This window comes from Ovis aries, chromosome 15 (assembly GCF_016772045.2).
Source record: "Ovis aries strain OAR_USU_Benz2616 breed Rambouillet chromosome 15, ARS-UI_Ramb_v3.0, whole genome shotgun sequence".
NCBI lineage: Eukaryota > Metazoa > Chordata > Mammalia > Artiodactyla > Bovidae > Ovis > Ovis aries.
This window is the reverse complement of record NC_056068.1, coordinates 40,642,583-40,714,671: the sequence shown is the minus strand read 5'-3', so window position 1 is coordinate 40,714,671 and position 72,089 is coordinate 40,642,583. Positions and strand designations below refer to the sequence as shown.

General features: G+C 42.2%; 1 pseudogene; it reads left to right on the top strand.

Moving 5' to 3' along the window:
• Positions 1-56,615: 56,615 nt before the first annotated feature.
• On the top strand, positions 56,616-57,159 carry LOC114118476 (ferritin light chain-like; annotated as a pseudogene).
• The last annotated feature ends 14,930 nt before the right edge of the window (positions 57,160-72,089 follow it).

The window sequence follows — 72,089 nt, the reverse complement described above, 5'->3', positions numbered from 1 at the left end:
TGCATTCCAGTCCCCTATAATGAAAAGGACATCTTTTGGGGGTGTTAGTTCTAAAACGTCTTGTAGGTCTTCATAGAACCATTCAACTTCAGCTTCCTCAGCATTACTGGTTGGGACATAGACTTGGATAACTGTGATATTGAATGGTTTGCCTTGGAGATGAAAAGAGATCATTCTATCATTTTTGAGATTGCATCCAAGTACTGCATTTCAGACTCTTTTGTTGACCATGATGGCTACTCCATTTCTTCTACAGGATTCCTGCCCACAGTAGTAGATATAATGGTCATCTGAGTTAAATTCACTCATTCCAGTCCATTTTAGTTCGCTGATTCCTAGAATGTCGGCGTTCACTCTTGCCATCTCTTGTTTGACCACTTCCAATTTGCCTTGATTCATGGACCTGACATTCCAGGTTCCAATGCAATATTGCTCTTTACAGCATCGGATCTTGCTTCTATTACCAGTCACATCCACAGCTGGGTATTGTTTTTACTTTGGCTCCATCCCTTCATTCTTTCTGGAGTTATTTCTCCACTGATCTCCAGTAGCATATTGGGCACCTGCTGACCTGGGGAGTTCCTCTTTCAGTATCCTATCATTTTGCCTTTTCATACTGTTCGTGGGGTAATTTTTAGGAGTTTTTTTTGTTTTTTTTTTTTTTACTTATCCACAATTTATTGATTGTATACCTTCACAATTGCTCCCTGAAGTGAGCATCATTGTTCTCACTTGAAACTTGAGAAAACTGAGGGGCACAGAGGACATGACTAGGACAAAGTCATGAGTGGCGATCACTCTGGGATGCCTTAGACATTAACAGCCATGCTCTTTTTCCACTACGTCTTCTGAATGTGCTTCTATTGATGATTTCCTTGGGGTTATCAGCAACCTCATGCATAAATGACATCTTTATAAGCATCTAGAAAAAGAAAGCCATACACCAGACATAGCAAACTCAAGTGCTTACTGGACCGAGGCTGCTGCTGCTGCTGCTAAGTCGCTTCAGTCGTGTCCAACTCTGTGTTACCCCATAGACGGCAGCCCACCAGGCTCCCCCGTCCCTTGGACTCTCCAGGCAAGAATGCTGGAGTGGATTGCCATTCCTTCTCCAATGCATGAAAGTGTGAAGTCGCTTGGTCGTGTTCGACTCTTCACGACCCCATGGACTGCAGCCTACCAGGCTCCTCCGTCCAAGGGATTTTCCAGGCAAGAGTACTGGAGTGGGGTGCCATTGCCTTCTCCAACTGGACCGAGGCAGATGCTGTTAATTAGTGAACAGGCTCAACAAAAGGGAACACTGGGAGTCACAAGGACTCTGGCAAACTGAGGAGTGTATACCCCTTCCAAGGAAGGCAGCTCCTTCCCATCCCCATACGACCGTCTCTTCTGGGAATGTGATCCATGCAGCCAGATCTTCTGCTTTATCAAGGAAGCAAGAAATCCAGATTTATGCATGAGCTCTCTCAAGTTGTCAAAGTTTGTGACACAACTCAAATATTCTTGAAAATACTGTGCATTCCAACACCAAATAAGTCTGATGAAATGGGTATACGGGCAGAATCCAAGCTACAGGCTGCCAATTTCTGACCTCTACCATACAGATTGTTGAAGCATTATATATGATCTGGAGGATAAGCAAGCTTAATGTCCAATGATGTGAGTTGCCTCAGATATCTGTGATACAGCCTCTGATTGAATTTTTAAAGCCGTTAATAGTCAGCAGTATGAAGACCATATAGCATATTAAAAATATTCTTAGGATAAACAGCAGGGTAGCATGATTCTGATATGACATTAAATTTAAAAAGCAAACTACAAAATGATACCCAGTCAAGTGTTTTATATCTCGAACTAGTGGGTGGTTACAAAAGTGAACACATGTGAAAAAATGTGAAAAATCACTAAGCTATAATTAAGGACACTTCACAGCATGAATGTCATACCTCAATAAAAGAAATTAATGATGCCTGGGCTATGCTTACCATTCTGTACATTTTTGCATGAATATGAACAGGAATTTCAAGGAAGCATGGGCAAACAAAACAATTTGATTGTGTTGGTTGTGGGATAATGCAAGTATCTTTTGCTCTTTCCTACCTGTTATTTCTGTCTCTCTTACTGTGATACACTATTTCTGCCTCAAAATATATTACCTAAGAAGAGTAAGTGTAGAACATAAGCTGATTGAAAGTAATCAGTAAGTGAACCCTCCCATTTCAATGTAAACTGAAAACCCAAAAGAGAAATTCACCGTTTACTGTTTGATATGGATTGATTTTCATCCCTTCCCAACTAGATGTATTAAGGCCCCCACCTACTGCCTCAGCTCCATCACTCAACAGGTCAGAAGGAAAAATGGGAGCCCCAGCTCTTCAAGGTAACTAAGAGGCATGGTACTTCCTGCCCACAGTCCCTTTTACTGGAAAGCCTCCAGCAAGCCAGAGGCACCTCTGTGCCCATTGAGTATCCGCTGTATCCCATATCATTAATGATGATTTCTGCTGTAAGTAATATAAAATTAACCAAATGGCCTAAATATTGAGAAAAGTTCATTATTTCATGTACTCAGAACTCCAGGTAGAATGCAACCCTGAGAACCACAACCAGCAACTTAATGATGTCAGCAAGCTCTCAAGTTCTTTCCATATCTCTGGCTTTTCCTGGCTGTCCCCTCCAGACTCATAGCTGTAGTAGTCATAGATACAAGTAGTGCAAAAGACAGCAGTTCAAGGACAAGTTCTTTGTTCACATCTTGCAAAGGAGTGATGTTTCCCTCTGTAGTTCTCTATTTAAGAGGGAATTTATTTTTTCCCTTAAACCCCCCATTGGACTTCTTTTCATGTCTCAGAATCAAACAGGGTTGAATCTCATGACCATTTAAAAACTAATTCCCAGGTCTTCCCTCGTGGTTCAGTGGTAAAGAATCTGCCTGCCAATGCAGGAGATGTGGGTTCGATCCCTGATCTGGGAAGATCCCGCTTACCATGAAACAACTAAGCCTGTGTGCTACAGAGCCTGTGCTCTAGATCCCGGGAGCCACAAAGACTGAAGGCCGCGTGCTGTAGAGCCTGTGCTCTGCAACAGAAGCCACTGCAATGAGAAGCCCACAAACCACAACGAAGAGTAGCCCCCGCTTGCCTCAAAGAAAGAAAAGGCCATGCAGCAGTGAAGACCCAGCACAGCCAAAATTAAATAGGTTAATTAATTAATTAATTAATTAAAAATAAATCCCCCAGAAAACACAATGATGAAATTACCATGAACAACTAATCATCTGGATCGGGGCTGATGTGGGATGTCAACCCCAATGTCCTTGACACCCCTAATCAATTTACCTGCTAAAAATATCTTAAACATGTCAGGCCCATGGGTTCCCAAGTTACCATCATCTCTTATCTGGACTATATCAAGAGCCTCCTAAATAATCAACCCATCCTCATGGATAGGAACTGTCACTGTACACCCAGCTCAATAAATCTGCCTAATAAAACATAGGAAGTGAAGGATCAGGGTAGAGACAGAAAATGAGCTAGCAATAAAAGAAAACTTTATTTTGGTGTTGAGTCCTGCTTCTCTGCATGTGAAACTGCATTGAGAAGAGACTGTGTTAATACCTTGGCTTATGTACGGGCTATAATATGAGTCTCAGGACTGAATGTACTTAGTACTAGTACAAGTTTCTCCTAGAAATGTCAAGTTTAAGTTCAGAAAGAACAACCTGCTAAGGCAAAATAATAAGAATTTTTTAAAAACCAAGAAGGATATTCATTAATCCAATATATTTTTTGAGGATTTATTCTACTCGAGGCATAGTACTCAACACTGGAGATACAAAGGTGAATATGACAGACACAGTATGCTCTCTTGGGCCAAACTGTCAAGCAGGAAAGGAAGGCATTAAACAACTAATTACAGACTAATTATTTAATTGCAGTTTTGGCAAATTGATATTAATAGAGAAATATAGGAGACAGATATCATATAATGGCTTGAGGCAGGAGGAGTAAAATCAGAAAACATGCTCCCCACGGAAGTGACATTTGAACTGAGAAGAATTTAGCCCAGGGAAAAGGTAAGGTATGTGTACTCAGAGGAAACTGGGTGTACAAAGCCCTTGGAGCAGAATGAGACAGAGAAGGACTAAAAGTCAGTGTGCCCAGAATACAGAGAATAAAGAGAGTACAAGCTGAACTTAGAGGAGGCAAGGGTAGAGGAGGGTGTGAGCAGTGGTAGACCAGAAGGATCTTTTGAACTAGAGGTTTAAGTGAGTGATAGGATCAAAAGCCAAATGGTAACACAACAAGCAAATGAGAAGAGACTCTCAGAAACAGAGGATAAAGAAGCTGTTTCCAGAATTCTGGGAGAACAGGGGCTCTCTGGCCAGCGGATGAGCTCTGACTAATCTAGCTTTGTTTGTGTCTAATTCACTTTCTTACGCAGCTGTCACACCACAGTCACTAGGAAGCTGCAATCTCCATGAAAGACATGGTGTTCCCTTTCCAGTGCCCTGAGAGCTGATGTGGCCCAAGGGCAGGCTGGAGATATTCTTAATATCTAAGACGGGATCTCCCCGGTGCCCTGGCCCTGCAGACAGCCTCCTTCTTACACAAGGATTTAGCATTCCGAACAGGAGCCCTGCCTGTTCCTCCAGCCTGGGCTGTGCAGAGGGGTTAATTTGCCTGTTAATTTTCCACTTGAGGTAAGATGCACAATCAAGTACCAACGAGAAGCAGGACATGGATACCCTCTCCAGCTGAGAAATCAATTCATACTTTAAATTACTCTGGGTGGCTCGACTCACCCCCAGGTTCCTATTTTCATCTATTCTGATTTGTAGAAAGTTGACTTCCTGGAGCACGCAGCCCCCAGGAGTGCTCTGGGAGGTTTTCTGCTGCACCCCAGCGGCACACCAATGGCCCAGTGAGGAGGAATGCCAAGACTGACAGCAGAGCCTTCCCGGGGCTGGCGGGCAGCACACAGCACACAGCCGGTGACAAGGCCTGCTGGGGCTGTGCCACTGTGTCAGCAGTGGTGTCCACCAGCCTGCGGTCTGGCAGGCTGATACCTGGAGCTTAGCAGCCTCTCCCCTTTCCCCACCACTTGATATCTCAGCTGATTGAGTGCCTGGATCACTCATCCATTTCTCAAACATGGACAGGAGTGTCAGATACTCTTCTTCAGAGGAGAGAGATGAGAAAGATCCCTATGTATCTTAACACTAGAGATTAAAAGGAAAAAACAAAAAGCAACCTGAGTGTAAGTCCCAGCTCTTCCATTTGATAGACATGTGACCTTAGGCCAGCTATATAACCTCTCTGCTTTAGGTTCCTCACCTGTGAAGCAGAGACTATGTCTATTTCCTGAGTGGTCACAAGGTTACACGTGTATAAATAGAATTGTTTAAGAGGCAGCATGGATCATCATCAGATGCAGAGATTTTAACTGGGATGTTCTTACATTAAATATAAGCCATGTGAGAAGGCCACATATTATATGATTCTGTTTATGTGAAATACCCAAACTAGGCAAATCCACAGAGACAAAAAGCATATTACTGGTTGCCAGGGGCTGGCAGGAAGGGCGAATGGGAAGTAACTGGAATGGATACAGGGCTTCCTTGGGGTTCTTAAAAATGTTTTGGAGTTTGATCATGGTGATGGCTCTACAGCTCTCTGAATATACTAAAAAAATCACAGAATCCTATACTTACTTGATTTTTTGTGCTGTCATGTCAAACTCTTTGCAGCCCCAGGTAGCCCACTAGACTCCTCTGCCCATGGAATTTTCCAGGCAAGAACACTGGAAATTGCCATTTCCTATTTCAGGGGATCTTTCCAACCCACCCAGAGATCAAACCCACATTGCTTGCATCACCTACATTGGCTGATAGATTCTTTACTGCTAGCACCGTGTGGGAAGCCCTAATTTTTATTTTATATTGGAGTATACTTCACTTTTCACTCTCTTGCATTGGAGAAGGAAATGGGAACCCACTCCAGTGTTCTTGCCTGGAGAATCCCAGGGACTGGGGAGCCTCGTGGGCTGCTGTCTATGGGGTCTCACAGAGTTGGACACGACTGAAGCGACTTAGCAGCAGCAGAAGTATAGTTGGTTTACAACGTTGCGCTAGTTCCAGATGTACAGCAAAGTGAGTCACTTGTACATAGATCTATTCTTTTTCAGATTCTTTTCACGTATAGGTTATTAGAATTGTATACCTACTTTATAGAGGTGAAGTTTATGGAATGTGAATTATAGCTCAAAAAAGCTATTATTTAAAAAAATATGTGAGTGTGTAGATGTGTGTACACACCATGTAGCATATATAAAATTCACTTTGGAGGTATCTCAGGAGGAGATACATGCAATATGGATGAAGAAGATGTAGATGGAAAAAACTAACAGTGGATTTGAACATGAGCCCAGAGCAAAAGTTTGAAGAACAATAAATAGGACTCTCAGGTATTAATACACAACCTTAATGCTTCTCAAAGGAGCAGCCCATCTCAAATTGAACTGGCCGCATTTTATGTCGGTAGCCATCTGTAGCCAATGGCTATCATATTAGACAGCACCACCTAAGATAGAAGAGCAAAAAAAGAGAGAGAGAGAGAGAGAGAGAGAGAGAAGAAAGATACAGGCACTAATTGAAATCATACTTTCCAATTCTACCTATTCTGTCTCACTAAGGCCAGCCAGGTAGATGGCACGAATTCCATTTTGATACTTGAGCAAACAGAGGCTTAATGAAATTAAGTAAACTTAAGGAAAAGGGAGTTTTTAAGTTGACAAGAAAGTGCCTGAAGAGAGGGGACAGCTAAGGTAACAAGAAGAGGGCAAAGATGGTGGGCACAGGAAGGTCCCAGAGGAGGTATGTTAATGGTCACTTGGACAAAACCTCACAGGATAGAGGTATTTTACATATCATGGAAGAAGATGTGCAGTTAGTTTCACCTTATAGAATTCCCCCAGGTCAGAACTGTAGGGCAGGTGAAGAGCCACTCCATTATCAGCTGGGATCAACTTGAGCAGCGACATCAACAGAAATGTGTCTCTACTCAGCAGAAACTGAGATCCCAGCTGCAAGGCTTTGTCCAGACCACAGGCATCGGCTCCTACTGTTCACTTGGCATCTCTCAGGTGCCTTCTCCCCTTCCTGATGCCCCAGAGATGTGACACCATCATTACAGAGTACTGACTATGGAGGGGGCACCCCTAACCACTACCTTGTTCAAGGGTCAACTGTATAGCCATCCCCACTCTCCCTGGTTACTATGTGCATAAAACACGTTTTTCCATTCCTCAGCTTTCAGCCTCTGTGTATCCCTAAATCTAAAGTAAATCTCATGTACCCCGCATATAGTAGTATATTAGTCCTTTATCCATTCAGCTACTCTATATCTCTGGATTGGCGAGTTTAATCTGTTTATATTTAAAGTAATTTTTCTTAGCTAAAGACTTACTATTGCCACTTTATTATTTTATGTTTTGCAGTTCTTTTTTTCAGTTTTATTGAGAAATAATTAACATACATCACTCTGCATGTTTAAGGTACAGAGCGTGATTTATATGTATAGAGTACATCATGAGAAACACTGGGCTGGAAGAAGCACAAGCTGAAATCAAGATTGCCAGGAGAAATATCAGTAACCTCAGATATGCGGATGACACCACCCTTATGGCAGAAAGTGAAGAGGAACTAAAGAGCCTCTTGATGAAAGTGAAAGAGGAGAGTGAAAAAGTTGGCTTAAAGCTCAACATTCAGAAAACGAAGATCATGGCATCTGGTCCCATCACTCCATGGGAAATAGATGGGGAAACAGTGGAAACAGTGTCAGACTTTATTTTTGGGGGCTCCAAAATCACTGCAGATGGTCATTGCAGCCATGAAATTACAAGACGCTTACTCCTTGGAAGGAAAGTTATGACCAACCTAGATAGCATATTCAAAAGCAGAGACATTACTTTGCCGTCTAAGGTCTGTCTAGTCAAGGCCATGGTTTTTCCTGTGATCACGTATAGATGTGAGAGTTGGACTGTGAAGAAAGCTGAGTGCCGAACTGATGCTTTTGAACTGTGGTGTTGGAGAACACACTTGAGATCCAACCAGTCCATTCTGAAGGAGATCAGCCCTGGGTGTTCTTTGGAAGGAATGATGCTAAAGCTGAAACTCCAGTACTTTGGCCACCTCATGCGAAGAGTTGACTCTTTGGAAAAGACCCTGATGCTGGGAGGGATTGGGGGCAGGAGGAGAAGGGGACAACAGAAGATAAGATGGCTGGATGGCATCACCGACTCGATGGAACTGAGTTTTAGTGAACTCCGGGAGATGGTGATGGACAGGGAGGCCTGGCATGCTGTGGTTCATGGGGTCTCAAAGAGTTGGACACGACTGAGCAACTGAAATGAACTGAACTGATGAAATGATTGATTACCATAATAGGTTTAGTTAACAGCCATCATCAGAGAAGGCAATGGCAACCCACTCCAGTTCTCTTGCCTGGAACAGAGGAGCTTGGTGGGCTGCAGTCCATGGGGTCGCTGAGGGTCAGACACGACTGAGCGACTCCACTTTCACTTTTCACTTTCATGCATTGGAGAAGGAAATAGCAACCCACTACAGTGTTCTTGCCTGGAGAATCCCAAGGATGGGGGAGCCTAGTGGGCTGCCATCTATGGGGCTGCACAGATTAGAACACAACTGAAGTGACTCAGCAGCAGCATCGTCTTATAGAGATACAATAGAAAGAAATGAAGAAAGTCTCTCCTTGTGATGAGAATTCTTAGGATCTACTCTCTTAACTTTCCTATATATTATATAGCAGTGTTAACTATAGTCACTATATTGTACATTACATTCCTAGTACTTATTTATCTTATAAACGGAAGTTTGTACCTTTTGATCACCTTACTCCAATCCCCCTTCCCTCTGCCTCTGGTAACCACAAATCTAATTTCTTTTTCCTGGGAGTTTGGTGTTTGTAGTTCTTTATTTCCTCTCTTTATGTCTTCTTATATGACTATATAGATATAGACAAATATATATTAAATATATTACATATATTTGATGTTATCTGATGGTTGGTATATATATAGTAATGTAGTTTGATTCTTTTCTCAAAGAAAAGAATTTATTTTTGTATCTACTGTAGGTTTTCTCCTTCATGGTTATCATGCATGCACGCTAGGTCATTTCAGTTGTGTCCACCTCTGTGCGACCCTATGAACTGAAGCCCGCCAGGCTTCTCTGTCCATGGGATTCTCCAGGCAAGAATACCCTAGTGGGTTGCCATGCCCTCTTCCAGGGGATCTTCCCAACCCAGGGATCAAACCAGTGTCTCTTAAGTCTCCTGCATTGGCAGGTGGTTTCTTTACCACTAGCACCACCTGGGAAGCCCTGGTGGTTACCATGAGGTTTGCATAAAACTTCCTGGAGGTATAACAATCTATTTTAAAATGATCACAACTAATTCCAATCGTATATAAAAGCTCTACATTTTTACTTCCCACACAGACACACACTTTATGTTATTTTTTTACACTTTATGTTATTAATCTCATAATTTACTTCCTTTATATTCCATTAACAAATGTTTATGGTTATAGTCATTTTAAATTTTACGTATTTTTGCTGCAGTGGGTATTCGTTGTTTCGCATGGACTTTAGTTGTGGTGCGTGGGGGCTCCTCTTCACTGTGGTGCTCAGGCTTCTCATTGCGGTGGCTTCTCTTAGGCAGAGCACAGGCTCTAGGCACACGGGCTCAGCAGCTGCAGCACACGGGCTTAGCTGCTCTGCAGAATGTAGAGACTGAACCTGTGTCCCCTGCACTGGCAGGTGGATTCTTATCCACTGTGCCCCCAGGGACATCCAGTTATAGTTATATTTAATACTTTTGCTTTTAAATTTTTATCTGGAGGTTCAAAGTGATTTATGCACCACCATTACAGTATTACATTATTCTGTATTTATCTTTATTTACCTTTTCACTGAGATTTATACTTGCATCTGTACTCCTGTTGCTGTTTATCATAGTTTCATTTCAGCTTGAAGAATTTTGTTAAGTACTTCTTGGAAAGCAGGTCTGATGGTATAAATTCTCTCAGTTTTCTGTTTTTCTGGAAAAAAAAAAGTATTTCTTCTTCATTTTTACCGAAAAGTTCTATGGGTATACGTGTAGTTGACAGAGATTTTTTTTTTTTTTTTAATCTCTCAGCACTTTGAGTATACCTTTCAACTCTTTCCCTGGTCTGCAAGATTTCTGCTGAGAAATCCGTCAGTAGCCTTATATGTGTTCCTTTGTATGTGATGAGTCACTTTTCTCTTGCATTTTTCAAAATTCTTTCTTTGTCTTTATTTTTGACAATTTCCTTTTAAACTGTCTTTATGTAGGATTCTTTCAGTTCAGATCAGTTGCTCAGTCGTGTCTGACTTTTTGCGACCCCATGAACTGTAGCATGCAAGGCCTCCCTGTCCATCACCAACTCCCAGAGTTCACTCAGACTCACGTCCATCAAGTCGGTGATGCCATCCAGCCATCTCATCCTCCGTCGTCCCCTTCTCCTCCTGCCCTCAATCCTTCCCAGCATCAAGGTCTTTTCAAATGAGTCAGCTCTTCGCATCAGGTGGCCAAAGTATTAGAGTTTCAGCTTCAACATCAATCCTTCCAATGAAGACCCAGGACTGATCTCCTTTAGGATAGACTGGTTGGATCTCCTTGCAGTCCAAAGGACTAAGAGTCTTCTCCAACACCACAGCTCAAAAGCATCAATTCCTCGATGCTCAGATTTCTTTCTAGTCCAACTCTCACATCCATACATGACCACTATAAAAACCATAGCCTTGACTAGATGGACTTTTGTTCACAAAATAATGTCTCTGCTTTTGAATATGCTATCTAGGTTGGTCATAACTTCTCTTCCAAGGAGTAAGCGTCTTTTAATTTCATGGCTGCAGTCACCATCTGCAGTGATTTTGGAGCCCAGAAAAATAAAGTCTGACACTGTTTCCCCATCTATTTGCCATGAAGTGATGGGACCAGATGCCATGATCTTCGTTTTCTGAATGTTGAGCTTTAAGCCAACTTTTTCACTCTCCTCTTTCACTTTCATCAAGAGGCTCTTTAGTTCTTCTTCACTTTCTGCCATAAGGGTGGTGTCATCTGCATATCTGAGGTTATTGATATTTCTCCCTGCGATCTTGATTCCAGCTTGTGTTTCTTCCAGTCCAGCGTTTCTCATGATGTACTCTGCATGTAAGTTAAATAAGCAGGGTAACAATATACAGCTTTGACATAGTACTTTTCCTATTTGGAACCAGTCTGTTGAATCTATTTTAGGTTCTTTGGGTTTCATGAATCTAAATGTCCATGTCTGGGACTTTTCCAGCCTTATTTCATTAAATAAGGTTTCTCCTTTCTCTTTTCCTCTTGGGACTCCTATAGTGCATGTATCTCTTTAGTTGGTGGCACCACGTAAGTCCTGCAGGCATTCTTCACTTTTTCATTCCTCTATTTTTCTGTTCTTTTGACTGAATAATTGTGTCTTCTAGTTCAATTATTCCTTTTTCATTGATTGAGTTTGTTATTGACATTCTCTAGTGAACTTTTGAGTTTCGTCATTGTCTTTTTCAGTTCCAGTATTTCTGTTTGTTCCTTTCTGTGGTTTCTAGCTCTTTGTTAAATTTTCATTTTATTCATGAATTCACATCCATTTTATTTCATTCACGTTCATGGATTTTCCTCATTTCATTTATTGTTCTATCTGTGTGCTCACTGAGTAAGTTCCTCTAAGGTGACTATTTTGAGCTCTTTGTCCTGCAGTTCACAACCCTCCATTTCTTTGACTAGTTTTGTTTTGTTTCTTTTTGGAGCTTTTGTTTTATTTTGTCTCACTTTTTTTTTCTTTTCGTTCTAGCTTATGGTATCATGTTTTCCTGATTATTCATGATATTTGTAGCCTTGCACTGGTGTCTGTACATTTGAAGAAGCAATCACATTCTCCAGTCTTTTCAGATTGCCTGTGGCAGTGAACACCCTCCACTATTCGGCCTACCAGTAATTTCCTCAGGGAGGTCCACAACCAGGGGCTCCAGGCTGACTACTGAGACCCATACCTACCGGTTGTTGAAAATCGCCATCTTTTTTCTTTGTTCTGACTCCTTCGATGTTCTGAACGAGGCATAATAGAGGTGGGGCTCTTGAGCAGATACCCCCAAAAACCTGAAGAAGGTGTACATTCACTTTGCTTTGCTTTTCCTGTTGGGATAATTTATGGGCTGAAGGGATTTCTCTTAAGGCTACACTGTGCTAGCCTGGAGGAGAGCAACATAAGCAAAGTAAAACTGTTCTTCTTACCTTTTTCACCATATTTTTTTCTCATTTCTGTGCTCCATTAGAGTGCTGTAACCTCTCACTAGGTTCTGAAGTTCTTGCGAAGGTATTTTTGACTGTGGATGGTTGTTTACCTTGTGTTTCTGTGGGCAGACAAGGGCTAAAATCTTCTGTTACCCCATCTTGCTGACATCATTCCCATTCTTTAACACACTACTAAGTCTTATCCAGCACAAAAGGTAAGAAAAGTAGATAAAAAGGAAAAGTAAATAAAAGTATACAGATGGAAAGTACGAAATACATGTCCCTATTCTCAGATGCTCAGTCATGTCTCAGATGCTCAGTCGTGTCTGACTCTTCGCATCCGCCTGGACTGCAGCCTATCAGGCTCCTCTGTCCATGGGAGTTTCCAGGCAAGAGTATTGGAGTGGGGTGCCATTGCCTTCTCCGATTCTCAGATGTAATGATTGCTTGTACAGAAAATCTCTAAGAATCTACAAAGATAATCCTTTAATATGTGAGCTCAGCAAGGTCACAAGATACCAGATGAACATGCAAAAATCAATCCTATTTCTATATATTAGAAATGAAAATACTGAACAAAAAATTTTAAATAAAATACCATTTGCAATGATTAAAAAGTAAAATCAAATACTTCATTATAAAATATGTTAGGACTTATATGCTAAAGACTACAAAAAGGAGATCTAAATAGATATAGAGATACGTTGTGCTCACAGATTTAAAAACTCAACAAAAGACATTAGTTCTTCACAAAATAATGTACATAGGTTTATGCAGTTCTTGTCAAAATCCCAGCAAGGTTTTTGAGAACATAGATGAGCTCATTCTAAAACTGATATGGAAGGGAAAAGGAACTAAAATGACTAAAGCAATTTTGGAAAAGATGAATAAAGAGGAAGGAATCACTCTACCCAATTTTAACACCTGCTAGGTAGCAACAGTAATCAAGACTATGTGGTATTGGCAGAAAAATGCAAAAATCAATGGAACAGAATAAGGAACCCAGATATAAACCTAAAGAAATACACCCAATTGATTTTCAACAAAGGTAAAAAGCAATTCAGCGAAGAATCTGTCTTTTCAACAAATCATGATGGAGCAACTAGATATACAAAGGTAAAAAAAAAAAAAAAAAAGAATCCTCACCTAGACCTTATACCTTTTACAGAAAATAACTAAAAATGGATCACAAAGTTAAAACTAAAAAGGGTAAAACCATAAAACTTTTAGAACAAAACACAGGAAAAAATCCTCAGGACCTATGCTTTCCTAAAGGTTTATTAGTCTTATGTTTTATTGAATAACTGCAAGAATATAACTGGAAGAATACTACAAAATGGACTTTGCTTCTCATCTGTGCTCTGATTTTTGTGAGACAAAGTCCTTTGTAGTCCACTCTAACTGAAAACATAACAGAAAAGGAGTTCTGGGAAATTGTATTCCAAGCTAGCCAAATTAAAACATCAAAAACCACCACAGATTACATATACGTGTGGAAAAACTTATGGTGACACCATACAATACCTTACCATATCACACACAATACCACAAAAAGCAATTCTGAATGCACTGCATATCTATAGAGGCAAAGCAATAAATCTTTTAGAAGAGAACATGAATATATATCTCTATGACCTTGAGTTTGCCAAATATTTCTTAAACAGGGCACAAAAATTACTAATCAGAAGGAAAATGATTGATAATGTAATATATATTAAAATTTGGAAATTACACTTATGGAAAGACAAGAGACAGACTGGGAGATTTAAGAGTATGAAAGCAAGCTTCAGGCTAGCAAAATATATTTGTAATATGTATATATAACCTACATAGAACTGTATCAATAATACATAGAGGATGTCTGAAAAACTGAGAAGAAGGCAGATAGTCAAATAGAAAAAGAGGATTTCCAAATCACCCATAAACATATGAAAAAAAAGTTCTTGAAAGCAATTCCAATTAAAGGCACAATTAAAAATTAAGTTCCACCCAACAGAATGGCTAAAATTATAAAGAAAGCAACATCAAATGTTGTCAAGGAAATGGAGCAACTAGAACTTTCAGTTCCTACAGTAGGAAGTGCAAATTAGTACAACCACTATAGAAAATTGTTTTTGGTAGTATACACAAAAGTTAACTGCATTTATAACCCATGATTTAAGAACTTCATCAAAAGATAGAAACGAGATTTAAACAAAGAAAAAGAAACAATTTAAATGCCAATAATAATGGTAATAGGATGGATAAATAAGTTGCAGTCGTTCATACAATAGAACATAGCAATGAAAATGAGTGAACTCTTGCTATATGCCTCATCACTGTTGAATCTCACAACAGAAAACTGAATGAAAGAAGCAAAGCATAAAGAATATTGGGTGATACTACTTATATAGTAATGGAGTTCAAAATAAGTTTAAAATCTATGATGTTAAATTCAAATTTGTATTTATTTTCAAGGAGACTGGAAATAACGACTAGAAGGTGGCATTTGGTGTCTTCAGGGGTATTGCTAATGCTCTATTGCTTGATCTGATCAATGGTTACATGAGTGCTTTGCCTGTATGAAAACTCACAGAACTCACTTAAAATTTTTGTACTTTTCCTTTTAAATGTTTAGTTCAGTTCAGTCGCTCAGTCGTGTCCGACTCTTTGCAACCCCATGAACTGCAGCACACCAGGCCTCCCTATCCATCACCAACTCCCGGAGTTCACTCAGACTCACGTCCATAGAGTCAGTGATACCATCCAGCCATCTCATCCTCTGTCATCCCCTTCTCCTCCTGCCCCCTATCCCTCCCAGCATCACAGTCTTTTCCAATGAGTCAACTCTTTGCATGAGGTGGCCAAAGTACTGGAGTTTCAGCTTTAGCATCATTCCTTCCAAAGAAATCCCAGGGCTGATCTCCTTCAGAATGGACTGGTTGGATCTCCTTGCAGTCCAAGGGACTCTCAAGAGTCTTCTCCAACACCACAGTTCAAAAGCATCAATTCTTCAGCACTCAGCTTTCTTCACAGTCCAACTCACATCCATACATGACCACTGTAAAAACCATAGCCTTGACTAGACGGACCTTTGTTGGTAAAGTAATGTCTCTGTTACCTCTCAACAAAAATATTACTAAAAAGCTAAATTTAAGACCGTGATGCAAATGTATAGAATACTCTTTTGGACTCTGTGGGAGAGGACAAGGGTGGGATGATTTGGGAGAATGGCATTGAAACATGTATAATATCATATGTGAAATGAATCACCAGTCCAGGTTCGATGCATGAGACAAGGTGCTTGGGGCTGGTGCACTGGGATGACCCAGAGGGATGAGATGGGGAGGGAAGGGGGAGGGGGGTTCAGGATGGGGAACACATGTACACCCATGGCGGATTCATGTCAATGTATGGCAAAAACCACTACAATATTGTAAAGTAATTAACCTCCAATTAAAATAAATAAATTTATATTTAAAAAATTAATTCTAAAATAAATAAATATAAACCCCCCCAAAAAAATAAATAAATAAATAGAAAAGATGGTGATGATCAACAAACACTAACATAAAAGGGGCAGAAACTTTCAGATATAGATTGCCCCAGGAAGGATATCAGAAAATACAAACCATGCAGGGTACCAGATGCCTGGAAATAAGGAACTTACCAGAAATGAGGGTTAGGAACCAAGAGCAGGTGAAGCCAGGAAAGAAAGCCAAGGTACCAGACCTGGAAAAGGTGAAAATAGAAGACCCCTGAGCTACAGTGGCTGAAATATGAGATCAGAAGCTGAAATGTATTTAAAGATGGAGGAAGTGGTGCCCAGATGAGCATTCAAGATAAGCGCTACTGAAAAATGAGATCATCTGAAACAGTGACTTGTTTAACTTTTTATCCCAATCATTTTTCAGTCTTACAGTCTTGGTTCTCAAGTGACACAGATCACCTTGCAATCTTAGATTATAGAACTTAACTTCTATTTGACAATTCTAAAAGGATTTCAGTGGAGGAGGGGGAAGGGAGTTCTCACTATGTTATATACTAAATATTCAAAAACCACCCTTTCTCCATCTCTCCTTGGTCTTTGAAAAACCAAGAATGTTTATAATACAATAATGAAATAAAAATAAAGTCATTCATCAAGAACCCTGTATTTATTTTCTTTATGTCTGAAGGTTGTTAAATCCTAATTATCCTGAACTATTTTCATACTGCTGAGCAGCCTCCACTTACAAAGTCAGTAATTAATATTCAATTTGCCTAGAGCTTTCAGATTTGCATGTTAATTATTGATTTCTTAATCACCAGGATGGGTATTTGAGAGCTTTAGAGAACACTGACATTTCAGTAAATGTTACAGAGTGATCATCTCTGTAGATTGGGGTTTTTAAGAAAATATTTGGAGTCTTTTATTTTCAGATTCCCTCTACACCTGCAGTTCTGATTCTCTTCCTGAGAGATCTGATTAGGCTTTGTACTGGTGACATTGATAGGATAACGAGTACAAATCTGGAAAAGAACAATGTTATCCTTCATGATCACAGCTTGACCATCCTTCTACTAGTGTCTTCCTAGCAAGGGCAGATTTGGGAAAGATATTTATAGCTAGTACCTTTTAAACTACCTACATGAATCCACTTTTAAAGCAACTTTATATAACATTTTACACTGAGGGCATCACGCCCGCAGTTATCCCAGTCCAAGAGAGAAGCAGATGTTTGACCATGTTTACCATCATCATCACCTTTATATTCTACTCCATCCTTTACCTGAAACATTTCTGCCCCATACTGAGCTCTAAGCCTGGCTTTGAAGTGGCCCAGCATAAGCTTGATCCAGCAATCACTTTTAAATGGTTCACCCAGGGCTTAATCCTGACCCTATTCTCACTTACCCGCTGTGGTAGATTGTACTGATATCTCCAATTTTTCATTCTCCCTGAATCTGTTCCTTTTGTGATGTTTCAATCTCTCCTTTGAAAGAGGCAAATAGTATTTTTGCAGCTCCCCCCACTCTGCCCTCAACTTGGGTTCTGTCATGTGACTTGGGTTGTGTCATATGTCAAAATGGATGTGACTGGGCCTGAGTGGAACAAATGCTTGAAAAGTGCTTTTTCTGCTCTTGGCTAAGAGGCACCTTCTGGATCTTCTGAATCTCTGACGTGCCCTCAACTGACTCCCACATCCAACTCAAGAGTATAAAAAAAATTCAAGTGCTCATCCCACTTGGGGCAGGAGGAACTCAGTAGGGCTGTCTACAGTCCTCTCTGCCTGATACCTATATAGATGTCAAAAGGTCAAAAGAAACAGCCAAGTAAGAGAAGATAGGGGACTTCCTTGGAGGTCCAGGGGCTGACTCCACGCTCCCAATGCAAGGGGTCCGGGTTTAATCCTACATGCTGGAACAAAAAGATCCCACACGCCTCAACTAAGAGTTTGCAAAAGAGTCTGCATGCCACAACTGAAGATACTACATGCTGTAATGCAGATCAAAGATTTCACATGCCACAGCTAAGATCTGGCACCCAAATATAAAATAAATAGAAATAAATGTTTTTTTATAATTTTTTTAAAGTAAGAAAAGATAAAATGGAAAGATTCATGCTGTGTCAGGGGTATAGGATTCAGGGGGAGGCAAATTGAGACTGAGATTCACTGTGTATCTCAGGCCTGGCTAGAGAGATACCATCACGGCCATAGCTTGCTGTTTCAACCCACTCATGCCTCAACTGTGCTATCATACTCTCTCCCTCCTAAGGCAGCCGTGTGCATAAACCACTGCCTAACAACCTTGAGGAGTCTGGAAAGGATCTGCTTTTGTTCTCTCAACTGAATGTGAATCAGCACTCATGACTGTTTTGAGGCTTGCCACATTCACGTGTCTTAGGGATGCTTTGGTTATATAATTATAGGTACAAATATTGCTACACCATCACTCTCAGCTGTTATGAGTCCTCTTCCTTTAACAGAACCACCCTGACATTTTGAGAGCTTCAGTGATTAGAACCGAACATTTCTGATATTAACATATTATCAGTTCCACCTCAATATAATAAAAGAAGGAAGCCAAGCCACATCCAAATTCACAAGGTCCAGCACATAGAAGGATAAAGTATGATCCCTTTGCCCTTCCAAGCCAGCCTTTCAAAAGTAGTTGGGGTTCTTCCTTCTATTTCATCTCTCCCCAAATTAGTCCTTGAATCCTTGCCCACTTTTCCTCACTTGGATCTCGTGACTACTCCCAAGCTGGTCCTTAACGACACTCCATGATGCATCTTTCTGTCACACCACTTCCAATTATTTTTAGACTCCCTGTTTATAAGCCTCACTGGAGTGTGAACTCCTGCAAGAAGATACTATGACTTTTTGTCCCTTCTCTATTCATTCATCTCTGTAACTCCACAACCAGCCTAGCACAGGGCCTGGCATAAATTAGATTTTAGGAATATACAGTGATGGTCAAAGTGATGGGTCAGAAGTAACTGCAGTGTCTCTGATCATTGTCCAAAAATCTGGACCATGACTTTTGTTGGGAACGTCCTTGGTACAACTGTGAGAATCTCCCAGTGATTTCCTGCTGTTGTCCTTTCCCCATTACCCTGACCATGAACCAAACCTCCTGTGTGCTCACATGGCTCTAGCATTGACTTGGACTAGCTCTACTGCCGGGAGAAACACCAGTAACCTCAGATATGCAGATGACACCACCCTTATGGCAGAAAGTGAAGAGGAACTAAAGAGCCTCTTGATGAAAGTGAAAGAGGAGAGTGAAAAAGCTGGCTTAAAGCTCAACATTCAAAAAACTAAGATCATGGTATCCAGTCTCATCACTTCATGGTAAATAGATGGAAACCATGATAGACTTTATTTCCTTTGGTTCCAAAATCACTGCAGATGGTGACTGCAGCCATGAAATTAAAAGACACTTGCTCCTTGGAAGAAAAGCTATGACAAGCCTAGACAGCATATTAAAAAGCAGAGGCATCACTTTTCTGACAAAAGACCATCTAGTCAAAGCTATGGTTTTTCCAATAGTCATGTATGGATGTGAGAGTTGGACCATAAATAAGGCTGAGTGTCAAAGTATGATGCTTTTGAACTGTGGTGTTGGAGAAGACTCTTGACAGTCTCTTGGATGCAAGGAGATCAAACCACTCAATCCTAAAGGAAATCAACCCTCAATATTCATTGGAAGGACTGATACTGAAGCTGAAACTCCAGTACTGTGGCCACCTGATGCGAAAAGCTGACTCATTTGAAAGGACCTTGATGCTGGGAAAGACTGAGGGCAGGAGGAGAAGGGGACAATAGAGGATGATGTGGTTGGATGGCATCATCGATTCAATGGACATGAGTTTAAGCAAACTCCAGGAAATAGTGAAGGACAGGGAAGCCTGGCATGTTGCAGTCCATGGGGTGGCAAACAGTCAGACATGACTGAGTGAGTGAGTGAACAGCAAAAACAAAGCCTGGCTCAGTCATTAGCCTCAAAACCTGAGAAGAAATATCTGGAGAAGAGGAAAAGGGAAGTGTTTGCGTAAGAACAGCCTGAATACCGGTCAGAGACAAACTGCGGAAGAGTAAACATCCTCCATCTAAAAAGTGATGTGCAAGCACTCTGTGCTGCCTCAGCTGTGAGGCAAGTACAAGGTGCTGCCTGCTTCAAGGATAATCATTATTTCTGCTGTCTGGATCACTGGAGACAGGATCCATGACCCCAATGCATTTTTCCATCTTTGACGTATATTATTCTATGAATTTTTGATGTTTCAATCTGTGTACTTTGGGGAGAATGACGGTGATTACAAAAGAGTACTTTCATTCTCGTGGGCGAGTGATAGATGGCTGGCTTCCAAGCATGTTCCCCCACAGTAGGGAGACGCCAAGGGGGCATTATGCTCGCTGTGAGCTGCTCTTACATCCACCGCTTCTGAAAGACAGGCTAAATCCTTTCAAGACAGAAAGCTGTGGGTTTGCCTCTTCCCCATTTCGTCAATTATCCTTAGGCTGCTCTGTTCTGTACAGTTATGGAGTGGTTATTTGGGATTAAAGGAGCAATTGAATCTGTATCAAAAATAAGTTTGAGATTCTTCGCCTCCCTGACAAATGTGTTATTACTGCCTTCACAAAGAGGCATTTACCTGTCTGTCAGAAATACGCTTTGTTTTCATTTTGTGTGAAATTCTCTTTTACTTCCAAAGACGCATCTGTGAAATAAAACGAAGGATTCTAACAGACATTTCCCAAGGAGAAGCAGGAGCCTTCACCCTGCTTATGCGGGTCCTGGCCTCTGAGCAGCACCATTTGCTGATGAAATTCAGTCCTGGCCCCACGCACTTTAAAAATAGAACCCTGTGGATTCCCTTCATTTCCAAGGTCCCCGCTGCTGCCCTCATTCACACACTATTTAAGAGATTCCTTTCCCGAATGTTCTCCCGAGTTTTTCCGGAAATAGTGTTTTGCATTTAAAGGGGGCAAGCGGGGTAGCTCTGTGATGGCTGAGTTTCTACCTAATTAAGATCCTGGGACGTGGGTGCTCTCCTCTTTCTGAAATGTGCTCAGAATTACAGTGCTTCTTCCTTTGAGTGAGTCATCCAGTTTCCAGGCTATCATCTCCCGCGCTTCCTGAAAACCTTTAAAGTGTGTTGTCAAGAGCCAGCTCAAACGTGTGGTAATACCTACCTAGAGTTTTCCATTTCCAGACTGCTTTCACATCCACTACCTCTTTGGAATCTTTTAACGATCTCAGGAGGTGATGTTTTCCCATTTTCCAGATCAGAACACGAAGGCTTGGGGAGGATAGGGGTCTTTCCAAAATCAACAACACTACAGATAGACTAACCCAGCTCTCCTGAGTCAATAGCCTGGACTTCTTCCACAGCCAAAGTAAAACCATTACTAATTAGACAAAAATTATGGGAGTGAGGCCTGGACCCAGATGCGTGCTGGGCATGCCCACTGTTTCCTGGGGGATTCTAACATGCAGACAGGGCTGAGGCCAGCTGCGTTCTCCCACCCATCCCTTCTCCATACTTGGCCCTGGGCTCAGGGTTTACAATGGAAGTAATGACTTTTGACATAGGAAGAGGCTAGTGCTTTGTGTATGTGAGTGGGAGGCTGTGTTGGGGGAAGAGATAGGAGGAGGGGGTCTAATCTGCATACATATCATAAGAACTCTGAGAAGCCAGAGATAATGGGGTCCCTCTTTCTTAAGTATCTTATCTTTACCAGGAGAAACACTGAAGGGGTTTGGAGAAAGGTGGTCAGACTACAGCCACAAATTTAAGACTGTTTTTGCATTTTGTACATTGATCTTATCTCAGAGTTTCTCAACCTCTGCACCATTGACATTTGAGGCCGAGTAAGTCTATTGTGGCTTTCCAGATGACTCAGTGGTAAAGAAACTGCCTGCAATGCAGGAGATGTGGGTTCAATCCCCGGGTCAGGAAGGTCCTCTGAAGAAGGAAATGGCAACCCACTCTAGTATTCTTGCCTAGGAAATCCCATGGACAGAGGAGCTTGGCGGACTACAGTTCATGGAATCGCAAAAGAGTCAAAGATGACTCAGCAACCAAACCGCAACAGCAAGTCTTTATTGTGTCTGCTGTTGTGTGTGTTTTAGGAAGTTGGGCGGCATCCCTAGCTTCAGCCCATTAAAGCCAGAAGCATCCCTCACTTCCCCAGTTGTGACAGCCAAAAATGTCTCCAGACATTCCCAAATGTCTCCAAGGGAAAAAAATCGTCCTTCCCCGTTGACAACTACTGCCTTATTTCATCGTGTTAAATGTACGCATACCCGTCTCCCTTTAACTGTGGGCTACCTGAAGGCACAGGCTGTGTTGTCTGTACTCACCTCTCTAATCCCCCAACCTGGCAGCACACAGCAGAGACCTTTCAATTCATGGCAGCCGCTTAAAGAACTACTGTTCCCAGCGTTTGTACTTCACAGTCCTGGTCCCTTGGTGGTAGTTCATTAGAGAAAAGATGACTCCTAATTCAAACTCAGCCAATCAGATTCTCCCTCGTGTTGGAACTGAGACTGATGGACTCTATGTCAGCACCAGGGCTCATTTTTTACACCGATGAGTTGGGAGCTGGGAGCAGCCTCTTGCATTATCACGTGAACTGAGACACAGAGAAGCCAATCCGACAAGAAATAAGAATTAAACACATTCAAGCAGAGACGAGGGAATAGATGAAGCACTTCTGGGTCCATGATGGTTTTGCCCACACTGCCTGATGGCTTTAACAGTCCCTTCCCAAAGCCTGGCTGCCTTCCTGCTCTTGGGTTCTAGGAAACATCCCTCCATCGATATGACGAACTGCTTTTTTGGAAGTAAAATAACTTGACTTGGATTTTGAAACTTGCAATCAAAGAAACCTTACTAATACATGGGATCTGGTACTGGGTAGGTAGTCAACAAACTTTGTTTAATTAATTGATGAATTAATTAATGGGCCAGTAGCCAAAAATAAAAAAGCAGCAAAGGCTTTCTCAGTAGCAGCAGGACCACTGGTTACCTGAGTCCACTGGAATGGAAAAATGGCTCATTTCCCTAGACGGTGCCTGGCCCTGCCTGGAAGCAGAGGCAGAGGTAGAAACTGGGAGAGGAGGAGTTCCATGGTAGAGGGAGATGTGGGATAATAAGACCTGATAGGGTGTTGACAAGAACTCAGTCCTCTGGGAGTCTAATCTGAGCCATTTTTGAGCCTTTCCAAGCTGGGCCCACCCTGGGATAACAACGAACTGGCCTACAAAGAATCTAATCGTTCACTTAGCCAAGCTGCTGCTCCTGAAGCATTTCAAGGGAACTCCCGTTTTTTCAGTCATCCACAGCACAATGCAATTTTGTTCCCAGATCCCTGAGGGTCTTCCAGGATGACCTGAGATTTCTTCTGGATGTGGGTCTGCTGCAGACTGGGATCGAGGAAAGTTCTCTCAACAGGATAGCATGCAGCTCTAAAAATCTAAGGGCAGTCAGCGAGGGGCAAAGCTGAGGTCTCATGTGACACTGAAGGCAAGCCACACCCCTGCATGAAGTCAGGCAGGAGAGACACAGAAGATCCCTGTCCTGCTGAAAGACCAGCAGGTGAATCTGAGTGGTGTGACAGATTCCAGCTGTAACCAGCAAGGCTCCACATTATTAAGTAACAGGAGCTACTGACTGTGGCATCAAATAAGTGAAGTCAAAACCACGATGGCTAACATAGAAAAAGGTGCTCAACATCACTATTCATTAGGGAAATATAATTCAAAACCACAGAGAGATCTCACTTCACATCCATTAGGATAACTACTATTAAGAAAGAAAGAAAAATAGAAAATAACAAGTGTTGATGATGTGGGGAAATTGAAACTCTTGTTCATTGTTGATGGGAATGTAAAATGGTTCAGCCACTACGGAAAACACCATGGCAGTTCCTCAAAAGTTAAAAATAGAAGTCAGTATGATCCAGCAATCTCACCACATGATATATATGCAAAAGAACTGAAAGCAGAGCCTCAAAAAGATATGTACACCCGTATTCACAGAGCATTATTCACAATGTCCAGAAGGTGGAGACAACCTAAAATGCCTATTTGCAGATGCACTAATAAACAGATGTGACAGAGCAGCAGTGGGGACACAGACACTGAGAACAGGCTTATGGACACGGCTGGTGAGGGTCGGGGGAGAAGCGGAGGGTGAGATGCGCGGAGGGAGGAGCATGGAAACATACATTACCTATGTAAAATAGAGAGCCAATGGGAATTTGACTCAGGGAACTCAAAGTGGGGCTCGACCACAATCTAGAGGGGTGGGATGGGGGGAGAGCTGTTTATAAAGGATATGGTTTCTGTTTTGTAAGATGAAAAAAGTTCTGGAGATTGGTTGCACAACAATGGGAATACACAACACCACCAAACTGTACACTTAAAATGGTTAAGTGGTAAATTTTATGTTATTTTATCACAATTTCCAAAAAACAACCACAGTAGCCAAGGGTGTCACCAACATGCCAACGCTGGAGAAAGTAGAGAACTGACATCTGCTCACTGAACAGATAGCTCTTTGCGAAAGGCTCAGAGCATACGGCAAACAACTGCAGTTCAGAGTTCCAGCAGAGGGCCTTCTCTGCCTGGGTAGTCTCTCTTGGACAATGTTTTCTCTGTAAAACCTCCAAGGCATTTGTGCAGCATGTTTCTGAGTCCATGCTTGCTGATCTATTGTACCATCTGAGGCTGTCTCGGGAAGCCGTGACTCAAAGGCAACCCCAGAGGATATGTAATCCTCTGTTAGTCTTGTAGGTATAGGCTATCTCTATCAACAGAGGATCCTAGGAGTTGGGGGTCATGAAGACAGACAAGCAAACTTTGACAATGAAATTGTGGACACCATGAAATCCCAGGGTATCGAGGGAGATGCTCCATTTCTGTACATTGAGGAGATAAGTTTTGGTTGTGAAAGCAATCTTTGGTGGCTTAAAAGAGTTACCCATAGGAAAGTGGATATCTCCTTAATAGGGACTACCACCCAGAACCAATGATGGCTGGAAGCCAGTGGAATACACAATCACCCACAGCCCCACTGCACCTTGGGCAGGAGGATCCCTCCAGGAATTCCTCCTCTGCTCAGTCTTCCTGGAACGGAGAGTGAGTCACTCCTTCCCAGGGACCCCAGCACTTCCAAATTCAGTAGCATCTGGCTTGTTCCCCAGGAGGGCCTCCCACACGCAGACACAAGTTCTACACATGTCTGCTGCAGAAATGAAACACTGAGGAACACAGGTCCTCACAGTGAGGGACACATGTTGAGGGTGGGGAGCCTCAGCTCCCACAAAGGGAATCACTCCAGCTGACCACAGTGAAACCCTGGGGGCCCACAAAGCAATTTTGAAATAAGCATCTCTAGTACGGCAAGCGATGCAGTGGTAAAGAATCTGCCTGCTAATGCAGGAGACTTATTGCAAGAGACACGGGTTCGATCCCTGGCTTGGGAAGATCCCCTGGAGTTGGAAACGGCATCCCACTCCAGTACTCTTGCCTGGAAAATCCCATGGATGGAGGAGCTTGGTGGGCTACAGTCCATGGGCTCACAGAGTTGGACAGGACTGAGCACACACAGGTGAAGTGATCCATACAACATGGCGTCTTCACCCCAGCATCGAAGCTAAGAACACCAACCATTGAGCCAAGCATGGCACAGGAAGCCCCCAGCGTCCAAAAGAACTATGTCCCCAGCCTTTCTGCCTCCATTCTGTAGTACTCTCCACAATATAAACTGAGTGAGTGTGTGGCAGATACTGTGCTTGATGCTAGGAAACCAAGGGCGAAAAGGAGAGAAGGTCCTTGTGTCACACCGGAGCTTATACTGTTATACCCCAAGGAAAGGTAACTGAATAGGGGACAGAGATGCCCGGTATCATTACACAGAGTGTTCACAGTCCCCTTCAGATTTCTGATTAATAAAACTGAACCTGAGCACAGTGCCCTATTATTAAGAAGGTTATATCAGTATCACGTTCCACACATTGAGCGTTTCTGGTAACGAAGACTCCACATCCCTTCCCAAAGGCCTGCCTTCTCAATATAACATCCTAGGAGCCTGCCCTAGGGAGAAAAGTTGAGTCTCCCATCCTTGTCCACAAAGAAGCTAGTCTTCTTAGAAGAACAATCACAATAACTCAAATCAATGTTAATGTCACATTAACTCAAAGCAATGACTTTTAGAGTCAGACAGCTTGATTCCCCCACTTACTGGCTCTATGAACTCAATCCCCACCGTGACTCAGTTTCCCGATATGTAAAATGAAGATAATAACAGTAACCTCCCAGAATTTCTAAGTACATTGAAAGAGGCCTTGTATTTAAAGCCCTTGCATCAAGCCCACCACACAAGACTCTCAGCAAATTCCAGGTTTCCCCCAACTCCTTGGGGTTGACTCTCTCTCCTCTCACCCTCTATCTTGTACCCCATATGGTCTTTGAGAGCACCCTACTCAGGCTTCCTTCCCCTACTGGTATAGTAGTCGCTTCATCTGAATTAAAATTTCCCCAGTTTCTGTCCACAGATAACCATCAGGATCCACAGTATCCTTTTGGCCACAGATCTATGAGTCCCCATTACTTACCAGTAGACTCCACACATAAAGAGGACTCTCCCAGAGGAGGATGCAGGTAGTGTGGAACTCTGATAAAAGAATATTGGGGCTAAGGAGACCTTCAGAATCTTTCAGGAAGGGAGACTCCCACCCCATAAGCACAACAGGACAACTCATTAGCAATGAAGCCACAACTCAAAAGCCTTCCACTGCCAGGCCAAAATGATCAATTTCCCCTCAGTTTCCTCTCTCTCATCCTCCTTCTTCCAAGGCAGTAGTTGAGAGTGGATGAGCTGCCTGTTTGTACAGTAGTGCCTCCCAGTTTTATTGCAAATTAAACATGCACACATTATAAACAAACAATAGATGTCTCTAGAGCAAATATACAGCTTTCAGACCCCTCATAAATTCTTCAAGAGGAGCTCCTTGCAGTTTATAGCCTCAACACAATTTTGAGTGAGTTACAGCCCTAGGAGGAATGTCAGGAAGGAGACTGTTCACTTAGAAGAACTGAGCCTAAGACTGTCCAGTCTCCCATCTTGCTGCAAACTTATTCAGGGTTACAGTGTGGTGATGTTCCAGCCCCACCCTGGCCCACACTCACCTCCCCATGCGTTTTGATTTCTTATAAGATTCTCCTTCTCCAGTAAGCTCAGAATTCACCTCTGCTCACCAAATACCAGAATTCTGGGAAAACTGTATCCACTCAACTACATTACTGCTTTAAAGTCTCATGTTGGAAGACCAGGGCCCAGGGAGATTAAGAAACTGACGAACAAGCAGCAGAGCCAAGACCAGAACACAGATCTTCTGACTCCCAGCTCAGTCCTCTTCCTAATCCACTGTGGGTCTAGGAATCTGACTTAAAAGAAGGGACTTAGAATACTCAAAATTCTGGATGATCGTGTGCTGTAAAGGGTAGGGAATCAGGAGCTTCCCTGGGGGTCCAGTGGTTAAGAATCTGCCTTCCAATGCAGGAGACACGGGTTTGATTCCTGGCTGGGGAATTAAGATCCCACTTCCCACAGGGCAACAAAGCCCAGGCACTGCAATTACTGAGCCTGCACTCTGGTACCACAACCAGAGAGCCCAAATGCCACAACTACTGCACACACACACCACAACCACAAGTAGAGAGTCTGTGAGCCACAAGAAAATTCCTGTGTGCTGCAACTAGGGCCCGACACTGCGAAATAAATAATTAAATCAACTTCTTTTAAAAAAAGGAAAAATCAGGAGCCAATTGGAGGGAGCAGGATCAATGTAGCCAGATACTCATTCCTGGGGGAGGACAAAGGAGACACATGCAGGATCAGTCATAAGCAGGGAGATGGACAGGAAGCACAGGGAACTTCCAGCACTGAATCCACACAGTGGACAAGCAGAGCATCCTTCACTTTCTCTGAATGGGTTTCGTGTCCTTATAGCATCTCTGCCTTACACCAACAATTTGTTCTCCGCCATACAGCAAGTCAACAGAAGTACCACTCAAGCAGGTGCTAAGTAAGCTCAAGTGGGTGATTTCCATCTCAGGATGCTCTGGGAGATGGCCACTCTCACACAGAGGAATGGGGCAATCTCAAGGTCTCCTGTAAGCTGCATGCGACCCTGGCGGGGGCAGTCGCCAACAGAAGTAGACGTTTGGATACTATCTCTTGCCCTGCCATGTTCAGATGAGGAAACTGAGATTGAGAGGGGCCAACCTGCTGAAAATGGCACAGGTGGGAACAGGGACTCCTTACTTACCGCTGGCCTTCAGATTCCCATTCCAGTGTTCCTCCACCCTATCGATCCTCCCCCTAAACTGCCCCCATGGCCTTCCTGCTTGCCTAAGTTACATGTTATAAGTGATGGTGCTTTTTTAGGTGATTCAACTTTACTTTTTGAGGATGTTGTCAGTGTCACTATGCCCCTTGAAATCACTGCCAAATCTCTAGAAAATGTCTCTCTCTGATCTTTGTGTGCATAGCATCTGTGGAGGGGTGAGAGAAAACGGTAGTGGTAGAGAGCAGAGGTCAAGGCGAGCCAGTGGCCCTCCATGCACTGTGGTTGCCTAGCACTTTCCCCGCTGCTTGTGGGAGACAAGCAGCACCATGAGCTAGTTCCTTTTTGTCTCCTTGTGCTTTCCCTGGGTGTCCCTATTCGACCCTAGACACTAGGACTCTTTCCATAAGGAAATAATCTGTAATAGGGAAAAAAGCAAAAAGAAAGAAAGGATTCTAAATGGCCAAGAGTCAAGAAAATCATGCCGCATTATTCCGTAGGATAACATGAAGCTCTTATGAGGGGCATTTGTCGCATTTATAAAGTTCATACGCAGGAAAATGCAGTCTGCAATGTCTTCAGTAGAGAATGCAGCAACCACGTGAGAACTAGAAACTGAGAACTTTGAGCAGGGAAAAGCCCTGATTAGAAGTGTAACTAGAGGGCTTCACTAGCGGCGCAGTGGCGAAGAATCTGCCTGCCAGTGCAGGAGACATAGGTTGCATCCCTGACTCAGAAGGATCCCACATGCCACGGGGGAACTGAGCCCGTGTGCCACAACCATTGAGTCTGTGCTTTAGAGCCCATGAGCCACAACTACTGAGCCTGTGAGCCCTGGAGCCTGTGTTTTGCATGAAAAACCGTGAGAAGCTTCTCATTGCAATGGGAAGCCCCCACACCACAACTAGGGCATGTCCCCCACTTGCCACCAGAGAGAAGCCCGTGCAGCAACGAAGAGCCAGCACAGCCAAAGATAAACAAAATTATTTTTAAAAAGCAGTATAACTAAATAGTAACCATGGATTGTCTGAGAAGTAAGACTGTAAGACACGGTCATGACTTATGTCCTGGCTGAATGTTTGTACCACCCCTTGCCCTGCCTCCTTCAAATTTACATGTTGAGATCCTCATGTGATCTAGTAAGAGGAGCTTTTGGGAGATGATTGAGTCATGAGAGTAGAGCCTTCAGGAATGGGATTAGTGCCCTTATAAAACAGACTCCAGAGAGTCTTCTCATCCCTTCCTTTATGCTAGGACACAGCAAGAAGATGAACCAGAAAGCAGGCTCTTTCCAGGCTCATCCACCAAATCAGTGGATGCCCTGATCTCAGACTTTCCTGACTCCAGAACTGTGAGAAATAAACATCATGTGAGCTACTCAGTTTACACTATTTCTGTTATAGCAGCCCAGTCATATTTTTCTCTACTTTCTGTTTCTCTAGTTATCAACTTTTTATAATAAATGTGAATTTTATAACAGAAAAGAGTAAACTTTATTTTTTAAAACTGTCTATTCAAATGGTGCCAAAATATTAGAGAAAATAGAATATAGTGATTAAGACTTGGGCTCAGATAGGTCTGACTCCCTGGGTTGATTGTTGTTTATCCCTCTGTGCCTCTGTTCTCTTTTGTACAGCTGGGATTAAGAAAATGCCTGCCTCACCTTGTCATCATGAAGATTAAGTGGGAAGAAATATGAAAAGCACCGTCACCAACACCTGGCACATAATAGATGCTTCATAAATGTGTAGCAACTATGACTGTTGTCAGTGTTGCTACAGTGCTAAGCCAGAGCACGAGTGCCAGCCCAGTGCGCGAGTTGGGGGTCAAGAGCACACAAAGGGCCAAGAGCATCCTGGGTTCCCCCTGTGGGTGGACTAGACCCCAAGGATATCAAGTGAAGAAGCAGTGCTAGAACCAGCTTTGAGCGTTTCAGTTCCTAAAGAGCTACCAGCTGGTCTGCAGTGAGAAAAGGTTCCTGTGCAAAGGACATTTGGTCAGTTAGCAGAGTCACCATTCTGCTTCACTGTGAGTTTCCTTACTTTAGACCTTCTCAAGACCAAACTAGACTTTCTGGGAGGTTCAGCTGTATGTAAATTGAGGGAGATGCATACAGACAGGTTATGGCAATTCTAAGTGATCCTTCCATTCCCAGCAGGATTCAGCCAGTAACTTGGGAGGAAGGAGATTTCAGCATCTCTCCATCACCATCCCTGGCTGAAAGCGGGGAAAGGAACTGGGGTTAAGTCCCCGCCGCAGGCGAGTTTAAGTCATGCACCAGTCATGGAGAGAGACTATAACAAAGGGCATAACAGCTAGGTGGCTACATCCAGTACTGGATCAGAAAATGTCAGGACTGTGGCCTCTCAAACAGTCAGAGCTCACCCTTGGCCCTCAGACATCAAGTCTGGGAGTGCGACAACTCCAGGACCCCAAGCAATGGATGTCAGGCTGCTAATGCAGACTGTGTCCTGGTCAGGAATGGCTAGGGATTTATGAGGCCCTGGACCTGCAGGTAAGAGGAGCTGAATGAGGCCAAGGCACAAGCGGTGAACAACTTGCAGGCCTTCTCTGACCAGTTTCTACCAAGGGTTCAGAAACATGGTAATTTAGGCTCAAATTGACCAAAACAGTACATTCTGGCAGAATGATATTACAAGATGGTCTTGGCCTGATTTCTTTTCTTTGTTATTTGAAGGAGAAGAGCAGGTTGTACAGTATCTTCTTCTAGGCAGCAGATCTAAGATCTTGACTCCTTAAGTGTCTGACACAAGGTTGTTCAGTAGGCTGGATGTGTCTTGCTTTGGAAAATCATGCCCAGTGTCAGCTATGCTCCCTCAGTGTAACCAGGCAACCAGATAATTTTTTCCAGACGGCAAAGGCAGGGAAGCTGGTCAAGTTCCACATACCAGTGCTCAGGAAAAGGTATGTTGGTGGCTTCTGGGAGTAGGTGAGGAGAAGAAGGGGGAAGGAAATCACTCGCAATGTGCACGGCACAGAGAGTAGGAGAGAGGATAGAGGTCCTGATGGAAAGAGGAAAAGAGACATTCTCATTCAAGACCACAAATGTCCAGAGATTAATGATGTGTATGTGTCCAGCAGCCAACTGAAGTCTCAAAAAGGACACAGAATCGTTACCCGTCTCTCCTTCCACCGTTAACCAACGCTTGAGTTCTTAACGATGATATGCTACACCCACTGTATCAGTTAGGGTTCAATCAGAAAAGGAGAGTTCTCCCAGTTTTCCAAATAGGGAAGCTTTTAACATAAGGAAATAGTGTGCGTGCATGCAAAGTTGCTCCAGTCGTGTCCAACTCTTTGTGACCCTATGGACTGTAGTCTGCCAGGCTCCTCTGTCCATGGGATTCCCCAGGCAAGAATATTGGAGTGGGTTGCCATGCTCTCCTCCAGGGGAACTTCCTAATCCAGGGATCAAACCCATGTCTCTTATGTCTCCTATATCAGCTGCCTGGGAAGCCCTGAAAAGGAAATAGACACATAAAAAAGAGCAAAGATCAGGGTAGCAGCTGCCAGAGTTCATGAAACCAAAAAGTGACCACAGCAGGGAAGTAACTTCAGACAATTTCTGTTGTCCACAACTCAAAGCAAATGACATAGAGATTACCAAGGGTGCTGCTAACCTCAGGAGTTGCAGAGAAGCCTCAATCTTAGGTACCTGCAACAGGTGGGTCACAAGAATTCATTTGGAAGCTTCTATATACCTCACCTTTGCCCTCCTCCCATCTATCATGACTGTGCCAGAGAATAATGGCTTCTCCTGCCTTGCCACCTTTCAACTGCCACATGAATTTACAGAATCTAACCTAGAACCATTCCAGAAAGGAATTCTGGGAAATGTACTTGCAGACTTCTCTGTAACGATAAGGCAATAATGAAGATAATGTAGAACCAGAGAAGATGCAGGGTTAACTGCAAACAGTCTGGCACACCCACTGAGGATGGGGGTTTTGCCAGTTTCTATATCCTTGGCGTGTAAATTATAGATTTGAAATTTATTATTGATTCCATTTTGACTCTTACCTGCTCTTTTATGGAGTGCTTGGAAAGTGTTAGAGATGGTTAGCTTGTTTATTCACTTGTTTCCTGACTATTTGCTGGATTTTCACTCTGAGCCAGGTGCTGGTCTAGATGAACTGGTGAACAAGACAGGCAAGGGCCTGGCCCTTGGAGGCTTACACTCTAATTAAAGATTACATGACCATAATAAAGTACACCGAACTTTACTAAAATACGCTGATCACGGTCATTTCTTTCTTCTCACAGCTCTATTGAGGCATGTTACATATCTTGAGATTCACCCATTTCCAGTGCATAATTCAATGACTTTTAGTAGATTTACTGAGTTGTACAACAATCACCATAAATCACTTTTAGAACATTCCCATAAGATCCCTCATGCCCATTCCTACCTCCAGCCCTGCACCACCAAGAATCTATTTTTCTGTCTGTATAAATTTGCCTTTCCTGAACATTTCATACAAATGGAATCACATCAATCATTTTAATTCGAGATAAATATGTGATTTAAGTAAACCAGAGAGATGTGATAGAGTAGCTGGGCAGTAGAGAGGAGCATCTTCATTTTGGATGGTGAGAGAAGGCCTCCTTTGAAAGACAATAAGAGTTAAGACTGAGTTGAGATATACCTTTTCAGATAAACTAGGCATATACTGTCAAGAGCATGAAGTAGAGACTATGTTAATTGTTATAAAATATACTAAATATATTAAAATACACCAATACACTAAAATCGTGGTTCAGACCTTATGCAAGTATTACATAGCAAAACTCATGCCCAAGGAGGGTGTTGAGGGCACATGCTGGTGGAGAGAATACAGGAAGAGGTTGGGCAACTCAGAAGAAAGGGAACAGAGTGCTCTATTTCCTCTATAAATGACATTGTACTCAGATTTCATTAACAAATGGGCCCTGTGCCTACTAGAATGTTCAGACATAGAAAGAGATGGAACCAGACAAGGCATCTGCCTGAACTCCTCCCCTGCCTCAGGAACTAAGCCAGGTACAGAAGATTTTCAGCCCTTGGAGACGCAGGGGTTAAGATTTTGGAACCAAAAGTGTTTTTAACCTCAGTTCCTACACTTCCTTGCAATGTGATTTGAGTTGTTTTTTTCCTTGTCCACAATATGGGAATAAAAACTAGCCTTGTTGGACCTTTAGGGGTATTAAATGTGATAATATAGATAAGCAACCAGCCCAATGCCTAACACATCATAGTGAAAATGTTAGTCACTCAGTCGTGTCCAACTCTTAGTGACCCCATGGACTGTAGCCCACCAGGCTCCTCCGTCTTTGGAATTCTCCAGGTAAGGATACTGGAGTGGGGTTGCCATTTCTTTCTCCAGGGGATCTTCCCTACCCAGGGATTCAACCTGGGTCTCTCACAATGTGAGCAGACTCTTTTCCAACTGAGCCACCAGACTCTCTTAACACATCATAAGTCCTTAATTAATGATATAATTTGTTATTCTGAAGGGAGGGGCAGCAGGCTCAAGATCCAGAAAAGCTGAGGTGAGGTTATACACTACTTGGTAGATCAATTTTGATTTAACCACTCTAGCCATCACATATACATAAAAAGACAGGTACTAGTGCTGCCACCAGGCAGAACTAAGGAAATGATTTATTCCTCAGAAGTAGCCACGGACAGGTGAGACTGAACACAATTCTGCAAACATAGGAGCTTGGAACACAACATGATCACAAGAGTGAGTACCTCAGCCCACCTAGGAAATGCACTAGAATCTTGGGGGAGTCTACTGGATACTCACTGAGATGAAACGAGGATAGAGTCAATCCTATCTTACGGATAAGAGACCCAACAGATGTCAAGGTTAAAGCAGTTATTATTATTACTTCTCCTTCTTCTTCTACTACTACTATTAATATTATTATTACTTGTTATTATCATTTCCCTACCCCAACCCACTTTGGCAGATGAGAAAACTAACCAATAAGAGCTAGGCAGACAAGGAGATTGAAATTTCAGGAAGTTTCAGGAGGACTTCCCTGGTGGTTCATGGGTTGAGAATTCACCTTACAATGCAGGGAACAAGGGTTTGATCCCTGGTTGGAGAATAAAGATCCCACATGCCACAGGGCAACTAAGCTCACATGCCACAAGTACTGAGCCCATTTGTCACAGTGAAAGATCTCGCATGATGTAAGGAAGATCCCTCATCCTGCAAATAAAACCCAACACAGCCAAATATATAGGTAAACATATTTTTTTAAGTTCAGGAAGTTGCAGGCTATGAAACGCTAAGAAATGAGGTAGGAGGAGCAAAAACCAAGAAGGCCCATGACCTGGAGAGTCTGGGGCATATTCATCACCACATTCATCACTACTTCCCCAAATTCCCTTCCAGAAAACAGAGATAAAAACCTTAAAAGGATTGTCCTCAGCTAGTAAAACCCAACAACAGGATGAAAATAGTACTGACAGTTTTTGCAGTAGGTCATTGCTCGCACAGAGTCTTACCTCAGAATTCTGCTCAGCAAACAATTCAAATGAAATAAATACACGGAAATAGCCATCGCTTCACCCTAAGGCTTTCCAAAGGTGATATTAGTTAGTACTGACAAAGAAAAACTAGCCACCAACTATCTTTCTCCTCCATCTTCCAAGGGGGTTGTTTTCATTTCTGTTCCAAGTCTGGAGAAAAGACTTTTCAGGAGGCCTGCCTTGTAAGATTGTGCCCAGCTGAGTCTAGCTCTAAAGGAAGACAGCCTTGCCTGGCCTCCTCTGAGAGGGGAAATAACTGGAAGATGATCCATGATTAGCAGGCACAGAAGAGGAGCGTGTTATCCCTTTTCAAGAACAAAGCCTCCAGAGTCATCAGAACCAGGTTTAAATCCTGGTTCTGTCACTTAATCAAGTGACTTGATTTCTCTGCTCCTCAGTCTCCTTCTCTATAAACTGGGACAAATAAGAGTTCCTGTATTATAGAGTTGTAGTGAGAATTAAAAGAGATAATTTGTGGAGAGGTGTGGCTAAGATGGCAGAGTAGGAAGGCCCTGAGCTCACCTCCTCTGGTGGGTACACCAAAATCACAACTATTTACAGAGCAGCTATCAATGAGAATGGCGTGAAGACTGGCAGGAGAGATTTTCCACAACTAAAGATATAAAGGAGGAGCCACAGCAAGACATGTAGGGGGACGGAGATGTAGTATAGTCAAGACTCACATCCCTGGGAAGGTGACCCACACATAGGAAGACAATCACAGTTGCAGGGGTCCCCTCCAAGAATCAAGGGGCACAGGCCCTACATCAGACTCCCCAAATCGGGAGTCCTATACTGGGAAGATGAGCCCTCAGAATGGCTGGCTTTGAAAGCGAGTGTGGTTTGCATTTGGGAAAGCCAGAGAACTGTCGGAAATAGGAACTTCGCTCTTAAATGCATTCACAAAATCTCACATGCTCTGAGTCCCAGTGCAGAGGCAATAATTTGACAGGAGCCTGAGTCAGACCCAGTTGCTCATCTTGAAGAACCTCCCAGAGAGGCAGGGACTCCCCCTAGGGACACAGACACAGGCAGTAGCCAATTATAGCAGTTCATTCTACCACGAGGACACTGATGCTGGCAAGCACCATTTTGGAGTCCTCTCTCTAGCCTATTAGCACTTAGTCATCCATTAGCAATTGGTACCAGTCTTAGGCCCCCCACCCAGGCCCCTCAGAAGCTTCCCTGGAACCAAGCCTCATTACTGGTGGGCTGGCACCAGCCCAGGACCCCACAGGCCATTCAGCCAGCCATGATGGGACCAACCTCCACCGCCATCAGCAGGTTGACAGCTGCTGCACGAGGTGGGCCCTGGAAGCCAATGGGGCTGAAAACCAGCCCCACCTGCTAGAGCACCCACAGGCCCTACATACCGCAACAAAAGGCCCACTCAGCCCGTGGAGGGGAACTCACTCCTACAGCATACAGCTCTGGCAACCAGAGGTGAGTGTGCTGCTGTTCCCACAGGGCATCTCCTACGTAAGGCCGCCTTTATAAGATCAGGAAATGTAACAAACTTCCCTAATTCATAGAAATATGCAGAGAGAATTAGGCAAAACTTTTTCCAAATTAAGGAACAAGACAAAACCCCAGAAGAACTTAACAAAGTGAAGGTAAGCAAGATACTCAATAAAGAGTTCACGGTAATGATCTAAAGATGCTCAGCAAACTCAGGAGAAGACTGGATGAACACAGTAAGAAGATTAACAAAGACTTAGAAAATATAAAGAAGAACCAACAGAGCTAAAGAATACAATAACTGAAATAAAAAAATACACTAGCAGAAATCAACCATAGATTAGATGACTCAGAGGAAAGGATCAGCAAACTGAAAGAGAGAGTAGTACAAATCACCCAAAGTGAACAGAAAAAAAAAAAAAAACGTAATTTTTAATTGAGGATAGTTTAAGAGACCTCTAGGAAAACATCAAGTGTACTAACATTCTCATTACAGGGATACCTAAGGGAAAAGAGAGAAAGGGGTCGAGAATTTATTTGAAGAAATAATACCTGAAAACTTCTCTAACATGAGAAATGAAATTACACATCCAGGTCCATGAAGAACACAAAATTCCAAACAAGATGAACCCAAAGAGGTTAACAGCAAGATGTATTATAATTAAAATGGCAAAAATTAAAGAGATGAGAGAATCTTAAAACAAGTGAAAACCTACTAGTTACATAAAAAGAACTATCATAACGCTGTCAATTGACTTTCCAGTGAAAGCTTTGCAGGTCAGAGGGAGTGACACTATATTTAAAGAGATTAAAGGAGAAACCCCACAACCAAGAATATTCTACCTGGAAAAGCTTAAGATAAAGAATTTTACAGATAAGCTAAAACTAAATATTCAGCACCCCAAAATGAACTTCACAAAAAATGTTAAAGAGACTTCATTAGGCAGAAAAAGGCCTCAACTAGACATATAAAAATTACAAAAGGAAAAATCTCATTAGTAAAGGCAAAAGTATAGTAAAGATAGTAGATCAACCACCTGTGAAACTAATACAAAGGTTAAAAGACAACAGTAGTAAAGTCATCTACGCCTGCAATAAGTAGTTAAGCGATACGCAGAACAGAAAGGTGTAAAATACGTCAAAAATATTAAACGTGAGGGAAGGGAATACAAATGCAAGATTGTTGGAATGCATTCAAGCTGCAGTGAGATAAATCAGAGAAAGATAAATACCATACATGTGAAATCTAAAAACCAAAGCAAACAAACAGCAAAACAGAAAGAGACTCACAGATAGAGAACAAACTGGCGGTCGCCGGAGGAGAGGAAGATGGATGGACGAGCGAAATAGGAGAGGGAGGTTGGGAGACACAAACTTCCAGTTACAAAATAAGTAAGTCATGGGAGTATAACACCAGCATAGGCAATCTAGTCAGTAATATTGAAATAATTCTGTATGGTGAGAGAGTAACTAGACTTGTGATCACTTTGTAGTGTATAAAATATTGAATCACTATGCTGTACACCTGGAACTAATATAATATTGTAAGTCAATTGTACTTCAATTTTTTTTAAAAAAAGGTGATTTATGCAAAGCACTTTGTAGACTGTCTATCACATTGTAAACTCAATAAAAAATGGATTATTCTTATTATCGTTCATGTATTCAAATATAAGTGGTTGCTATGTGCTGAGCTGTGAGCTGGGGTATGGGCACACCTGGTGCAGGGGAACAAAAGTGGGTTTGGGAAAATGAACACCGAGTTTCAATTCTAGCTCTGCCTTTTAGCAGTTGTTCCAACTTAGTCTAACCCCTTAATTTTCCCAAGCCTCAGTTTCTCACCTAGAAAATGAGAGCCATAGTATATATCCCCAGCACGGTTACCAGAAATAAACAGAAAAATGTCCTTGGAAAGCACACTGAAGGTACAAAAAGAGACACTGCTAGTCATTTGTGGATTACTTGGGCATTTTGCTTCTCTTTCTGACTGTATTTGGCCCACTCCTTTGGGGTCTTTTTTTTTTCCTATCTTGGTACCAATCAGAAGAGAAGGAAAGGAAAGGCGGCAGATTGACACAAACCTCAGTCCATTTTATCAAGTATTGTTCATCCTATAATATTTCTGATGAGGGAAAGCTGAAGATGTGATGGATTCATACACAGATCTTGAAGAGGTAGTATATTTCCAAGGAAAGTAAAGGTTTGTACAAAGAGACCAGGTTTTAGAATCATATCTGCGTTCCAGATCTTAGAAAATTCTTATTCCACTCCCTGTATATTTGTGTGACCATGGTTGAATTACTTAACCTCTCTGAGCCTCAATTCCTTCATCTATAAAATAGGGGTAGATATACCTAACACGTAGAGTCGTCAGGTTTAAATATAAAGTAGGCAGGATACATTGTCTGCACACTGTTCAATAAGTGGTAGTTCTTCTAAACTGAAATGTTTATTTCAAGTCTTTCAAGTTCTAACTATGGTAATGATTTTTAACACCACTGAAATCTTTTTATGAAATACAGTCAAATTCCACCAAGCTAACATCCTCAAATGCAACTTCTTTATCCTCTCCTTCCCTTCAGAACTGTGACTCTTGCCTCCTCAGACATCACTCTCCAGGATCAATGTTCTGTCAATAAAGGCATGCTGGGACTTCCCTGGTGGCCCAGTGGCTTAGACTTTGAGCTCCCAATGCAGGGGGACCAGGTTCAATCCCTGGTCAGGGAACTAGATCCCACATGCTGAAACGAAGAGCTTGATGCTGCAACTGAAAGACCTCACAGGCCACAACTAAAATCCGGCACAGCCAAATGAAGAAAAAGAATAAAGGCAAGTTGAGTGGTACTGCGTGCAAGCAAGCGCTCTGCAAGGCTCCTGGGATCAGTCATCATGGAATGCAGAGTCCCTGGCCCCCAAGGGAGACAGACTGTCCACTGTGGCAGTGCCATGGGCCAGGAACCTGATGGCACAGTGCCCAAAGCTCTGTGGGAACCAGCCCTGGACAGTCAGAGAAGGTGACCTCTAGAGGTCTTGAAGGACAGGGAAGAGTTTGCAGGTGGTCAAGGGAGGGAAAGGAATGATACGTGTGCAAAGGCATGGAGAGAGGAATGGCAAGAAGTTGGGGCTGACTGAAACATGGTAGGGCGGGAAAGGGGGAGAAGAGATTGGAGCAGCAGGACAGGAAAAGATCAGAGAGATTCGAACAAGAGCAGTAGTGCTGAAGGTAAGGAGGAAGAAAGAAGGCCAGGACAGGGGACTTTCCTGGCGGTCCAGTGGTTAAGAATCTGCCTTCCAGTGCAGGGAACAGGGGCTCAACCCCTGATTGGGAAACTAAGATCCCATATGCCATGGAGTAACTAAGCGTTCATGCCACAGCTAAGAAACGACACAGCCAAACAAATTAAAATTCAAAAAAGAAGGTGGGGGATATTTCTGAGGTTGCATCATCAGTTCTTAGCAACCAAAAGGCATTGGTTAGCAATCAAAAGAGGGACGAGGTGGAGCACCAAAGAGGGCTCTGTATAATCAACCTGGAGGACCGAGTGAGTGGTGGCTCTATTGACGGAGACCGAGTCTTAGTAGAAATAGCATGGGGCATGGGGGCATTTAAGTTTTCAGTTCATCTGGCATATGTTGAATCCGAGAGGCATGTGGGGACCTTCCAAGCCAAGGTAGGTTCCCAGACAACGATATGCCTAGTATGCTGGCTGAAGTGTGCATCCTTCTTTATGATAAGTGACCATATCCAGTAGCTAATAAATCTGCAGACATGTCTAGGATGGACGGAGCAATCATCCTCAAAATACAGTCGCTGGAGTCTGCATTTGGGAAGGGGGCGGGGGGCACTCCTTGTACCCATAGCCCCCAGCCGAGGGAAGAGCTTGATGAATCACAGCTACTGTCTTGGCTTGGTTGGCTGTCTTGGCACAGCTCTCCTCCTTACCCATGTCATCTTTTCTGTCGTGTTCACATCTTTCTTCATTTCATCTCCTCCAGTTTCTCCTTTGCAGCTCCCAGTGAATGTGTGATGAATCCTGGCTTAGCAAGTAGGCTAAAACCTCCACTTAAAAAACAGGCCTTAGCTTTTATCTTCCTCTGTGGGTTTGGGTTTGCTAGAATCAAAGTAACATTAGCATGATTTGTTTGGATTAGCATGAAGACTTCTAATCCGCTCCTTTGCAATATTCCATATTTTAATAACTTTAATAATTACTCCTTCTTTTTTTTAATTAAGAGCTTAGAGACAGAGACCTTGGAGAGGGACCAAAACAGTGGCATTTAGTATTGTGGAGAAGAAGATGAAACATTTGCATAGCAGAATCAATATTCACAGCCAGCTAAGAAGCATTTGGATTTTATTTAATTCTGCGAGCATCACTGTGGACAAAGCCGCAAATGCTAAAGATATAGATGTAGCAGGAGATTCTTTCATCCTGTTTGGGGTCCAACTAGAATGCCCCAGGTTCACTCTGACAACGACAGCATAAATTCCAAGACCATATTTTCCTATAATGTTCCTAGCAGTCTTTAGAGCTTAGAAGGGCAGACCACCCAGGCTGACCTCACTGTTCCAACTTTAGGGAGGGGCACTAGTGGCTAAGCAGAAGTTCCTGTTGAGGAGTTCCCTTCTGCCCACAGACATGGCTTCAAGTCCTCAGCTCCTGTAGCACCCATGTGTTTCAGGGTGTGTCCTCTCCACCAGAAGCTAACCTAAAGGGCCCAGCTGAACCCTCGGGACCCTCAGGCAAACCTTTCCCCTTTTCCCAGTTCTGCATGGATGTGGAAGCCATAATGAAGGAATGCTCTAGCTTCTGGGCAAGGAGAGCCTGGAAGCTCAGCAGAGGAGGGCCTCCAGTAGGGCAAAGAGCTGTGCCTCCAGGCACAGGGTGCCCTCCTGAAGCCTGGCTGGAGCTCAGAGGTGGAGGTGGGCCTTCTGCTCCTGCACCAGTGCAGACACCATCCTTACGTAGCATGTCTTTCTGTTTGCTGCCCTGATTAGGAATGAGCTGCTCTGGGATGGGTTCTGGGGTTTCCCACCTCTTGGACCCAGAATTAACTCTCTTCCTTCCTGGGACCTGTCTTCCAGAGCTCAGCAGGTATTATTTCAAATCCTCACACACAGGGCTGTGTTAAGACCTTTTCCCTCAATTATGGTACACCTACGCTTCTAACAAAATCTACCTTGAATGATTTCAGGGGGCTTTGTCTGAAAGGCAAAGGATTCCACTCCAACCCTGCTAAGGAATGGCGCCTCAGAGAGTCACAGGTGGCCTTCTGCAACCCTCCCACTGAAAAAGAGGAAAAAATGCACAAATAAAATCTCTAGTGAGCCATTTCGGAGAAGGCAATGGCAACCCACTCCAGTACTCTTGCCTGGAAAATGCCATGGACGGAGGAGCCTGGTAGCCTGCCGTCCATGGGGTCGCTAAGAGTCGGGAACCACCGAGCGACTTCACTTTCACTTTTCACTTCCATGCATTGGAGAAGGAAATGGCAACCCACTTCAGTGTTCTTGCCTGGAGAATCCCAGGGATGGCAGAGCCTGGTGGGCTGCCATCTATGGGGTCACACAGAGTCAGACACGACTGAAGTGACTTAGCAGTGAGCCATTTCCCCAGCAGGGACTCCAGAGATAAATTTGATGCACCTCTGCCTCAAAAAATCAGGGTCTTTTGAGGAATATAACATGGGGAATAACACATTTATAAGGTAGGATAGACTAAGTGCTAAATATAGGTTCCAAAAGTACTCACAGGGGTTCCCTGGTGGTCTCGTGGCTAGGATTTGACACTTCACTGTCATGGCCCTGGGTTCAATCCCTGGTTAGGGAACTGAGATCCCACAAGCCATGTGGCACAGTCAGGAAAAAAAAAAAAAAACTCATTAATTCTGACTTATTGAATTGGGGAGAGTTTCACAGAGGAGGCATTTGACCTCGTTCTTTCAGGATAAGAAGGATTTAATAGATAATAAGGGAAGTGGCATTCCAGGAGGGGGTTGCAGAATGAGCCAGGCAGGGAAACTTGAAAGTGCAAGCTTTACTTAGGGAACAATGAAGGGCTCGGTATTAATAAAGAGCAGAGTTCATAGCAGGTGGAACAGAACACGAAGCTGAACTATATAATCACCCACAAGGCCTTTAGAGTTGTGGGAAGAAGTTGGGTTTTTATTCTGGAGGAACTGGAAAAACCCCATGGCAGGTTTCTCAAGAGAGGAATGATCTGATCCTTCCCAGGATGAAGAAGCTTTATGAGGATCAAAATTCATGCATGGGAAGGATGGAGAAATTAACAACAGGTCACCAGCTTGGTAGCTACTGCTACTGGCTCAGAAATGAGAGACAAAGGAGGATAAGAGCAGATACACAAAGCTTTGCATATCATTTTGGGAAAATTTATAGGCTCCCTTGAAACCCAAAGAAGGTCACCAAGTTAAGACTTCCACTAAAATGGGAGCCATCTGTGCTCAACAGTAAGGCCGCAAAGATGAATAAGACATTGTTCCTGCCCTCAAGGGCAGATGCACTCCAGTGAGAGGGATCAAATATATATTCAGACAGTGATACCTCAGCTAGCCAGTTACAGGACCTGCTGTACCACCTCTCCTATACCGCATCCTCAAAGGGCTCTGTGACCAAAAAAAAAAAGGTTTTAAAAAGCTGCTCCAGAAATTTGTCACCTTCATAAATGCTTCTTATTCTTGGTTTCTGTTTTGATTATTTCTCTCAGTACCAACTTCCTATTAAAAAAAAAAAAAGAGTCAACAACATTAAATGGACACTGTGGATGTTTTACATTTTATACTTAATAAAAACCCAACACATAAATTCAGCTCTGGGTCTAACTTACGCTGAAACTCCAAAAAACATTTTTCCTGCCCACCCCTGACCTCATTCTCTGGTAATGCATGCCATTTCAGAACATACTCTCTAATAGCTGATGCTTCTATGAGGATGTGAATCAATTTTAATTTGGACTTTAGCTTCTGCAGCAAGTGCTTTTGAAGATGCTCCTTCCGGAGAATGCCAGCTTGTACCTTTCAATTACAGCCAGATAATTAGGATAGAGGCTCACCTGCCGCCATTCCATTTCTATGTGGGTGATGGGGAACCGATGTGGTATTTCTGAGCAACTGACACTTTCACCAAACATTGAGAGGGATCACCACCTGAAACGACTATAATGTTATACATCAATTATATCTGTTGTTTTTTTTTAAAAAAAAAGGACTGTATAGTACAAACAGAGGCTGAAGAAGATCGTGCCAATTCTGAGGCTATGGTTTTTCCTGTGGTCATGTATGGATGTGAGAGCTGGACTGTGAAGAAGGCTGAGCGCCGAAGAATTGATGGGTTTGAGCTGTGGTGTTGGAGAAGACTCTTGAGAGTCCCTTGGACTGCAAGGAGATCCAACCAGTCCATTCTGAAGGAGATCAACCCGGGGATTTCTTTGGTAGGAATGATGCTAAAGCTGAAGCTCCAGTACTTTGGACACCTCATGCAAAGAACTGACTCATTGGAAAAGACTCTGATACTGGGAGAGATTGGGGGCAGGAGGAGAAGGGGACGACCCAGAATGAGATGGCTGGATGGCATCACGGACTCGATGGACGTGAGTCTGAGTGAACTCCGGGAGATAGTGATGGACAGGGAGGCCTGGCGTGCTGCGATTCATGGGGTCGCAAAGAGTCGGACACGACTGAGCGACTGAACTGAACTGAACTGAGCTACATACCAGAGCAATCTGGGACACATGGCTTGGATGCCAAACTGGATTTTCCACGATATCCCAGTGTTTATAGGGTCTACATAACAGAATGTTTAAAGATGGGCTTGGTCTGGAAAATCTAGACCATGTGTTTGCTAGAAGAAAACTGCTTCTGACCTCAAGAAAACATGCAGTCTGGTCATAGAAAAAAGAAAAAGAAAAAAGAACCTATTGACAAAGGAACAAGGAAGTGAATGCTCAAATCAAAGTAAATTATTTAGATAAAAGGAAGAGAGGTTGTAAGGAATCTGAGAAAAGAGCTGCTGCCATGTAAGGGGGAGCATAAACGAGGGGGCAATGGAAAGAATTAGCATGTCAGGCACCACAGACACTCACATGTAAGGTCATTTCTTTTCTTCTAATAATTAAAGAGTGTGCCAGGTACAAGACCAGGTCATTTCATACATATTTGCTCTCAATCCTTACAACTGTAATTCAGGTAGGGATTATTATTCTCATTTCATCAATGAGGAGGACAGAAGCTCAGAAAGAGTAAATAGCTTTCCCAGGACACGCAGCTCTGAAATGACTGAGCCAAAACTAAAGCCCAAGTCTGTCTGAACCTTAATGCTAAATTCTTTTCATACCACACATTGTCCCTAACAAAGTTATTAGGACACTGTAGATGAACCTCAATTATTGCACTAAGTAAAAGAAGCCAGGCACAAATGTCACATATTGTATAACTCCTTTTATATAAACATCCAGAACCAGTAAATCTATTGACAGAGAAACCCAGTGGTTGCCAGGTGCTGGGGGAGAAGAGAATGGTGGGTAATTCATGAATACAGGGTTTCCTTGGGGATGATGAAAATGTCTTGGAACTAGATGGAGATGGTGGTACAACTAATGAATTACTAAGTGCCACTGAATTTACACTTTAAAATGGAGACGCGTTCATTGTACGTTATGTGAATTTTACCTCCATTTTAAAAAGCTACTAGGAAAGAGAATTCAAGGAGAAAAGACTAAGGAAATGAAAATCCACTCAGCATATCTTGACCTACCTGAGTCGAGTAGAATATGGACCAACATCCCATGATGGACCAATATTTTCTTCTTAATTCAAATTAAAAGATCTGGAAAAAGGTTTGAATCTCTCCTTAGTTAAGAGTTCCCAAGCACAGACATCTATGTTTCTCAATCATGGTAGACGAAGGTACCCCAGATAATCCAAAATGACCCCAAAGCATTTTGGTGTTGCAGGGGGTAAAGTCCACCCCTCGACTGGGTGCCCTGAATTCAAAAGACCCAATATTCTGTTTGATCATTCTCAAGTGACCCTACAGGTCCGTGAAATATGGTCATTTCTAGGTTGCTTAGGAAAAACTGAGTCTCTGTGAATCTGAAATCCATGGAATCATCTCTTAGCTGGTGACCCAGTCAGTCACCTAACCTCCCAACTCAACTGGCCTTGTTCTTGGCATTGAGGGTAGAGAAACTCTCATAAAGAGCCTGCGGGGGAGGGAGGGGGCTACTTAAGATACTTGATTTGGCTTTACTGTCTTTTATGTAGGAAGTGACGGGCACTAAGGCCACCCATGAAAGTGGGGGCTTCAGACACACCCCAGGCAGTGGTCACTACTAAGCAGCGGAGTGCCTGGAGGTACAGCTAGTGAATTACTAAGCGCCACTGAATTTACACTCTAAAATGGAGACTCACTCATTGTATGTTACACGAATTTTACACAGGGCCGCTCTCGGAGCTTCGCGGCTCTTTCAGGCACTTTCGGAATGTCTGCCTTCACTTCAAGTTAGCCTCAGAAGTCTTTGTACTATTGACAGGGGCTTCTGTTGATCTGGAGTGTCACATGGCAAACTGGCCCTTTCAAACCCTTGCAACCTTTCCAAAAGCCAGAGAAGGTGGGGAGTGTGACGGTTCTCCTCCCTTCCCCAGTCTCTGGCCTGCCTTCCTCACTGCTACGGTCAGCTCAAGGAGCCCTGGTGGAAAAGACATGTTTCCCTGGTGGACTTGTAGCTGAGATTCCTCCGCAGCACGGGCTCTGTTTCTCAAAGGACTATCGAGAGGCGCCGGATGCACGAATCAAACTCTGCAGCTACCCAGTTCTATTCACGCCCGGAGTCATGAAAGGGCTCAGGAAGGCGCTCTTCCTAAGGATCCGTTCAGAGTTCTGCATGGTGCCAATTGTGACACTGAAAGTCATATTCCAGTAAGAGTGCTACAGAGCGTCCAACACGGAGGCACACAAACGATTCCATCTAGGGACTTCCCTGGTGGTCCAGTGGGTAAGAATCCACCTGCCAATGCAGGGGACGCAGGTTTGATCCCTGGCCTAGGAAGACCCTACGTGCTGCAGAACAACAAATGCCCCTGCGCCACAGCTACTGAGGTTGCATGCCTCAGAGCCCATGCTCTGCAACAAGAGAAGCCACCACAATGAGAAGCCCGCACCCTGCCATGAAGAGTAGTCCCAGCTAGAGCAAGCATACGTGCAGCAGTGAAGCCGGCACTGCTAAAAATAAATAAAAGGATTCCACCTAAAGCTTCATGTAACCTAGTCAAGTGCTCCTTGCAGTGATTGTCCTCTGGCTCAGTGGTAAAGAATTCGCCTGCAGTGCAAGTGATGCAGGTTTGATCCCTGGGTCAAGAAGATCCCCTGGAGAAGGAAATGGCAACGCACTCTGCAGGCTTGCCTGGGAAATCCCATGGACAGAAGAGCCTGGTGGGCTACGGTCCATAGGGTCACAGAAGAGTCAGACAGGACTTAGTGAATAAACAATAAAAACGAGGTATAATGTGCTGCAGCCTGAGCAACATTAGAGAGGACCTCAGCCATCCTAATGGAATAACTGTTCAAGGGATCTATGCCATGCTCTGCCGAACTCCCCCTGAAATGCTCTGAGCAGCACCCAGTGAGACGTCCAACATGATGCTAAGCATAATGCCTACAGCCCAACAAATGCCCATTTCATGGCCTGCACGGTGCCCAATAAATGGCCTTCAAACCCTAGAGGAAGCCTCTCTCCTGCCCACAATGCCCCAGGCAGTCCCCTAGGACTGCCTTGGTAGCCTCTTGATGATTCCAACCCCACTGCACCCTCTCTGTAGGATCCTGGAGTCAGCAAAAAGCCACATAATATCATTTAATCAAAACAAGAAACTTGTTCCAAACCTGAAGACAGCCAAGAATATGTAAAACCCCAGATACTAATATAACAGACTTTGGTTTTATTTTGAGATTCCTTTTTACATTGTTTTAAAAAAATAGCATGCAATAAATACTCATTGTAAAATAAAACAATACAAGCACCGAGTACAAAAATCAAGGATAAAGTGAAATTCTCTGTTCTTTTCCTCTCCCTTCCATCTCCCATAAAGCCCTCTTTCTAGAATTAGCCACTGTTCATTTGTCTTGTGTCCTTTCAAATATGTCCCATGTATTGCTCAACATATATATTTTATGCATATAATTCTTTTTTTACACATACTAGATAACACTGATTCACTCTTCTGAAACATTTTTTATTTAATATAGTGTGATCATCTTTCCACATCTGTGCATAAGGGTTTACATCATCATCTTTGATTAATGCATATTTTCCCATAGTACAGAGATAGATATGATTATTTATTTAACCGGTCCTCTGTTAATGGCATTTACAGCATTCCCCTTTTTCACTGCTACAAACAACATTGAAATGAACATCCTTTAAATTTTGACAATATCACATTACTCTCCAAAAAAGATGATAAAAACTTACACTTGACACAGCTGACAAACACAGTGCAAATCTTTCCACTTCTTCTAGAAAGCCATCAATCAGCTTCACTTTACAAGTTCTAGGAGGCAAAAGGTTCACAGCTCAAGTTTCAGGCTGAGTGGGAGGGCCCGTTCTCACTGGGATCGGCTACCGTTTCCATGTCTTACAACTTGTAAGCTGGAGGCCAGTTCTTGGTGCTTTCTCTCAGCCTGGGGTCTGACCCCTCCTAGTTGCCAGCAAGGAAGACCTGCGGTCAGCACATAGGAGGCAGGCTTGACCCACATGGCCATCGGGGTCTGAAGCGCTTCTGTTGCCCCCAGGTCTGTCTCCAGAGACCCTGGGAGTGACAGGGCCTCCTCCAGCTCCCACAGAGCAGTCTTTCTGTCTAATAGGCTGACGTCCTGGTCCGTGGATTTCTCTTCAGTTCCCACTTGGACCCAGTGGCCACGGCCCCTCCCTCTTTTCACTGCTCCTCCCAGCCCTGTTTCCTCCAGCTCAGCCCAGCCCTAGCCCCAGGATCTCCACCACCAACAGTCGCCGAGATTCTTGAGATGTCCACTTCTCTACCTGCTGTCTCGGGTGAATAAGAATTCACCTCATCCTCTAGAACTGAGGATTTGGGCATCTGACTCTAACTCATATCATAGCTACCCAGGCATCTCTCTGTTCCCCTCCCTCCTGCAATTCCAGGGCCTCACGTGTCATTCATTCATCAAACAAATATTTATTATGTGTCATGGACATTTTCTACCAAATTGCAAAATTCCTAAGAAGAACTTATATACACAGGAAGCTCTGTATCTTTATTGCAATATGGATGGCAAGATATCGAAATTTTATAAATGTATTACGATAGCCTGGGTATAACCAATCCTTCTTCTGAAATAGATGCATTCTGAGGCAGTTAGCATTATAGTCCTCCATCCCATTCCATTGAAACTGTGTAATAATAGCCAAGATGTATTAAGTGTGTTGGTCAGCATATGTTGGTCTAAGATGTGCTTATGTATCAGTAATTTCCCCGACAATAACAACCCTGTGAGATAAGTACTATTGTCATCCCCATTTTACAGCTGAACATTAAAGGCTGAATGAATCACCAAAGCTTACCCAGGCTATAATTAACAGAGCCAGAGTCCAAACCCAGGTATTTGATACCAGAAACTGCACTCTTAACTATGGCATTCTGCCTCTCCGTAGCGGTTTTCTACAAAAGATCCTTGGGCAAGAGTCCAAAAAGTTCATCAATGGCAGCTTTGGGAGGGCTGAAAGATGAGGGATCTGGGCCTAAAATGAAAGCTACAGCCATGGGCTCTGGTCAACAGAGCCCCTAAGCAGATTTGATGATTTCCTGGCAGTGGGCACCACTGTATCTAGCACGTTCCAAAGATATGATGAGAGAGATCCTCAAAGGTTGATGCTGAGGACACAGAGCTCTCTATTCTGTTCTGCTTCCAGGGGTCCTGCTAATGAAAGGTGGCCATTCACATTTTATTTTAAGCCTTGTCATCTCCAGGCTTCAGTGTATAGCAGTTAACATGCACTTAAGTTTTAAGGGAAAGGACTGTGGGGTCAGAGTGTCCTGGTCTAGCCAAGCCCTGGCTCTATGACTCTTCAGATGTATGACTTTGGGATAATTTACTTAACATATCTATGACTCCATTTCCAATGTGCTAAATGGTGGAAATAATATCTTTCTCAGAGAGTTGTGAAGGTTTATGTGATGATGGAATGCATATAAAGTACTTAAAATGTACCAATAAATGTGAACTATTTCCATATGATCCTGAAGACTGGCTGACCACTTTGGAACAGCTGAGGCCATGAACATAAAGCCACAACAAAAATATTTGTTCTTGGATAGGTGTGATGCAAGGTGCATTCAGAATGGGGGAAGATGGCAGTGGAATGGCAATTTGAGTGAAAATAACTATATTTGTGTACTAGGGCTGCTTAACAAGCACCACAGACTGAATAAACAGCAATAATTTATTGGCTCTTATTTCTAGAGGCTGGAAGTCCAAGATCAAGGTGTCAACAGGGTGGTTTATCCTGAGGTCTATGAGGGAAGGATCAGTTCCACAACTCTCTTCTAGGCATAGACGTGTCTGTATATCATCCATCCTCAATGTACATCTCTGTAACTAAATTCCCCCTTTTTATAAGGATACCAATCCTATTGGATTAGGGTCCATCTTAATGACCTCAATTTTAACTTGATTACTTCTGAAAAGACTATATCTTCAAACAAGGTCACATTCTGAAGTCCTGAGAGCCAGCATTTCAACATATGAATATTCAGGTGATATAATTTAACCAAAAACAACTGCTAATGAAAAATGTTACCATTTATTGAATGACTGTCATGTCACATTATAAATTCTGACTTATTTAAAACCAACAGCAATACAAACAGTTAATGCAGCTCAATATTAAAAAAAAAAAAAGTGAACAACCCAAACAAAAAATAGGTGGAAGCTCTAAATAGACACTTCTCCAAAGAAGACATTCAGGTGGCCAAAATGCACCTGAAAAGATGCTCAACATCACTGATTATTAGAGAAATGCAAACCAAAACTACGGAGGTATCACCTCACACTGACCAGAATGAGCCTCAACAAAAGTCTACAAACAACAAATGCTGGAAATGTGGAGAAAAGGGAACTCTCCTACACTGTAGGTGGGAATGTAAGTTGGTACAGTCACTATGGAGAACAGTATGGAGGGTCCTTTGGAAAACTTCAACTACCATATGACCCAGCAATTCCACCCCAGGGCATATTCTCAGAGAAAACCTTAATCCAAAAAGATACACACACCCCAATGTTCACTGCAGCACTACTTATAATAACAAGGATATGGAAATGACCTAAATATCCATTGACAGAGGAATGGATAAAGAAGACATGGTACACACATACAACGGAATATTAGTCATGAAAAAAAGAGCAAAATAATGTCATTTTCAGCAACAGGTTGGACTTAGAGATTGTCATATTGAGTGAAGTAAGTCAGACAAAGACAAATATCACTTAAATGTGGAATCTAAAAATAATCATACAAATAAACTTTTTTACAAAATAGAAATAGAGTCACAAATAGAGAAAACAAACTTAAAGCTGTGTGCGTGCTAAGTCGCTTCAGTTGTGTCTGACTCTTTGCAACCTTATGGACTATACAGCCCACCAGGCTTCTCTGTCCATGGGATTCTCCCATCAAGAATCCTGGGGCAGGTTGCCACGCCCTCCTCCAGGGGATCTTCCCAACCCAGGGATTGAATCCACGTCTTTCACATCTCTTGCATTGGCGGGCGGGTTCTTTACCACTAATGCCACCTGGGAAGCCCCCAAACTTAAAGCTACCAGGAAGGAAAGGGGGAGGGATAAATTGGGAGATTGGGATTGATATATACACACTAATATATATAAAACAGATAACTAATAAGGACCTACTGTATAGCACAGGGCACTTTACTCAACATTCTGTAATGACCTACATGGGTAAAGAATCTAAAAAAGAATGGATATATGTATATGTATAACTGATTTACTTTGCTGTACAGCAGAAAGTAACACATTGTAAATCTACTATACTCCAATAAAAGTTGTTTGTAAAAATTCATAGGAAATCTTCAGCTATTTGCTAAGAAAATCAAGATTCAGATTTTATCCAAGATTAAACACCCAGCTAGTCACCAGTAGATGAGGATTTGGATCAGGATTGTCTGATTTCAAGCTTGTGCTCTTTAATAAATACCATATAATACTATTCCTTTGCATTGGTTCCTAACTAGCCAGTGACTTGGGATCATTCCTCTGAAGGTGGAAGGGCTTATCTAATCCTGTTCCTACTTCTGGAACTCCTTTTCAAGAAAGCGGACTTAGTTCTGTTCCCACACAAATCCATGGGGACTTCAGAAAGTCATAGACTAGCAGAGCAGGAAGAAGCCTGTGATGCCATTCAATCCATCCCCTGCTTTATCAGTGAAGGATGAGTTACTTGCACAGGGTCATACAGGAAGAAAGGGACAGTATAGAATCTGTTCTCTACCCAGCACTGCCTTAGCCATAAAAAATTCTGAACTTTGTTAGATGATCTAAATTATTTAGCAAATTGTTTAACAGATTTAAGCCATTTATACAAAATCAGGAGATGAATCTATTTTAATCAAACAATCTGATACTGTACAAAATAGCCAGGGGTAGGTCTGTATTGCAAACACACTCCAGCTTTAATTACCAAATTAAATGGAGTGATAGCCAGCCCCTCGTATTTGTCACAAGAAATATTCAGTTTCTTAGATAGTTTATTTTCTATGTTGATGCTTTAGATAATAAGAAAGGGAAGAGGTAATCTGTTCTTGTCGCAGAATTGTTACATAAAAAAATGAAGAAACACATTAAATTTCTATATCCATCCTCCAGACTGTAAATCTGGTGTTTTTCCATAATAGCATCCATCGTCTCTCAATCAACAGCTCTGGGGCACAACCACCTGGCCAGGTTCTGGGGCAGATGTCCTCTGCCATGCTGGCTTTCTCTGTCCCAGAATACAGCCTGAGTTTCTTAAGAATATCAATCAGACAAAATATCAACAGATTTGAGACAGCAACATGACTATAAGGCTGGTAGAGACAGGTGTGATTCCATGAAAAGAGTCAAAGTTCTAGTAGTTCCAGACCCAACTTCACCTCTTAGAAACAGTACAACTTTCAGATCTTTAACTTTCTAAAACTCAATTTCTCCATCTTTAAGATGCGAGAAATATTAACAGTTGCCTGCAGGACAGCTTGTGAGGTTTAAACAAGATGACTGTTGAGAAAATGTACAGCACGGGAACTGGCACTTAGTAGGAGCTTAAATCTTTTTTTTTATTATTGAAAACATATGGCAAATAACGTTGTTTCCTCTAAAACTGATCTGGGGTAATCTATTTCTTCCTTTCGTCAAATACAAATAGGAAGGAACTGAGACGCTCATGGGCTCTCACATGGCCAATCTCTGTTCTAATGCTGCCACCTGCTGCCAAACAGCCGACATCCCATGTTATTTCAAGGGTTGCCCTGAAATAATGGGATGTGACTAGACATATTCCTTGCCAGCATACTTCACTTCATTCCCATCCTTCAGACCTGGACCAAGGACACACTGGCCTTGTCTGGTCCTGACATTACAGCTGAGCTTCCTTAGCAGGAAGGACTTTTTCAACAGAGCCACAACTATCAAGCCCACAGGCCCCAACTAGAGAGCCGGTGCACAGGCACAAAGGATTCCACACGACGCAACGAAGACCCATTGCAGCCAAATAAATACATCACTAGTTGTGTTTTTTTTTTTAAGTGGTACACAACATCCAAATACATACATGATTATTTTTTTTTAAGAAGTGGTACACAACACGCATGTTCTGCTGAAACTGCATAATGTGAGCCACACTGGGTTCTGTAAAAATCAGATTATCTACCAGTGCTTAAATATCGCATTTCACCTGAAAATGTGCATTTTCAGACTGTTAAAAATCTAAGGTTGTGGCAATACACGACCCACAGTTAGCTAGAGCTGAGTAGCAAATGCCCCTTTAGCCTGAGCAGGCCTTGACCAGTTTGGCACTACCCATCCCCACTGGATTTTAGGCTTGACCCGTCTCACTTGGTAAGATTACCTTGTTGACCCCTGGTCCCAGCTCTACACAAACTGTTGTTTCCCTTACCTCCACCACAAAGTCTTGTGGAGAATAGAGTGGCTCTATAAATAGAGTAGGACTGATTTACACTTTCAAGTAATCATAATGATTAGTAATTACCAAGTATTTAGTTTACATCAGGCACAGAGAAGAGCATTTTGACCCTAACTTTTGACCTCAAAAATATTTTCATCCCATTGTGTATTCAGATCTGATGAAATATTAAATCACTAACATCCAATTCATAATAAATCTTACTTGCAGAAATTACCTATCCGAAACAAACACTGCAATGGCAAAAACTTCAAATAAGAAAATATATTATTGATTTTTAAATGACTAAAAGAATCACATCCTGGTGGTCCAGGGATTAAGATTCTGTACTCCCAACACAGGGGCCCAAGGTTCAGTCCCTGGTCAGGGGAGATCCCACATGCTGAGTCCATAACCCCTCTACCCACAGAAAAAGAATCACTTCTTCTAGGTATTATTAAAAACAATAAAATATGAACTCAAAATTTTATGCGAAAAAGTAGAATCTTCTTCACAAAATTTTAATCTGATCATTTGACCCATGGGTATTGTACTTGTGAAAAGTAATGGCCTTGGAAATTCCCTGGTAGTCTAGTGTTTAGGACTCAGGAATCAGTTTCCATCCCTGGTAGGGGAACTAATCCCATAGACATGCTATGTGGCCCCCAAACACACACACACCAACCAAACAAAAAGCAATGACCAAAAAGAAAACTCACAGTAACAAGTTATAACCAGTCAAACTCAGTAGAAAAAAAAAGTAATTAGTTGAGTCTGTCAAAAAATCTTGATGGAAAACAATTTACCTTCATACAAATAATTTCAGAAAAATTAAAATTTAACTGGGAAAAGTAAATATATTCCATATAAAATTCTTGATGCAATATTTGGCTAATTAACTGCCCCCTCTACCCAGTATCACAGAAAATTCATGTCAATAACCCAGCATGAATCTGTCCATATATTTCTCCATATTTATATAATGTCATATATTCATATTCTCATTAGGGGAAGCTTTTCATTGTTTCTCTTAGAGAAATTGGATTTATATTATCTACATTTCTGGCTAGAGATAGCATGGAACATTTCATGCAAAGATGGGCCCAATAAAGGACAGAAACAGTATGGACCTAAAAGAAGCAGAAGATATTAAGAGGAGGTGGCAAGAATACACAGAAGAACTATACACAAAAGATCTTCATGACCCAGATAACTTCATGACCCATGGTGTTATCACTCACCTAGAGCCAGACATCCTGGAATGCAAAGTCAAGTGGGCCTCAGGAAGCATCACTATGAACCAAGCTTGTAGAAGCGATACAGTTCCAGTTGAGCTATTTCAAATCCTAAAAGATGATGCTGTGAAAGTGCTGCACACAATATGCCAAAAAAATTGGAAAACTCAGCAGTGGCCACAGGACTGGAAAAGGTCAGCTTTCATTCCAATCTCAAAGAAAAGCAATGCCAAAGAATACTCAAACTACCGCACAGTTGCACTCATCTCACACACTAGCAAGGTAATGCTCAAAATTCTCCAAGCCAGGCTTCAATGATACATGAACCATGAACTTCCAGATGTTTAAACTGGATTTTAAAAAGGCAGAGGAACCAGAGATCAAATTGCCAACATCCACTGGATCATTGAAGAAATAAGAGAGTTCCAGAAAAACATCTACTTCTGCTTTACTGACTATGCCAAAACCTTTGACTGTGTGGATCACAACAAACTGTGGAAAATTCTTGAAGAGATGGGAATATCAGAGCACCTTACCTGACTCCTGAGAAATCTGTATGCAGGTCAAGAAACAACAGAACTGGACATGGAACAGCGCACTGGTTCCAAATTGGGAAAGGAGTATATCAAGGTTGTATATTGTCACCCTGTTTATTTAACTTATATGCAGAGTATATCATGTGAAATGCCAATCATGTGAAATGCCAGGCTGGATGAAGCACAAGCTGGAATCAAGATTGCTGTGAGAAACATTAGTAACCTCAGATACACAGATGACACCACCCTAATGGAAGAAAGTGAAGAACTAAAGAGCCTCTTGATAAAAGTGAAAAGGAGAGTGAAAAAACTGGCTTAAAACTCCACATTTAAAAAGCTAAGATTATGGCATCTGGTCCCATCCCTTCATGGCAAATAGATGGGGAAACTGGAAGACTTTGATGGGGAAACAATGATGCAAAGAACTGACTGATGTGAAGAACCACCTGATCCGAAGAACTGACTCATTCAAAAAGACCCCGATGCTGGGAAAGATTGAAGGCAGGAGAAGAAGGGGATGACAAATGATGAGATGGTTGGATGGCATCACCAACTTGATGGACATGAGTTTGAGTTTCCTTTGATGGGGAAACAATGACAGACTTTATTTTCTTGGGCTTGAAAATCACTGTAGATGGTGGCTGCAGCCATGAAATTAAAAGATGCTTGCTCCCTGAAAGAAAAGCTAGGATCAACCTAGACAGCGTACCAAAAAGCAGAGACATTGCTTTGCCAACAAAGGTCCGACTAGTCAAAGCTATGGTTTTTTCCAATCGTCATGCATAGATGTGAGATTTGTACCATAAAGGAAACTGAGTGCCAAAGAATTGATGCTTTTGAACTGTGGTATTGGAGAAGACTCTTGAGAGTCCCTTGGACTGCAAGGAGATCCAACCAGTCAAACCTAAAGGAAACCAGTCCTGAATATTCATTGGAAGGACTGATACTGAAGCTGAAACTCCAACATTTTGGCCACCTCATGCAAAGAACTGACTCATTGGAAAAGACCCTGATGCTGGGAAAGATTGAAGGCAGGAGGAGAAGGAGATGACAGAGGATGAGATGGTTGGATGGCATCACCAACTTGATGGACATGAGTTTGAGCAAGCTTGGGGAGCTGGTGATGGACAGAGAATCCTGGCATGCTGCAGTACATGGGGTCTCAAAGAGTCAGACACAAATGAGTGACTGAACCGACTGACTGCCATTTCTGGCATCTTGTTTTTCTCACTTCATGTTATCCTACAGTTTACAGTGTGCTGGGTGGTCCCTGGCTCTGTCTCTTGCTTCAGTGGTGTTTTACTAGAACAGACCCAGCAATGCCCCATCCTCCAGTCTCCAGGCCCCCTCCAAACTTTCTTCCAGTCTCAACCTTGGGAACCAACCACTCAGCTCTCCTTGGCCTCCAGGACCAGCCAACATCATTTTTTGAATTTAACTCATTACCAGTCAACCATGAGCTCCCAGATTCCTGAGAATTATTCCACCAAAATGAAGGCTGCTGTCAACCACCTGGATCAATACGCACCTGCCAACCCTCTACACCTACCTCTCTCTGGGCTTCTATTTCCATGATGACAATGTGGCTCGGGACAGCGTGTGTCACTTCTTCCATGAATTGGTGGAGAAGCTCAAGGATGCTGAGCCTCTCTTGGAAATGCAAAACCAGCATGGTGCCACGTCATTTTCTAGGACATGCAGAAGCCATCGGCACCATGAGCGGAAAAACCCAGGATGCTATGGAAGCCGTGTTCTCAGGGATAAGAACCTTAACTTTTCCAGGCCCTTTTCTGCCTGGGCAGATCCCACCTCTGTGACTTCCTGGAGAGCCACTTCCTAGATGAGCAGGTGAAACTCATCAAGAAGATGGGCAACCATCTGACCAACTCAGGCTGAGCTGGGTGAGTATGTTTTCGAAAGGGTCACCTCAAGCGTGACAGGAGCCTCCAAAGCCCAGCAGCCTCTGAGGAACCCTTCTGGCATCAGGGCTTCTACTTGAAGCTCTTCTCTGTGCTGTTCAGCAGCTTTTTAACCTCCCTGGAGCCCTCTCCCAAGCCTTGGACCAAAGGAGAACAATAAAGATTTTACAGCCACCCCCCTCCAAAAAAGACAAAGGGAGAGAACAAAAAAGCACAGTGTCTTACAGAAACCCTTCCAAATCAGAATGAGTTCATTTGTATAAGAGAAAGTCTTTAAGAGGGATTGCTAGATTGAAGAAAAGATATATGTTTTATTTTTAGAAGATCTCTTTACAAACTGACTGATATAATTCATATATCCCTTGGAAAAGTGTGCAAGTACCTTTTTCTCTGTATCTCCCCACCAGTAGCTGGCACTACTGTCTCTAACAATCAGATAAAGGTAATGAATAACCTCATTGTTACTTTAATTTGCATTCTCTAACTTCTAATGAATCTGAGCGCCTTTTCATATGTTTACTGGCAACTGAATTTGTTCTACCACACAAATGCCTCTTTATATGATTAGGCCATTTTTTACTGGGTAGTTCATCTTCGCCCTGCCATTGTTAAAGAGTTCTTGGTGTATTTTCACTACAGATTTTCTACCTATCACATGCATATAATTATTCTTTCCAAATTTGTCATCTATTTACTTTGCCCATGAAATCTTTGCCATATAAGAGTGTGAATTTTTATATAGTTAAATACAGTTAAGCTTCTGATTTAAAACATCTTTCTTCATCCAACTCTCAGAAAATCTAAGAATGTAACCTCCCAGAGTATCTTGCAAGATATTATAGTTTAATTTTTTTATATTTAGTTTTTACAGCTATCCTTATTTTAAAATATACATAAGATAGGGGGTCCAAATTTTTCTTCCAAATAGATAGCCAGCTTTGCCAAGATCATTCATTATAGAGTGAAGCCTTTTCCCAGGGAACTAAACTATCAACTTTCTAACACAGAAGCTGCTTATACATTCCAGGTTCTATTTCTAGAGTATTTATTCTATCTTACTGATCTAGCTATCTATTCCTATGCCAATAAAGAATTTAATTTAAAGTATGTTGGGGTCGCACAGAGTCGGACATGACTGAAGCGACTTAGTAGCAGCAGCAGCAGCAGCATGTTCTATCATCTTGTAAATCCTTTCCCAGTAGTCCTTTTACCATATTTTTCTGGGTAATCTTTGGGCATTTATTTTTCTATATAAACTTTAATATCATTTTATTGAATCCTCCTCACTCCAAAGCCACTGAAATCCTAATTACATTTTAAAAAATGCATTAAATTCATATATTAATTTTGGAAAAATTAGCCTTTTAATTGTCTTCCCTTTCAAAAACATGGTATTTCTATTTGTTTATATCTTATGTCCCTCTATAAGACACACAACTCTTTTTTTTAACTTTTTGTTTTGTATTGGAGTATAGCCTATTAACAAACCATGTTGTGATAGTTTCGGGCGGACAGCGAAGGGGCTCAGCCATATATTTACGTCTCCAGTTCAGTTCAGTTCAGTCACTCAGTCGTGTCCGACTCTTTGTGACCCCATGAATTGCAGCACGCCAGGCCTCCCTGTCCATCACCAGCTCCCGGAGTTCACTCAGACTCACATCCATCGAGTCCGTGATGCCATCCAACCATCTCATTCTGGGTCGTCCCCTTCTCCTCCTGCCCCCAATCTCTCCCAGCATCAGAGTCTTTTCCAATGAATCAACTCTTCGCATGAGGTGTCCAAAGTACTGGAGCTTCAGCTTTAGCATCATTCCTTCCAAAGAAATCCCAGGGTTGATCTCCTTCAGAATGGACTGGTTGGATCTCCTTGCAGTCCAAGGGACTCTCAAGAGTCTTCTCCAACACCACAGCTCAAACGCATCAATTCTTTGGCGCTCAGCCTTCTTCACAGTCCAACTCTCACATCCATACATGACTACTGGAAAAACCATAGCCTTGACTAGAAACCTTAGTCAGCAAAGTAATGTCTCTGCTTTTGAATATACTATCTAGGTTGGTCATAACTTTTCTTCCAAGGAGTAAGCGTCTTTTAATTTCATGGCTGCAGTCACCATCTGCAGTGATTTTGGAGCCCATAAAAACAAAGTCTGACACTGTTTCTACTGTTTCCCCATCTATTTCCCATGAAGTGATGGGACCAGATGCCATGATCTTAGTTTTCTGAATGTTGAGCTTTAAGGCAACTTTTTCACTCTCCTCTTTCACTTTCATCAAGAGGCTTTTTAGTTCCTCTTCACTTTCTGCCATAAGGGTGGTGTCATCTGCATATCTGAGGTTATTGATATTTCTCTACATGTCTCCATTCTCCCTCAAACTCCCCTCTCACCCAGCCTGCCACACAACACTGAACAGAGTTCCACATGCTATTCAGAAGGCCTTTGTTGGTTATGCATTTTAAATATATCAGTGTGTACATGTCCTTCCAAACGCCCTATCGGTTTCCTCCATTCTTCTCCCACCACCTAGGCAACCATAAGAGACTTCATTCTCTAAGTCTGTGAGTCTCTTTCTGTTTTGTAAGTAAGTTCATTTCTATCATTTCTTTTTAGATTTCACATATAAGGGATGCCATGCAGTATTTCTCCTTCTCTGTCGGGCTTACTTCACTCAGTATGACAACCTCTAGGTCCACGCATGTTGTTGCAAATGGCATTATTTCATTCTTTTTAATGGCTGGGTAATAGTCTATTGCATATGTGTACCTTATCTTCTTTATCCATTCCTCTGTCAATGGACACTTAAGTTCCTTCCATGTCTTGGCTACATAAGGCACACAATTTCTAATGAATTATTTGCTTCATATAAGTCCTATACTTTTCTTATTAAATTTCTTTTTATTTTATAATTTTGTTGTTACTAATTACTTTTTTACAATCCCATTTGTAGCTGTTTATTTTTATAATTGATTAAACTTGCTGATTTTTATATATTTATCTTGCAGCTAGAAGCCTAGCCAAATTATCTTATTAATTCTAAACAGTTTTTTATTACAGCTTCCTGGATTTTTCATGTATATAATTATATGTTCAGAAAAAGAGATTATTCTTCTCTGCTTTCCCACTGTTTTCACCATTTTATTTATTTATTATATTTGCAAGAACCTCCAAGTCAATGTTAAACAGTAATGGGGAAAGTAGGCATTTCTGTCTAGTTTTTGGTTTGAACTGAAATAATTTTACTGTTTTCCCACTTAGGATAATATTTGGTATTCGTTTCTGGTAAATGATCTTTATTTTATTGAGAGTTTTTTGTTTTGTTTGTGTTAGGAATAGTTGCTAAATTTTCAAATGTCTTTTCAATTGATATGTTAATTTTTTCTTTAATTTGTTGATTAATGGACTATGCTGATAGATTTCCAGTACTGAATGATATTTGCATTCTTGGAATAAACTGTACTGATTTTACTACACTTAGATACATTAATAAATTCTTGCTATATTTTAGAAATTTTGCATCTACATTCATATGTAATCATTGTCTATGACCTAAACTAGCTTATAAAACATTTGTACTATATATCCTTTAAAAATGAAGGAAAAAAAAAAAAACTTGCTTGTAAATCTGTCTGGTCCTGTTGTCTTCTTCCATCATAGCTTTTTAATTACTTTTCAGCATCTTGTATGGTAGTTAGTACATTCATATTTCTCACTTCTGTTTATTACTTTTGTGGGTTTATATGCACAGTTACTTTAATCTCCATCATTTCCAATTTTACATACTTTTGGGGCTCTTTTTTCTTTAATCACAGAATCAGGTTTGAACTCATCTTTCTGCTTCCAGTCTGAGTCCTCATGCCCCAGCACCACACTACACCCTTAGAGGTTAATTAAGGCTGAATCTGTAAATGATTTTGACTTCTTTGATTAAAACAATCAGTCAACTGCGAAAGTTAGATTCCTGCGAAGTTTAAATTATTTTAATTTTTACCTAAAATAGCTATCTTGGCATAAGTAGAATCATCAATAATATAATCATGCTTGGCAAAATCTTGGAGGATTTGAACCACCTTCATTTGACAAGAAAACTCATTGGTTTTTTCATGCTGAAACTAGTTACTGTTTTGTTAATAATTCTGTTCATTCACTGATTTATTCTTGGCTGTGCTGGGTCTTCGTTGCTATGCAGGCTTTCCTCTGGTTTTGAGAATCGGGGCCTGCTCTCTAGCTGCAGAGAGCGGGCTTCTCATTGTGGTGGCTTCTCTCGTGGGGCACAGGCTGTAGGACGCACGGGCGTCTGTAACTGCAGTGCGTGCGCTACCCAGTGGCCGTTCCCGGGCTCTAGAGCAGGGGCTCAAGAGTCGTGGCTCATAGGCTTAGCGCAACTAAACACCAGAGTGGGCTTCGTTGCTCTGGGGCATGCGGAGTCTTCCTGGACCAGGAATTGAAACTGTGTCTCCTGGATTGGCAGGTGGATTCTTTACCACTGAGCTTCCAGGAAGGCCCCTAAAACTAGCTCTTGACCAGCACAAATAATTTCCATAGAAGAAAGCAAAACCCCCTTTATCTGAGACTATGATTACTATTTAATTCTTGAAAATGGTGTTCAAACTAGCATGAAATTCCATTCACTTTAATAAAATACTACCTAATTAGGAAGAAACTTTACTGTTACCTCTAGGGAAATATTAACATCACTAAAAAGAACATACAGTTGAGAAAACTGCATGTACATTTATAATTTTGTTCCCTTCTGAATATGAGAGACTATTTAATTAAGATTATTACTATCTTTAAAGCTTTCTCTCAAAGGAAATGTTCTTCATTCTAAGCTACACATCTTTGGAGGGTAAAAAAAAAAAAAAAAAAGGAGTTTTAAAAGAAAGCCTGTAATTCTCTGAGGGCATATGCTCCGGTTACATCCAAAGAAGGACTTCCTTCCTTCCTCTTTTCCTCGTTATATTTCTATAGTATAACACAAATCAGGGCTGCTCGATCTACCTGCTTTCTTTCTCTCTGTGATAATTCTTTTCATGAGCAAACTGGAGAAATAAACCAACTTGCCATACAGTTCAGGCGAAAACAAAAAAGAGTGTGGGGCCAGGCAGAAGGGTACAGAAAAGTCCACCCTCTGCACTTGGGCGTGGACACATGCTACTGCTCAGACGTCCCTTTTGCTTTGCCCTCAACACAAACATTTCATCTGCCCTTGTGGTCCATCTATTTCAGTTTGTCCCACACTCTTCTGTTTCCCTTCCACCTCAGAGTTCCACTTTCTAATTCTGCTGTCTTATCTATTATCTGGTCTCTGCTGAAATGGTTTCCCAAAGGTCAGCTTCCCTGTTGCATGTGGAATTATGTCCCCACAGAATTCATATTTTCCAGTACTAACCCCCAGTAGAACTGGGGTGACATTATTTGGAAATAGGGTTGTTGCAGACAAAAGTAGTTAAGATGAAGGCATACTGGAACAGAATGGGCCCATAATCTAATATGACCAATATCCTGATAAAAAGGGAGAATTTGAACACAGCACCCACACAGGGAACACACCATCTGATTGTATTTACAACCCAAGGAATGGTAAGACTGCCAGCAAATCACCAGAAGCTAAGAAAGAGGCGTGTAACAGATTCTTTCTCACCCACTCAGAAGGAACCAACAATGCCAACACCTTGACCTTGGACTTCCAGCCTCTAAAATTGCGATTCGCTACATGTCTGTTGTTTAAGCCATCTAGTTTGTGGCGCTGTTAAAGAAACCTCGCTCACGTGCATGTTCAGTCACTTGGTTGTGTCCGACTCTGTGCGACCCTATGGACTGTAGGCCCCCAGGTTCGCCTGTCCGTGGGATTCGCCAGACAAGAATGGGAGTGGGTTACTATGTCCTCTTCCAGGGACTCTTCCCAACCTAGGAATCAAACCTGAGTTTCTTATGTCTCTTGCAATGGCAGGAGGGTTCTTTACCACTAGTGCCACCTGGGTAAATCCAGAAGCCTTAGCAAACTATACATTCTCCTTCCAAATTTAATGGCTTTGTTTCTCATAATATTTTTTATTCACCTTTTTTTTGATAATTATCTGCAAAGTTGTGCTAATTTCACTTAAAACACCTACCTAAGTTGACCACAGGTTTCCCAGGTGGCTCAGCAGTTAAGAAGTCACCTGCAGCTCAGGGCGCGTGCGTGAGCGCTCCATCACCGCAGTCGTGTTGTGATCCCATGGAGTGGGCCCCCAGGCTCCTCTGTCAGTGGGGTTTTCCAGGCAAGAAAACTGGAGTGAGTTGCCGTTTCCTCCTCCTGAGGATCTTCCTGACCCAGGGATTGAACCCACTGCTGCAATGCGCACAGCCTAAAGAACAAGATCCTAATTTCCTACACAGACCATAAGGACCCCTATGATCTAGTTTCTATCTATCTGATCTCTTATGGGCACTGAACAAAACTTGTGGCAGTCCTATACACACCCAGGCTTTTCTGCCACCTGGCATGCCCTCTGCATCTCTAATCCTTTAAGTTGAAAGCAAATAATTCTTGCTCTAAAAATTTACTCCAGATGGTTCTCTGATTAATGAATAACTCTCCCTTCTCTGAATTTACTTTACAGTTTATTTATATTTATCTTGAATCATTATCATTTTCCACCATCTATTTCAGTTACTGATCCATAGGTCTCATATCTCCTATAGACTATCAGTGCCTAGAGGGCAGGGATCATGATTTATCTTAGAATTTCCCATAGCACATAACACAGTATTTAGCAAATTGGCTTAATTTTTAAAGTCTCTAACTGAATCAATGTATTCACCTAAAAGACAACTAAACTTCACAAAACTCAGAGCAGGTAAAGCTTGAAAGTAGATAAAAATCACCAGGAGGCCTGGCTCAGCTGTGTCACATTCCGATCCCATCAAAGGTTGTCATTAGGCACGGCCACCCTGCTTTATGTTCCTGTGGAACACTCCAGGCTAAACCACCTCCCCATTCCCACCACACCCTGGAAATTCACAACATGTCATTATCCTCAGGTCTCAAAGTCTACAAGATGCTAGGTGGATGCCTAAACCCCTTTGCAGTGATAACAAGATAACTGGTGCCGAAGTGCTTTGAACTCAGCAACATCCATTTACCTAACAGGGTTATGAGCATTCCCTCGCCAAGAGGCCAACTCTGGGAGGCTTATACAAGTTCCTGAAGCCTGGATGTTTGGCAAGTCCTCAGGAAAGATGAGAGAAAAACTTCAAAGTCTTGATTTCCAATTCAAAGACACGGGAAAACCTGGCCATCTCAACTGATCATTCACCTGGGTGTAGAGCCAGGGACAGACTCCCAGGGCCCAATGAGAAGTGAGTGCTTATCTTGTGTCTGCAGATCTGAGAATCACTGGAGTGAAAATTATGTGAATGGCAATGTTTCCAGGAAGGAAAAGGGCTAAATCAGAGGCTCAGAGAATCAGCTGGTAGTCTGACTTTTTAACCAGATCTGGTTACTTTCTGAAATGCAAGCAGTCAAGAAGCTATCAGAAATCCTATACCAGCGTTACAATATTGTTGTGTAATGTTGTTAATATTAACTGGGCTAATAAAAATAAGTACAGTTTGTTGTTGTTGCTCAGTCACTACGTTGTGTCCAACTCTGCAGCCCCATGGACTGCAGCACAACAGGCACCTCAGTACTCCATCTCCCAGAGTTTGCTCAAATTCATGTCCACTGATTCAGTGATGCTACCTAACCATCTCATTCTCTATTCCACCCCCTCCGCCCCCCATCCGCCCATCTCCTCCTGCCCTCAATCTTTCCCAGCATCAGGGTCTTTTCCAATGAGTCAGCTCTTCCCATCAGGTGGCCCAAGTATTGGAGCTTCAGCTTCAGAAACAGCCCTTCCAGTGAATAATCAGGGTTGGTTTCCTTTAGGATTAACTGGTTTGATCTCCTTGCAGTCCAAGGGACTCTCAAGAGTCTTTCCCAGCACCACAATTTGAAAGCATTCTTCAAATTCTTTAGCGCTCAGCCTTCTTTATGGTCCAACTCTCACATTCATACATGACTACTAGAAAAACCATAGTTTTGACTACACAGAACTTTTTGGCAAAGTGTCTCTGCTTTTTAATACTCTGTCTAGGTTTGTCATAGCTTTCCTTCCAAGGAGTGTCTTTTAGTTTCACGGCTGCAGTGACCATCTGCAGTGATTTTGGAGCCCAAGAAATTAAAATCTGTCACTGTTTCCACTTTTTCGCCTTCTATTTGCCATGAAGTGATGGGACTGCATGCATGATCTTAGCTTTTTTTTTTTTTCTCTTGAGCATACACTACATACCAGACGTTTACTTTATTGTCCATATTTTACACCAACAGATCCTCATGCTGCCCTGGTCAAAGATTATAATTATTAGGAAACTAAGGTTCAGAATGATAAACAACGTCCAAAGGTCACACAGCTTCTAAGTGTCAGACATTCCAAGGTGGAGTGTCTATTTCGAAAGAAACAGCAAGGCCAGAGAGGTGAAGGAAAGCAAGGTATTTACAGGGACCTACAAGCACCCAGGGGCATAAAACACGGTGCCAGGAGAGAGGAGTTGCCCTCCTATTCTGCATTAGGCAAATTACTATCTTGCAGATAACTGGGAGCCTCAGAAGAGTTTCAAGCAGGAGAGTAACACATTAGACTTAGGTCTTAGAAATTGAGGTGAAGGATGGATTGGAGGGGACAGATGGAACACAAGGGGATGTGCTGAGAAACTGTATAACTAATTCTGGAAAGAGACGATGACACCTTTGTGCTTTTTCCATCTTTTTGATGATGGAGGGAAAGCACTGGAACAGAGAAATACTTGCAAGATAAATCAGTAGCATTAGGGAAGTATTACATAACGTTTCAGCTGATGACATCATAACCTCTTCTACTGTCTTGTGGATGACCCATGAGTATTATGTCAAATTATGCAGGAGACACAAGAATGAACAAAACAAGGTTTCCGATCACTTTCTCGTTGGGACAGATAATGCCAATCAACATAAAAATATCTGGTAGATAAAAATGTTATGCAGACAATTAAAATAAGGTGATATGATAGGCACGTTTAGAATGATTGATCAGGGAAACCTCTGTGAAGAGATGCCATTTAGGCTTTCTAAGACCACATGAAAAGTCAAGGGAAAGAATTGGCTTACTGAGCTGGAAGAATCCAAAGCAGGCTAGTGCAGCTGGAACAGAATGGGCAAAGGGGAAATGGAAACAAATCAATACAGTATTGTAAAGTAAAATAAATAAATAAAAACTTTAAAAAAAAGATATCAGAGAAGTAGACAACATAGGACTTTAAAAGTAAGGTTAAGAAATTTAAGTAATGAAATATCAAGGGAAGCTGATACTTCCCATGATAGGTAGAAGATTTTAATCAAGGGAGTGCAAGCATGCATGCATGTTAAGTCACTTCAGTCTTGATTGAGTCTTTGCGACTCTGTGGACTGTAGCCCTCCAGGCTCCTTTGTCCATGTGATTCTCCATGCAAGAATACTGGAGTGGGTTGCCATGCCCTCCTCCACGGGATCTTCCCAACCCAGGGATCGAACCTTCTTAATTCTCCTGCATTGGCAGGTGGGTTCTTTACCACTAGAGCCACCTGGGAAGCCCAATCAAGGGGGTATTCTTACCTAATTTAAGTTGCTGAGTAAGCACTCTGGCTTCTACAGAAAATATAGGCAGGACAAATATGAAAGTAAGGAAATTTTGTAGTTGTTCATTGAAAGATGATGGTGGCTTGGAGAAAAGAGAATAAATTGAGGATTTGGTCTGATAGATTCAACGTGGAAGGTAAGAAAGTGAGAATCAAAAATGACTATTTTTTTGCTTGGGCAAGAACGCAGAAGACTGTGATGGAACAGTTTGACAAGAAGAAATCAAGAGCTGGGTTTTCAACATGTTGAGTTTGAGATTTCTTTTAGAGACCCAAAGGAAAAATGCTATGTAGGCAGCTGGAAATACAAGTCTGGAATTCAGGAGAAAATCTGAAGATAGAAATGTAGATTTCAGAATGATCAGCCTACAGATGGTATTTAAAGCCACGGGACTGAATGAGACATCTTAGTGAATAAGAGCAGAGGAGAGGTCAAACTGAGCTTGGAGACGCTCATTTAGAAGTCAGAAAAAAAAGAGGAGAGGCAGAGGAGGGAGACTGAAATGGAGGAGCCAATAAGTGGCAAGAAACCAAAAGAGTGTAGTACTGAAGCTGAGGTGCACCCCCTGGGGCCCTCCTGGGTACAAGTGTCCCCCATTTCTTGCTTGTAGGCAATAGGTTTCATTCAGCCTCCTTGCCCTTCCCTGAGTATCAAAGGGCAGATTCTAACAGTTGCTAATAAAGGAAGGGAGGAGATACAGAAACAGGGCAGGAACAGTCAAGAAACTAGAATGTAGCCTCAGAGCAGAAGCCTGGCTCCTCTTCAAGAAATATATATAACAATACCTTTGACTTCTGCAGAACTAAGGCCCCCAGGGGGAAGATGACTTCAGGCTGAGCAGAGGATTTCTGGAGTACCACCCTGTTATCTCACCACCAACCAATCAGAGGAAAATCACACATTCTGCAGCCCTCACCCCAAACTTTGCCTATAAAATAAAACCAATGGGGAGTCAGGTTTTTGAGCACTAGTCACTCATTTTCCTTCCTTGGCTCTGCAATATACTTTTCTCTGCCAAAAAAAAAAAAAAAAAAGGAAAAAGAGAGAGAGAGATTTCCCTGGTGGTACAATAGTTAAGACTCTGAGCTTCTAATGCAAGAGGCACAGGTTTGATCCCTGGTCAGGGAATGAAGATTCCACATGCTATGTGGTGCAGCCAAAAAAAACTGATAGGAAGAATTACTTTCCCTGCGTATCTTTTTATATCATTTGACTTTTTATTATGTGCATACATGACCTCCATTAAGTGAGATCCAACGAAATACAGATCCAGAGAAATTTGTATGCAGCTTAAGAAGCAACAGTTAAAACTGGACCTGGAACAATGGACTGTTTCCAAATTGGGAAAGGAGTACATCAAGGCTGTATATTGTCACCCTGCTTATTTAACTTATATGCAAAGTACATCATGAGAAATGCTGGGCTGGATGAAGCACCAGCTGGAATCAAGATTGTTGAGAGAAATATCAATAACCTCAGATACGCAGATGACACCACCCTTACAGCAGAAAGTGAAGAGGAATTAAAGAACCTCTGGATGAAAGTGAAAGAGGAGAGTGAAAAGGCTGGCTTAAAACTCAACATTCAAAAAATTAAGATCATGGCATCTGGTCCCATCACTTCATGGCAGATAGACGGGGAAACAGTGGAAACAGTGGCTGACTTTATTTTGAGGGGGCTCCAAAATCACTGCAGATGGTGACTGCAGTCATGAAATTAAAAGACGCTTACTCCTTGGAAGGAAAGCTATGCCCAATCTAGACAGCATATTAAAAAGGAGAGACATTATTTTGCCAACAAAAGTCCATCTAGTCAAAGCTATGGTTTTTCCAGTAGTCATGTATGGATGTGAGAGTTGGACTATAAAGAAAGCTGAGTGCTGAAGAATTGATGCTTTTTGAACTGTGGTGTTAGAGAAGACTCTTAAGAATCTCTTGGACTGCAAGGAGATCAAACCAGTCAATCATGAAGGAAACCAGTCCTGAATATTCATTGGAAGGACTGATACTGAAGCTGAAACTCCAATACTGTGGCCACCTGATGAGAAGAACTGACTCATTGGAAAAGACCCTGATGCTGGGAAAGACTGAAGGCAGGAGGAGAAGGGGATGACAGAGGATGAGATAGTTGAATGGCATCACGAACTCAATGGACATGAGTTTGAGCAAGCTCGGGGAGTTGGTGATGGACAGGGATGCCTGGCATGCTCCAGTCCATGGAGTTGCAAAGAATCACCCATGACTGAGCGACTGAACTGAACTGAAAGAAATACTCTGCCAAAAGACCATATACGTGGAGTTTCTTGTGGCACTGCCATCTCCCCAGCAAGGAGGAGGGCCATCTCACACAGAAGGGGTCCTCTGGGTAGCCACAGAATTGAGCAAGGGGTGATTCTTGTGACATCCACACCCTCTCCGCATCTCCCCCAACTCTGCTTCTCCCCCAAATAATCTTAGATCATCAAGGGCTGCAGCTGTGATCTTCCTAAACTGATTGATGACATTCAGGACCTGCGGGGCAGTCTGCACTGAAACTTTCCTTTGTCCAAACTAAATAAAAGTAAGACCACTTCCCAGTGAGACAGGAAGGGAGCAGACAACCTTTAAAAGAATTACATAGCCCAAGGACAGGATATAAATTGATTAGAACCAACTGGGTTCAAGATGGTGGATCATTTGGCTTCCGCCAAAACTTGAGCCTCAGTATACGCTCACTGTAACACATGAGCGAGCTAAACGACATACCCAGAGGTGCCATGACAGTCCAATGCCGATTATAAACAGTCAAAAAGTGGGCAGTGGCCCAATCCCTGCAAATCCCCACTGCTTCCTCAAAATAGCTGGAATACTCCTCTCACTCATTAGTGTATGAAATTACCCGGCCCTATAACAACTGACAACCCCATACCCTGGTGCCCCTCTCAACTTCCAAGATGGCCTGCACTCTACCTATGGAATGTGTATCTCCCTGAAGAAACCTTCTTTCTCTTTGCTATGCTCACTCTTGAATTCTGTCCTGCAAAAAGCCAAGAACCCACACTTGGCTGCCATCCAAGAGACTCACCGGAGACCTGGGACGTGACCACTATCTCACACCCCATCTTCTTTCCTGAAACACTAAGACTCAACTATTCTTCTCAAAAGAAAAGAAAAAAGCAATCTCCAGGAGACCTTACTTTTATTCAGACACATGGCACATTCTTACGCCTATTAGCTTCATACCTTTTTTGCCCCATCCTTCTCTATTATTTTCTAGTTTGGTTCTGTGGCTATGCCAATCCAAGGGGTGATTTGTAGGGGATGATACAGTTTCTCAGAAGGAAAAGATCATCTCCTCCTCAAATGCTATTTAGCAAGCTTCTGCCAGCAAAATAAACAGAAGGGATAAAACCTACCTGACACGTGCAAGAGGGGCCTCTGAGGGCCCACCATCACTCTCGCTTCTGGCTAACACACTGGTCAATCATGCCTGCAGCACAGAAAGAGCCTGTGGGTGCCACTGCTCGGTGTTCACGGCACATGCACACGTGGCCAAGGACTTCCGCCAAAAGTGTTCTTCGCTGATTGCAGCTTTTCACTTTTCATACAGGCCGAAGGACTCAAAGCCTATGTGAGCAAACGGAAATCCAGGCATAGTAAGTGCTACCTTGAAACGACTGTAGAAGAAAGGGAAAAGGAAAGACCCATAACTTTATCTCTTTCAGAAGCTTCATTTCAAAGGTGTGACAACTAAAGTTATTATCAAGTTTTTAGAAATGAGTGTTTAGCATGATCAGAGAGTCCCTTCTAAATTGTATTAAGAGCCAAAAACATCTGACAAATAATACATTCTACAAATGGAAAGTGCTTTAGTCAGTTTTCCAGTGAGTTCACAAAAAGAACATTTGTGCACCCCACTAAACTGTCTTAGTGTTTATGAATGTAAACAGAAAAGTATTATATATTATGGAAAACATAAAACAACATTTAAAAAAATAATAACTTCCCTATAACAGTTAAGACTATGTACAATGATATATCTTGTTGTCAAAGGTAGCTGTAAAATGTTGTTTATTATAACACATGAATAATGTACATATAATATTTAAGATACTACATTCCCAAACAGTGGGTTTTAAATCTTTAAAGAACTATTTGGAGAAACATAAATTTTACTGCTTAAACAATAGCAAAAAAAAAAAAAAAAAACCTAGGCAATATAATCATCAATTTATGCAACCATCTATTTGTCTAAAAGTGCTCATATTTCTAAACTGCATAATGCTTTCAAATAAACACAGTATTTAATTCAATAGCTAAGGGCCAAACTCTAGACTTTGATTAACTATTTCTCACATGGTAAGGAAACCTAAACCAAGCGTGTCTATAAGACACCGAAACTTCTGGAAAAAATAAAATATGGTCATTTTTACATTTACCAAACTCTCTCTTTGTAAGGCATCAATGAATAACTTTTTGCTATTCATTTAATTGTCTCCTAGAAATAAACAGTCACACTGGGGATTATTACATTTAAAAAAAAGCAAACTTCTTTCCTGGGAAAGCAGGCAAGCAACATTACTATTTTCTAATCTTATTCAAAATGGAGTTCAGTTGACGTTGCCTTATCTAAATTTGCTGATAAGTCATAGCTAATATCCTAAGAAATTGCTGTTTCCCTGTTTCTGCAACCGGTTTTCTTCAGTTTAGAACAACAACAAAAAAATGCTAAAATTCAAAATTATGTAAATATATGTATGTGCACGTGTGTATATCATAAGAATTTTTTATTTTCACAGTACAAAAATATCATAAGCATAAAAGCTGAAAAACTGCTTTGCATTTTGGATTAGCTCATGAAAGTGTTAGTCACTCAGTCGTGCCCAACTCTGCGACCCCATAGATGTAGCCTGTCAGGTTCCTCTGTCCATGGGATTCTCCAGGCAAGAATGCTAGAGTGGGTAGCCATTTCCTTCTCAAGGGGATCTTCCTGACTGAGGAATCGAATCCAGGTCTCCTGCATTGCAGGCAGATTCTTTACCATCTGAGCCCCCAGGGAAGCCCACCAGGATTAGCTCAGGTTCCTAGCTAATTTCTGGGTTTAAACATTTCTCTTTATCTCGATTTCTATTCTCACTAAAAGATCATCAGGAATAAAACTGCTCACTTTTCAAGAAAAAAGAGTAAATTCAATTTTGTCTGAATGTATTTTATCTCATTTGTTTCTTGCAACTTGTTGCAAACATTTTTTCCCAACAGGCTATAATTACCGAGGACTTCAGTCACTGTACCTGAGTCCTCATTACTGTCTTCTTTGAGGCTCACAGTCTCCAAAACGTTTCTTAAGAGTCATGTGAACT